We start from the raw sequence: 72089 nt of genomic DNA on the forward strand, positions 1-72089 counted from the left end.
ATCTATACCAGCGGGAGGGCCGGAAAAGCATCTGGAACTGAAAACTTAAGAATTTAGTAATGACGTGTTTAAGGCGAGCATCGGCTTTACACTGGTTGCTGCACTTTAAAATGGGGAACGTGTGCGTGAGAGAGGGAGGGAGAGAGAGGGAGCTTATCAAATTAGCAAGTAGTACACACTGTGACTCAAATGAAAATCCCAACAGGGTGTCACTGCTTAAAGAACAAAAGCCTTTGGCCCGTTGGGACGCTGTACACTCCCAACCAAACTGAACTGGATGCTTTTGCGGATGGAAGAGTTCAAAGAGTAGGATGCTGACTGACTATACTGAGTGTACTCGTAATGTAAATGCAAGTATGCCCTCGTGGATGGTATCAAGATGTTGACTTGTATTTTTTTCCCCCAAGTGGGTAAAATGATTAGGTGACGACTTTTTGGACAGACGTGGATGTAAACTGCAACTTGACCGGTCGGTGGAGGCATCCAACTGTGAGGGGGTAATTGTAGTTATCCCCGATGCCCTTTATCATCGAGGGAGGAATTTATATAGTATAATAGTGGCAACGGATAACACATCAGATTTTAATAACCATAATCACCTCGTTAGATATTAACTGGATGTAAGAGCCTGTTAAACAATTCAAATGAGGCTTGAGTCTGAAAGTTGTCAGACTTCACTTGAAGATCTTTTTGAGGGGGAAAAAAAAAAAAGATGAAAGGAGCGAATGATGTTACGGTATGAAAAAGCTCCCCGTAAACCAATTATCACAAGTAATGGAGCAAAATGATTTCACATTCTAATGCAGGCACAGGTTCAGATTACCTCCACCAGTAAACCAGATGATTGCATTCAGTAAACAACCACGATGCAGCAAGGGCTCTGAGCAAATAGCCGGCTTCTCTGTATCCTACATTTAAATACAAATAGATTAAAACGCGCAGGTACAGATTTGTACGAATGACAAGTACAGTGTGTCTGCCAGTGGTGAAAATGATAAACTCGTGACCTGAAAACTATCTACAACCCTGTTTTCCGCTTAACTGATCGCAGAAACGGAGGGGAAGCATCCAGTGCTAATACTGTGGCACACTAATGCTGTTACCGTGTGTGGGATTACACCGCACTGCATGTGTTGATCCATCCATGTTAAACCTCGTGGTCATTCGTAACAGAAGAATAGCTGATAAGACATAACATTTGCATCATTTGCTTCTCGTAAATTTTCTATAGCATGGTTTACGTTTTTGTATCTGTCATTTAATCTGTTACCAAAGTAAAGGAGTCAATAATGAGGAACTATGACCCTGGCTGCAAGATGATAATGGAGTTTTACATTCTCCAGCACCAAGGGACACTCACCCTTTTAGAATGAGGAAAGAGTGGAGAATATATAGCTCAGGGATCCCTGCAGAAATTAATTATATAACCTATTGTAGCATGCCTCAAAAGTTCACGGTGCATGAGAAACTTAATATGCATGGCCTTCACCTTTACAGGCTCATAAAATTGGAGAGTTGTGCTTAATTTTTTTTATTTTTTTTATAATATGACAGAGATTATTTATTAAGACTGCCATATGTTAATTGCACTCTACACGGGTGAGACTTTAAAAAGTTGGGTTTGGTGTCCACTCACACAACCACAGAAAGGTCAATGCTATTTTTTAATACGGCTCTAATGGAATTCAGGTTCTTAGTCACCACTTTTAAATTGGACTTTGTGGATCGTAGTGGAATTAATACTCTTGTGTTTGAAACAATTCAGGGGGTTGCATGAGTCTATGTGTGAAATGAAATGTCATAATCAAGGTTTTCTGTGATTACAGGGCATGATTAAGTGAGAAAATCTGTGTGAGTGCACAATCCATAAAGGAAGTACAAATGTGACACGGTGGCAAGGAAGACTACACTCGACACTTGTCATAAAGGTTTATTTGATTCCTCCCAAACCAGCTGCTTTGTCTGTAGTGTAAAATATGTGCCATTTAAGTTAGTGACACTGCTGTTTTCTTAATTTGTGACCCCGAAGCAAGTTCAATTTCCTTAGAAATGTGTATATTTATATTTTGTTGTATTGTTTTTTTGTTAGATGTGTCACTGTCAACATATATATCCCATAGCTCACATTTCTATCTTCACTGTGTGAAAAAACACAACCTGAACTGAATATGAAAGAAAGGTGAAATGGCTCTTTTTCAAACCTGCTGTGCGTCCTCGTATCAGCTGGACTGATGAGGTCCGGGCTGTGCATGTTCTCAGACCAGAGCGGGTCTGGCAGCCCGGCCTACTACTTGATTACGCCGCTCTGACAACCCAGCAGCCTGGTAAGGTCAAGCCCTACCGAGTGTCACAGAGGTGGGATGATGATGTATCTCTCCGATGCCTCCGTTTTTCACCTCTTGACTTTGTTGTTTTTCTCCATCGTCAGTGTCAACTTTTTGCCCATCTGCCGGGGACGTGTCGAACTGTTAACCCCGTGTGTACCTGGGCAGTGAAATCATTTCTACTTCTGGTGCTTTGAGTTGGTTGTTCCTCATATTTATGTACACATTTTCCACTTTATTCTGCATCTTTCTAATGATTTAACACCAGCTAGAATGGACTCAAAAGTGGAAGTGGTGAGATTTTGCATCCTTGATAACTAAACTTTTGTATTTATATATCGCCGATCTAGTGAGACGTGTGCAATTGTTCAAAGGGAATAGGCTAAGATGTGGGACTATGTTGGAATACAAACAATAACAATGTACATTTTACAACCTGGTGTTCCTGTCTGGTATACTTGCTTAAGATGTGTTTTCCCCAGGTGAATTGGAGAATAAAGTTGGATAACAAAGAGATTCACAGAATTAAGTTTTTCTCTGGAGTTAAATGTATTCCATCGTAACTCTGTGTCCTGTCAATTCCACTGGGTGTGCACTGTGGAGGCATTCAGGGTCATTTCACTTGAACGGTGGTTGCAAAGTCCGGTGAGAAATTAGGAAACGGCATGCCACTGTGGCATTGGAAATGGAAAAAGGGAACCCTTGATGTGAGAGCCGTGTTATCGTGGTGACACGGCACCAAAAGACACGGCTTTATGGCACACGGCGTATTTATGAACTCGCATGCGATGCATTTTCAACACGAAAACAATGAAAAGTGCACTCTTCCCCAGGATGATTGCAAGTGGCTTGTAGGTGACAACGGCCGCAGTGATCCGGATGTCTTGCCCGAAGCCAGTCGTCCTGTGTGCTGCTGCCTCTGTGGAGACGTCTCTTGTTGTTAGCGTGTGGCAGTGGATATTTCAGCTGATAATGCTGCAGACTTCGCTGGGGAAGCTGAGGTCAGGGCATCAGCTATTCTTAGTGCGACCTCAGTCATATTTTTCCACTAAAACAAAAGGGTATGAATCAACTCAAATCACAAAACGAGAGTCGAATCTCATCATTAAATCTGCGTGTTTGTCAGATAATGTGACTCAGGAGGTCTGAATGTGATGCCGCGCTGCCAGATTGTTCTCTTTTGCCTCCAGGAGCCGGTTTCACAAAGCAGGATTTGAGGGTCATCGAGTTGACTTCATGCTGAACTCGATGTGGGGTTTTCAGTTCCACGACTGGTTCACATCTTACTGGGATGGATCACCATGGTAATGCTGAACACCTCACCAGCTTCGGAGCCAGTTATGTCGGAGATCAGAGATCAACTCCTATGAAAGCACTGCCTACTGACCAATCAGTGGATCGTTAGATAATGTTGCACAAATGAGAAGATGTCATAATCCAGACTAAAAGCAACACCGTTTAAACAGACACATGCAAAAAAAGACAGCTGGCAATGAATTGTTGTGGATACGTAAATTAACGGATTTATGATATCACTGTCATCTACTGCACGATGGATCTGACTATAATTACATGTGTGTATTCCGGTGAATTCATATGTTGCAGATGTATACTTATGGCGTGTGTGACCATATTTTAACCTTATTCTTTCATCTGTAAAAAATATCCGTATAAATTCTCTCATCATATATTCACGTATGTGTGTCAGCTTCCTGAGCCGTGTGTTGCCGTGTGACATGTTGTAGTCGTGTCTTCCAGCCACAGACTGGATGCAGTGTTACTTTGGTGTAGTTACTCTTTTTAGGCTGGTTTTAGGCTTTTTTGGATGATTATAAGTTATGGAAGGAAACCTTCTTACTGCTTTGATTGATGTGTTTATATTTATTTTGTATTTGCTCCCAAGTCCGTTTCACACCTCTGTAGTGCAGCTGAAAGAATAAGAATGCATCCAAGCAACACATGAACTAAACAGAATACACACATGTAATTGTAGTCATATCTATCAGGCTTCTTCCTGCATTTGGAAGTTTAAAATGTGGAACTTTCAGCTTGAATTACGTGTTTGACTTCTACGTGGTTCTCTGGCATTATAGTTTTCTCTTTATTTGTAAAATGCCATCTTTGTGATAGGTCATATGCTACAAACAACATTCATTTTATGTGAGCGCACAGCCAGATTGGAAAAACCTGTGTTTGCTAACCAGCTTCGTGGGGCCGCCTAGCAGGATTGTGGTTGTTCGGGTTGGTTAAGCCAGATAACTCAAAGATACCCTGGGTACGTGGAACTGGCTTTGTGAAACAGGCCTCTGGTGTTGGTGTGTCTCTGCGTCAGCATGTCTGTATGAAAATCAGGGAGGGAGGGAAGAAGTGTGTGTGTGTGTGTGTGTGTGTGTGTGTGTGTATGCTGGGAGCGGTACATGTGACGGTGCTCAGGTGGCAGATACCCTAGGTAAATCATTTCAGATCCATTTATTCAGAAGCCTGTGTGCAGACGACACCTGCACACCGCTGCCAAAGAAGTGCCACGATGTCAGCGACTTCGTTTGCAGCTCTGACCCCCGGCTGGCGTGTTTGAGAATGTGCATGTGTGTTAGGCTATATACATATATATTTATATATATATATATGTAATACTGTGGTATTCTGTGTATTTATGCTGCGCAGTCAAACGTATTATCCAGAGAGAGAACTAACAGCAAGGAAAGCTTTTCTGTCATGGGTTATTGCTGTGCTGCTTTCGATGATTCCTGCTCTAAATCCCGCTTCACTCTCCCGAGGATGATTAGTTAATTTGATTACTCTAATGAACAAACAGATGCTTGTTTGGTTCTTAAATAGCAAATTAATTTTGAAAACGCCTGAGATCAAATTGATGGTATTTTTAGTCCGGATGAATTTATATATTATTTTGATATGACAGCTGTCTTAATCTGTGTTCAAAATGAGCTCGTTTGCGTGTGTCATTTGCTCGCTGACAGTCAGTTGTGACAGTTGTAAAGTGTTCTTGAAAAAGCGCCCGACGTGGACACTCAAGGCAGCCAGACGAAAGATTTGCAGGCTGTGATGTCTGTGTGTCAAATTACTTATCTCACTAAGCATATGCCGGCACTTCAGAATCATATACTTCAAACCCGCGGCCTTCAAAAGCGTCAAAACGGACTGTCTGATTCAACACATCAGTCATGTAGCCACCAGCAAAATGAGCGAGATGTCATTTGCACTCAACAAAAAGCTTCCGGAGACATTTAAAGACACTCTTGATGACTGTTTCAATTTGGAGAGACTCTTAATGATATCGTCTCAGCTGCCTTTTGCCGGGTTTTTTTCTGAAGATACAAGTGAACGACAAAGAGTACTTAGATGTGCACTTCAGTTTAAGCTTTGCCAATTATTAATTTGAATCCTGAAGACAATTAGTAAATCACTACAGCACCCATTATCCAGCTGTTGCCCCGGATTTTCGAAGAGCGAGCTAATCTTAGGGTCAATTTAGTCTGCCGGTAATGACAAAAAATAAAATAATGATTCTCTCTATCACACTATCACACATGTTTCGTGCCAATAACAAAGACGTCTTTTGTGTGATGAGCCTGAAATAACATTTTACAAATAATATTGAACTGATGACAGAGAAAACCAACAAAAATATCTTTATTAAACACCCGCTGTGCTTTTTCATTCACCGTTTTCTTTAGTGTGAACCCCTTTCATTACACCTCAACATTTACACACACACACACGCGCACACACACACACACACACACACACACTGACAAATGGATGCAACACACTCGTCCTTGAGCTCCGAGCAAATATCCCACTTGGTTCTTACTGTTCCAAGGGTTAAACTATTTCATTGCACTAATTGGCCAGTGTCATTCCTGACGTTTGGATAAACAGCGGAAAAATGTGAAAGCTGAGACAAATGATGGCTAATTAAATGTGTGTGTGTGTGTGTGTGTGTGTGTGTGTGTGTGTGTGTGTGTGTGTGTGTGTGTGTGTGTGTGTGTGTGTGTGTGTGGGTGTGTGTGACAGAGAGAGAGAGAGAGAGAGTTGCACAAACAGAAACCAGCTAACAAAAAATATCGGCTTGACAAAAGCAACAACTACTTCTTAACATGAAGACAAAACGACTTTCTCCTTCCTTGGAATACTCAACTTTTCTCTTTATTCAGCGCTGACTGGAAAGGAATAGTAAACGTTGATTGGGCACACTTTAAACTCTTTTTTTTTTCTCCAATGTCCTATATTGAATGAGAATTTTCATTAAAAGGCAGGCAACGGTATATATATGAATCTTTCTCCGCCAGCTATCCCCAGCCCTCACTACCGCCTGTGATCTGATAAGACAAAACTCAGATTAAAGGAACGAGAAAAAGGAAGATAGAGAGAAAGTAAGGGAAGCAAACTCTTAAAATGAGCTGATGCATGTCTGAACTGCGACCCACAGGGGACATTTGTTTTCAGAGGTAGCGTGTTGGCCCACTACATCATGCCCGGGGGGGAGATATCTTCCTCACCTCGCGTTACAGCCTCTCTCTCTCGCTCTCTGTGTCTGCTCACACATGTGTAAACGCACACACATGAACACACACACACACACATACATGCTCACATACAATCCCTCAAAACCCCCCCACCCCCGCCCCCCACGCCTTTCTGGCATTTGACCACTTGTCAAGGGATGTTTATGGGCCATTGTTTGCAGTGCTGATGATCATTGTCACTGGTTGATTCCATTACCCGTAGCCCTCTGATGGATGGGGCCTACCCTGACGTCCACTGATACCGGTGTCCTTGACCACTGGGGCAGACGCAATGAACGGAGGGGGCAGTGGGGTGCAGGGTTGGATCTTTAACTCGTGAAGCAAATCTCACGGTCTGCATTTTTTCATCTACGTAACCTTTCAAAAATCAGGCACATCTTGTTTCAAAAAGATGCAGAAAAACTTGTTCACGCGTTTTATTACTTCTGAATGAATGTGAACTTATATATCAAAATGTTCACATTATTTGAAGGTACTCGATTTGCCAGAGTGATGAGGCAGAAAAAAATCTAAAATAGTTGCGCAAAATGTTCCTTTATTGTTTCACTGTTAAACATTAAAATCCCAAAAGGAAAGGATTGTTTCGCAGTGTCTGCATATGATTAAAAGCATACTCCAGAAAAATAATGAAGGAAAATTGCCAACAAGTCCTCCAAATGAAATATGTTGTTTGTTCACTTCCCTTCAGAAAGCCCCTGTTACAAATCACTTTTGGAAAATAAATCTGTTTTGCGTTTTGTGACAACTCGGTTTAGGAACAAAAGCCGCCTGGTTCGGGTTAAAATGACTACTTCGTTACGGTTAGGCGAGCGTCATCGTCACGGTTACAGTAATAGCCATGTGGTTAAGTGTATTTAATGATCGTGGTCATGCTTAAAAGAAACAAATGTTGACTGGCGGTAGGAAATGTGACTTTGCTGCTCAATAATGACGTCACCTGACTTCCTCCTTTGCTCCTGACATAATTACAACGGCCCGCAGAGGGCTTTGTCACTTCAACGTCAACATATGCCTCATTAGGGCACTTCCTGAAACTCTCGGACGCAGTCTCCACTTGGCGGACACACAACCATTGACAGCCTATATGATTTCATACCACACAGGCAAAAGAAAACAATACAATACACAATAAAACCTGCGGTGTTCATACAAGTACCAGAATTCTCTGATAAAAGTACAATACACAATGAATTGAGCACCTACATTCTGATACGTCACAGCGCTTCATTCATTGGTTGTTTCCAAATTAGATTGTTTTTAATAGGAAATGTGTCTCTTCTGATACACATGCATCCTGTGGTGTTATTATATCATTCCCTGTCATATAAAACAGGGTGACGTGCCACAAGGTCCTTCATACCACCTCAAACCGGAGTATGTGTATGTATCCTTGAGTTTTAGCCATGTTCAAGGAACGTCAAATGTATTCTAGAAAAATTGTTTATATCACCTTTTATTGTATTTTTTCTATTCCAGTTTGTCAACTTTTCAACCTGACATTATATTTACAATATACTGTATATATATATATATATATATATATATATATATATATATATATATATATATATATATATATATATATATATATACTTTAAAGCACATAAAAACAGGTGGTCTTATTAACTGATTCAAGCAATCATACATTAATGATCCGATTACCGGGAAGACCCAGACTGAGGTTGTAGTTTCTTCCAGGCATGTACAAAGTGTGTTTATCTAATAATACAAGTTTTTATTAGCTGCTTGATAGTTAATGTCCAGCAGGATGTGAGGAAGGCTCCGAGATTTATAAGAACACCAATATAAAAGAAAAAAGCTGAGACTTTGCTGAGAAATGTAAAGAACTCCCTAATTAATTGCATTAATTGCAGTATTAGTTCTTCTTTTAAACGCATCAAACAAACCACTGTGCATTCACTCTGCTGACAAAGAGTGTAAATGACAAGAGTAATTTGTAAGAAGGATATGTAATAATAATGCTCTGTTTATCGAGTTTCACATCCTCTTGATTACGACCTAATTCATGTAATATGACTAAAGAGCTGCAGTAATGTGTGGCTTTCCTCTGGGCTTTAATCACATTATTACAGTGCATGTAAACACACCGAGGGGCTGCCCGCCGTCCGGCCTCCTGCAGGGCTCAAGTGTCACTGCATTATTTGAACATTTCTCCACCATCTCATTGAATTAGTGCTCGAGACTCACAGATCAGATGAGCTTGAAGTGAAGGAGTCGTTTAGAAGTCACACATCAGGAGCCGACAACCCCAATTACTGATGGGAGAAGATGGGCTCGGGTTGAGCCGGGCCGAGGCCACGATGTAGTGCCAGTGAAGGATTGTCCGCGGTGTTTGGTGACGGGGGAAGAAGTGGTGTTGATCGCTAAAACATTTACTGCGGCTGCGGCTATTGTCATTTCTCACAGAGCCGGGGCGCCATTGATCAGGATGATATCTGGCGGAGGGGAGCGTGTAGTTAAAGGCACATGTTTAACAAGCTTCTCCCAAAAATGGTCACATAAAGACTTTCCATTATTATTCTGAACAAAGACAGAGGCGTTTTCTATCCCTCAGATCTGTCTTTTGTCAACCCATCCTCCCTGGACAGATTACTTTGCTTAGGAAATAGCTTTCCCGGATCAGACACCATATTGTTCTCACATAGAAACAAGGCCAGATGCTGCACTTTGAGGTAGATAATTAGCTCCATTTTGTTAAAGTGTCCTAATAATAGTTGAGTTAAACCGTTTCTACAACTATGATTAGGACTGTCTTACCCTTGTTCCTTTAAGATAATGCCAATGTGCAGGGAAAAAAGCAGGAAAAACCAAGCCTCCAATAAAACTAACATTAACGGCATTGCAATATGCAAAGCTATGCAAATTATATGCATACTGTCAACCTACATAGTGGCTGTTCTCCGGTCATTTCAAAAGATATGACTGCAATTAGACGACAATTGATTGAAATCATTTGCGTTTTATGATTCTGTTACTTTTGAGAGCTGACAGGGTGTTGTACAATTCACTGACAGTATATTTTCTCTGCACGCAGAGATTAACTGCTATTATTGACCCTGATGCAAACCAACGGGTAATACATTTCAAACAAACTACTCACAATCTGGGTGATTTGCATGTGGTGTGTCATTTACCTTATTCCCTGATTACCTAATGATTTATGCTTTAATATAATGCGCATGCCTTTCAAAGCAATATGCGTACCGCACCTTTACAGTGACTTAACATGTCGGAGACAGAGAAAAATTGAAATGATAGTTTAAGGGCTGCGGGGAAAAGAGAAGTCTTATCAGTTAAGACTTGCTTTGTATGTAGGATATTTTTTTTTTCTCTTCTCTCCTTGGAAGACAGGGGTGCAGTTGATGAATTCTTAAGCAGATCTGGCTGATAATTGTATTTCATAACTGTCATGCGGAGGGACTGTCCGCTGAGAAGCTATTTGTGTCACTGCATCTCTCTCCCTCTCTCCCTCTCTCTCTCTCTCTCACTCTCTCTCTCTGCAGCCTCTTCAATAAAACTCAAATCACGACAGAGATTGTTAAGTCTACCTCCAAGATTATTAAATCCAAATGGAGAATTTACGGGTGACACTTCATAACAATTAATCTGAGATGCTTGATTAATAAAGTTCGCTCATCCCCTCTCCTTACTCTCTCTCTCTCTCTCTCTTCCTCTCATTCTCTTCTGTCTTCACCCTCCCCATCACTAAAGTTGTCCTGTGTGAGTGGGATGGAGGAGGAGGGGAACAGACGTACGGGTGGCAGGATGGTTGTCAGGGACGACATGAGTGTCATTCTTTTTGATTAATGGAGCATTGTGACCCCGCCCCTAACCCTCCTTCTTTCCCAGCATGCCCAGTCTCACCTCTGTGAAGCCCCCCACCCCCAATAACAGGTAAAAATAGATGTGGGCCAAGTTATGCTCTCCATTTTAATTCTAGCGAGACATGATTTGATGGGAAAAAAAGATGGGAAGAAAGGAAGAAAGAAATGAAGAAGCAGAGAAGTGGAAATAAAAGACAGAATTCAGAAAAAAACAGAGAAATAGAAAAAAGCAAAGAGAATAAACCAAATAAAGGAACAAGGAACAAGGAAGGGGAAAAGGAAAGAGAGAAAGGGGAGGCAAAAGGAGATTTTTGGAGAATGTCACCTACCTAACCTTGTCACCATGTTAAGTCAGCTGTGATTAATTAGTTGAGTGAGACTGAACAATTAGGTCAGGAGTTTGGGGTGTGCATGAGTACAAATTTGTGTGTGCATGTCAGTGTGTGTTCATGCACAACTTTTTTATATTTTTTATTATCAAGAGCTTTTCATTAACAAAGTATGCAAGCAGTAACTTTTTGTATTAATTGTTATGCTTCCTGTCCCTCTCCATGAGGACAAGACATCGTCCAGAGCCCCACACGTGTGGACATCCCACGGGGGAAACCCCACACGGTGCGATGGCTTTTGTTTTTGTATCCTTTTCAGAAAATATTGGAGATGCATTTCCAAAACGCTGCCTGCATTAGTCCCATGTGGGTCTGCTCTAATCTAACACTATCCTGTTTTTGCATCAATAAAGCCGATGGACAATTTTGTACAGTTTGATATGCGACTTGCGTTTGAATTCCACGTCAAATCGGAATTTACAACAAAATGCAAATGCCTAAGATGGTCATAAATCCACAGTTTCTGCTTGCTTTGCAAAAAAGAAAAGAATGGTATTATCGCAGAATTGTGGCTCCAGATTCCTTTGAAAGAGTTTGAGGATAAGAAACCCTTTGACAAATCCTTGAACCAGTAAAGGCTTACCAAAGATCATATTTAACAATGATGGCTATATATTTTCCTTTTTGCAATTAAAGAGTCCCTCTGTGTAATTTAATGCTTCTTTTCAAGTGTCGGGTCCCCTGAGACTTGGCCTGTAGCTATGCCATCGCTCTTGGTGATTATCATTAATGAATGTCGGCGAGGACCATCCCTCAATGTGACTAGGGAGGAAACACAAGCCCTAATTAAAGGTTCCTATTCATAAATATATGCCTCAAACTGCACGGATCGACAGGCGCTGTGCACACAAGTCATTTTAATGTCAGAAAAGCACCTTTTTAAGAGCGTTTTCTTCCTTAATGTACAGCACACCATGGAGCAATGACATATTTTGCAGCAATATCAGCAAGATATCTGTGCAATTTGAGATTCTTATATATACATTTTGGAGTAAAGCTGAAGATTATAGGAGGCAGGATTTTACATGTAAGAGGAGTGAAAAGAAAATAGCTTGATTTCTAATCATAGTCTCCCCTGTGTGACTGAACATTATGATACAGTTTTTGCATGTAATCATCAAGAGACTCTATTGAGAAGTCTGAGCATGGAGACGACGCCTCTATCTCCAGTAGGAAGTGGAAATATTTACAAAATGTTTTACTGATTAAAGGATATCACGAGAAAGAAAATAATCCTTATTGCTTGTGTTCCATCATCAGAAGTAATTGTAATCATTTTAATTGCTCCAAATGCAGACTGACAACTGCTCTCATAAACTGCAGGTCGCATTGTCACATTTGTTTCCCCAGACAAAGATATTGGTAATTGTTGTGTGAAGAAGATCATGTTTAACATTGAGGATCATATTGAGTCTGTCTGAACGTTGTTGTCTTTTTTTCCTCACAAGGGCTCAGAGAGTCTTGTCGGAAAATGGAGCTCAGTGAGACAAACATTTGGCTGCTTCTCTTTCCTCCGTAATGGCTGAAAAATGCTAATTGTAGTCCACGTGTCAAAGAAAACAAAAGGGAAGGGAGGAGGAGAGGGAAGGAGTGTACATGTCAGAAAGGCTGGTATTCGTGGAATATGTCACTTTATTTAGCCCAGTTAGGAAGGAGTTGTTTCCAGGAAGCAGGACATCTCAAATAAAGTTGTGCTTGTGGTCGTATGTAATGTAGCTCATGTTTAAAAGAAGAAACAGATAACCGCTTTCTGACACTCTGTATTTATTCTGCTGAACAATTATTTAATAGTTTGTGTAAACAAGCTGAAGTTGCTTCCTCTCCTTTCAGCTTTCTTGTTGCTATAAAATAACAGCTGGAATCCCTGCGAGACCCGGATCCTTTAATAAACCTGCATCTGTCACCGCTGCACTGCATTTCATCACATTCCTCGTCCAAACTGACAAAATCAGAAGAAAAAAAAGCTCAGGCAAGGATTACAAACCTTTAATTGCATTGTCAAAAACTACAGCAACATACCGTTTTTTAAGTCTACACATTAAAGAAGTCGTGGAAAAGTAAATCTCTATAAAATATCAAAACCTCTGTCTGTCTCTCTCTCTCTCTCTCTCCATACTCACACTTGGCATTTTAATTATGCAGTCTTATCAGATAGATGTGGAGATATAGCTCATGTCAAAGTTAGAGCCTCTTCTTTATTAATTCTTTATTATATATTCTTATATTCGGCCTGTCAATGAGTCTCTGGAATCTGATAGGACCCATCATTGATTGAAGATTACTCAAGATTATAAAGGGAGGCATTATCATAAGCTGTAAGCCTTCGTCGTTCCAAATGTTAACTTATTTGAATGACATCAAGGGAAAAGATTACACTCTATTTCAGTCCACCAAGAATAAGTTTAGACGTCCGGCGCTGTGGCAGATCTCTACACAACTATCATTGAGATACAAGAGGTTCGTCAGAAAACATCTCACAAAGACGTTAAACACCACGTTAGATCCCTGACAGCCAATTTGCGCTACTTGCATGCCAGAGGAGCCCAAACCTTTTGACATCAGAGGTTTATGGGTGCAAAATGGTTAGCCACGGGCCAAAATCTGGAATACAGCATACATTATTAATGTTACATTAAGAGGTAGGCATTGAATTCTTGGTTTATGTCATAGGGATTTTTGTTGATGTACTTTGCGATTGCCAAGATAATTCAGATAAACATCTCTGAATTGAACTGAAGTGCATTTGCTTTCACCAAATTAAACCTGTTGAGGAATGAGAAGTGTAAAAGATCGTATTCATACAGTAATCTCCATGCTCTATACTTTGTCAATACAAGACTTGAAACTGTTGACTAGCGTCAAAATAATGAAATCATGCTACACTGTGCGCGTCTCCGACCTTTTATATAATTTGACTTATTTTCCATTCAAGGATCACGTGATGCTCTCTGTGGCAGTGAAGGCGACGATAAAACAAGGATGTATATAATAACAAAGAGGATGAAGAATAGAAAAGACAGAGGGGAAGAAAGAAAGGTAATATTTAATAATGTTCATGTATGACCGGCACGCAGCTTACCAGGACTTCTCTAAGTAAAGCAAAATGTCAACACACAAACCTCAAGGCATTACTTTGGTTTCAATGGTTTTATTGTTTTTCTAAACTAATCATTTGATTTTACAAATCATTTTCAGAATTGTTAGGTAGCGTACAAAAAATAAATGAAATCATAGCTCAGTCGGGATTTTCTTTCTGGGAGTTCTTGTGAAAAATGTGCTGAAAGGTGCTTTACAGTCGACAACATTTAGATTTGACACATATGTATTATTGATTATGTTTCTCACACTTAAAAACGTTGGATGTTATTTAGTCACGTCTTTGGGTAAATGTATATCGGTGGCATATCATTCCCAATATTATCTTTTTTTTTCTTCTCAAAGTTACAGTATTTCCATTAGAAAAGAAAGTATTTTTGTCATGATTTGGTCACGAGTTGAAGAGCATCGACTCTTTCCAAACAAGGTGCCTCACCTCATTTGACAACCAGCAGGTCTCCTTTGCAGTACGATCCATGAGAGCTCAGAAACGGCTTTGTCGATGGTCACATCAGACCCTAAAAACAAGAAGAAGAAGACGAAGAAGAAGAAGAAAAGAAAGTAGAGAATAATGTATGTAAAATATACATGACAACTCGTCGAATGCTCGCACCAGTTCTGAGGGAGTTTCATCACGCAGAAGAGAAGGAAACAGGATGGCGTGTCATCGCGCTGTCACCGTGCCGCAGTATGTGGAAGAGGGGCTTCATGTATACAAGTTGGGGGTGGTGGGAAACAACTGTTTTGTGCGTTCGGCTTTTTGTCATTCATGCTCATGGACAGGGGGGGGGGATGTGGAATAACTACTGTAGCAAGCAATTTGGATCATGATGTCCTGATCGTGTGTGGCTTTCTGTATGTGAATATCTGAAGTCACTGTACTTGGAACATGTTAGTATGACAAGGGGTTATAACGAGAGTAGTGCAAATTCTTTATTTTTAATTTTTTTTTATCTCAGCTGTAAAGTTAAAATATTATCTCTGACTTAAGCGGTGCAATTTGATGGAAATTGAATAGAAAATATAAGGCCAACTAATTACTAATGACGTTTAAAGAGACAATGGACACCGAAGAAACTGCACAAAAACCAGCAAGAAATTAAATAAGAAAGAGGAGGACGGCGTGAAAAAGAAATGTAATACAAAGACAGAGAAAAACAATGTGATTGTTACCAAGCTTTCATTTGCATGAGTCCTGCACATGGACAGCCGGTTCAATGCAGAGACGGTTACTGCCTCTTGAACTACATGTCCCCCCCTGCTGGCCCAGGATCAGATCATGCACAAGCTTCTCTGCTGTGCCTCTGATCCCGAGAGCAAGAGGGGATAGCTCACTCACTACACTATCACAACTAAATAAGAATGACTCAAGCTTTTATTGTACATTGTGAAAGAAGGTGGGTCATTTCATTCCCAGTTTGTAGTCCCTGACCTCAACATTTTATGAATAAACAACATGTTATCTTAATGAGCACTCAAGGGTTGAAAATAGTTTAAAGGCTGAGAATAGTTTTATTTAAATGAAGGATCCAACCTCTTGTTTTTCTTATTCTATTTTAATAGGTCTCAGTATCACTAAAACTAGTAAAAGAAATAGTGTAATGAAAAACCTCACCCGGGGGCCGTGAACAGTTGCATCGCTGATGTATTTGCAGCCAACCTGTAATGTTTTGGTTTAAGGGATGAGCGATACTGCAGCAATAACACAGCACAGTCGCACTCGGAAAGAAACAAATTCAAGCACCCAACAACAGCATTTATCATTATTTTAAGTAAGCCATGCATTGGCTGCAAAATGAAGCATTACAATCAAAATTGTGTTTTCTATATATATTTGATCAGGTTTTTAATGTTTGTAATTGAATCCTAAATGTGATCAGTCTGAATATTTTTTCATTTGTGTAAAACATCCCCAAGACAATGAACAATAATTTGTGAACTGCAGCTCTCATGTCTGTCTGTCTGTCTGTCTGCCTGTCTGTCTGTCTGTCTGTCTGCCTGTCTGCCTGTCTGTCTGTCTGTCTGTCTGCCTGTCTGTCTGTCGGCAGACTTCAGGGTGAACATATAGTGACGTAAGTCGCCTCCATCAATCAGCGGGGCCGGCCGCTTTGACAGACAGATGTTGGGGCGGTACTTGGTATTTCTTTTACCACATAATAGGCGACCTCAGACTTCCTCTCTGCGCAGATGATCAGTTTTCTCAGACAAGCACAAAATACCGAGCGTGCAGACGCAGAAGTCTTTAGAGGAGCCTCACTGCTGTGCGTAATGAGGAGGAGACACCCGGCTGTGTATTACCTGTTCACTGGAGAGAGAGATACAAGTGATAAAAACGTGAGGGGTAAATTCAGAAACTCACCCGAATCAGTCAAAGGACGGTTTGCGGAGAGTTCGTAATCCAGTGTCTTGTAAACGATCCGGTCCGAGCCTCCGGTCGCAGCCCGGACTGGAGGCGTTGTAGCCGGCTGTGAATAGTGTCCTTAACGAAGAGGGTCCGGTCTGAACTGAGCCAGCTCTCCACGTTAGTTGTGATTCTATCACTCAAACTTCAGACTTTGTTTCCCTTCTTTCTCCTTCTTCTTTTCCTTCTTCTTCTCCTTCTTCTTCTCCTTCATTTTCTCCTTCTTCTTCTTCTCCTTCTTCTTCTTCTTCTTCTTCTTCTTCTCCTCCTTCTCCTTCTTGTTCTTCATCCTCGCCATGCAGTAAATCACGCCTGTCCTATTTGAGATAACATTAGCCTACTTGTGTGCCCTTTATAAACACTTTATGGTGGATAATAGTTAGGAAGCAGTGGAGGCTATTAATGGAGGCTCTTGTGGATTCGGAGCCCCTCCCCTTCACCGCAAGCCTCACGAGAGAAAAGGTGTAACGAATCGATCTGCAGCCTCCTTTGTCCCAATAAAGAGGTCACTGGAAAGCTCCACATTTGTTAAGCAAACTTTGGGCGCAGAGCTGAGAGCCGCTCTGCGCTGCACACTTTGGGCTGTCAGAGGACTCCTGATTGTTATTACATCGTGTGGTCCAGGGAGAGGAAAAGGTCATACAACTGGGTTTTATTCAAAGAATAACTTGATCCAATGTCATTTGCGGAAGTTGTTTTTCTTGACGGCAGTTATTTTTTTATTTTTTTAATGTTTTGCCACAAATTCCAAGTCCTACTGTTTACATGAATTATTAGTGATTGATTTTTTCTGGGAATAATCTCAATAATCAGTCAGGTCTGTGCTTGTAGAAAGATGATCCTCCTCGTGTCGGCAACAATGTCGAATAGCTTTATTTGTGCTTTTGGCGATTTCATATGGAGATTTTATTTGTATTTGCATATTAAAAAGATGGATTTGTATTGTCGATGACACGATTGCAGTTCTCAGCTAACACTCCATCTATATAGCAGCTATTAAGCCAAATCTGATTTAGAATTTTTAGAAATTGCTCTCTCACACACGCACGCACACACACACACTCACACACACACACACACACACTTGTTAAAGTGCAAGTTTACAAATCATCACATGATAACGAACGGGACGCGCCCCTCCCTTCTGTGTGTGCGTGTGTGTGTGTGTGTGCGTGTGTGTTTGCGCGTGCGCGTGTATGTTTGCGGAGACGGAAAGGCGTTGGACTGAAAGCCATCCCAGTGAACAATTAGAGCCGCGGATTGACAGGTGGGCTCTGACTGTCAGGGTGACGCTGGTGGAGGGGTGGAGCAAAGGAGAGGCCGGAAAGGCAGCTGGATGTGTCTTGTCTATCAGTGGGAGCTGTCTGAACGCACCGCGCATCACCAAATGTGCGCACACTTCACTGCGGAGGATACCCGGGGACGCTCGTTGCGCTCTTCAGAACAAATAACAATACATACAAAAGCACGAAACACGCGCAGCAGCGCGCGGCTCGGAGGGCGGGCCCGCTCGGTGTGTTCGGGGATGACTTTCTGAGAAATTCGTCAAGTGTCCATGTTGACGATCGGACGGACACGCGTATACATGTGAGTATTTCATTATCCAGAGGCTGTTTTCAGGGAGACGGGGTGGTGTGTGAGCTAAATTGCTGCTGCGGGCTTCTTCTTTTTTTTCCGCACACACACACACACACACGCATACTTGACTGATTGACACCCTAACGTGCCACTCTTTCCTCTCCCTTTTCCTCCGATTTCCTCCCGAAGACTGTGGCAGTGGTTGTGGAGCTCGCAGCTGGCACCTGGACGGACCGACGGAGCGACACTCCAGCGCAGTTTGGTCTCCACGGCCGAGCGAGTTAACACGCCAGACGGGGAGAGCTCCGGTTGGTTCTCACTTTTGCCGTGAACAGAGGTACGAATTAGTCCGACGAGGGGTGTAAACCTCCTTTGATGGAAACGCGTCGAGGAGCTCCGGTAGCTGTCCATATCCGCCCTCGATAGGCTGAGAATCCGCACGGAGCTTTCCGACAGTTCTTTTTTTCTTCTTCTTCTTTTCTTCCACCGAGCCCGCGATGACTTTCTGTGATCGGCAGAAGTTCACGGACGAGCCCCCTTGTGCTTTAACACATTCGTAATCTTCGTTTTCTCACCGGACATGCAGATTATAAACTGATCATAGAGATTGAACCTCGACTCGCACCGATACAACAACAACAACAACAACAACAACAACAAAAAGAGACTTCTTCTTCTTCGCCCTGCGAGGGATCTACACTTTATTTCTCACATCCCGCTGAAGAACCGAGGAAGCGCCGCTGCTGGCTTTGATTTCCTCACTTTGGTTTCCTCTCCAGCTTGTCCGCTGCTTTTGATCTCTGCATGAAAAGTGCAACGGAAAGTCCCGCAGCAGCATGCCGAGGAGAAAGCAGCAAGCCCCGCGGCGGTCAGCAGGTAAGCGCCGGCTCTCCAAACATACACGCAGAACACGCACGCACTTTATTCCCCCCCCACGGTCACGACTCGGGAATCCCACTCGGGATGCGGACAAGTTTACCCAGCGGTGCGTGTGTCCGATGCGGGACACGATGCGAGGCTGCATGGCAGTCTCGAGTCTGTGTGCGCATGCAGTGGAGAGCAGAGCCCACATCTCTCCACAGCCCATAATAGGTTTATTTCTGCTCATCTAAGGCGTGTTTGACCCGCGTCAGTATTGTTTCATGTACGCGGCCATGCGCTTCGATGCCAATTGTGCCTCCTTGAGAAATGAATGCGCTCAGCTTCAGTTTCAACGCGTTCAAGCTGGTCTTACACTCCGGGTTGCCAGCATCCCAAGTTCTCCAAACAAACAAAGCTCATCTTATCTCATTTGTACAGGCTAACGTGTTTTGATGTGTTGGTGCCAGTGAGAAAAGAGGGGGGGGAAGAAAAGAAAAGGAGAAAAAAATGAAAGAAAGAAAAAGTGGCATATTTTCAGTTCCGCTCTGGGATTGCCATCCTTGATTTGATGCTTGATTGATCGCCTGTCATGCGACTGCCTTTGATCTATTCATCCCTGATAAACATCAGTAAATCATTCACCAGAGAGACACGCATGCGCCCCGGCAGCTGGACTCCCTCAAAGGATCACTTTTTCGCCCCCGCCGAGGAGCAAAGAAAAGACAAATTGAAAGAAAAGTTCTCAAGCGGGATAAATACTTTGCGATTAATACCCGAGGGGGGAGGGAGGAGGGGCGGAGGGGTGCTGGGGCGTAGCGAGATCACAGAGAGGCATCTCGTACAGAAAGAGCCCCAAAACACGGCAGGGTGAAGTGGGGAGGTTACCTCTAATGGTCACTTCAGGCTCTTGACCTGACCTCCGTGTTCATCTAAGCAAGTGTCGTAAATCTGCCGTAAATGTTTAGGAGGCAGGATGCAACAGCAACCTTACATACATCCAAACATGAATGAGATATACGTTAAAATGATGATGTACTGCCTCAAAACGTGCTTGATATGAACTAAACCGTTTTTAAGTGTGTTTCGGATGAACATGTGTAATAATAAGCACACGAGGAATACAAACTAATTTGTATTTAAATGGCGTCTTTTTTTCCAGAAAAAAGACCTCAACCAAAGTAAATAATTACACATTTTCAGATAAATTCAATGGCACAATCTCTCTTTTTGCAGCTCCCACATATTGCCCACTGACAGCCGTGTCTCTGTGTTGTCGTTAAGTTGACCAGACATGAACTGTTCTGAGAGAGAATCACATGTTTGCCTGAATCCATTTGATGTCCCTGGGCGATGTGTGTGATTGACATGCATTTTCAAATGACGGGGGAAAAGAGGAGCCTTTGAAGTTCGAGCAGTAATGACCAAAGCCGAATAAAACAGCTGTAGAATGTTAAGCAGGCGGTGGAAATGTGAGGTTAAGCAGACTTAATCAAGGTTGTGACAGAAAGACTTTGAACTCGGTGGGGCTGTAATTTCTAATTGACGCCAGGCTTTAGTGATGGATAGAGGGAAATGTGTTTGAAGAACAAGCCTGAGAGGGAATATGTCGGTTTATACCTCTGCTACAAACAGTGGTGAAATCCCCAAAAGAGAGCATGAAACAGAACGTCTTTTCCTGCTTTCCAGCCTCTCCTGGTCACTCAGCCGAGCTCTGAAGTGGTCGCATTCAGGCTCAGCTTTTGAATATTGATCTTATTGTCTGCTTTTGTGACAGACGCATACATCACAGGCAGTAATGGTTAATCCCAACTTGGCAGCCTGTGTCTCTACATTATTTCCAGTGCTTGACATATGGTCAATCCAAAAACTTTAAAACCTATCCTGAAGTGTGTGTGTGTGTGTGTGTGTGTGTGTGCGTGTGCGTGTGCGTGTGTGCGTGTGTGTGTGTGTGTGTGTGTCTGTTTCCTTCTGTGTAAATTGTGTACACACCTTTAAAACGCAGGCTATTTTTACAATGCATTACCAGATATTTCCACAACCTGGATTTGTCACTTTGGAGTTGCACTAAAACAAAATGTTGCAAACGCCCCTCAGAGAGCGAGGGAGAGGGAGAGAGAGAGAGAGAGAGAGAGAGAGAGAGAGAGAGAGAAAGAAAGGGAGAGCGCAAAAGACAGAGATAGAGGTTTCAATGGCTCTTTGTGTGCCATTTTAAATGGGCTCTGTTTCATCAGTCACAGTGATGATTTTAGACCCTATAATGGCGCTGTACCCTATCTAGTTTATGACCAGTGACAATACATCAGTGTTCTTTCATTTGGAACCACATTACTGCATCTGTTAGTTTTGGCAGTTGAGTTCAGTGCAGTGCAATTTGAGCAGCACAGACTTTTGCTGCAGTCATTTGTTGTCATTTTCTGTTTTTTTTCTTTGTCCCCTCCTCACTGAAGTGCTGTTGTGTTGCGTGGTATTTCTCATTGGACCTCAAGGTAAACAATGCAGTAAAATATCTAATTATGATGAGAATTCAAATGTAGTGGGAGGTGAAGTATAAAAAGACTAGTGTTGTGACTGTGGCTTCAAGCTTTGTTTCTCTCTCTCTCTGTGATGTTTAACTCGTGTTGACCGGTAAACACGACCACAAAGTGTACAACTAGTGTCATTGTCCCAAGATTGCCTTTGATTATGTGCAGTTAAAGTTGGTGCGGAAATTATGAGTCAATCAGTTTTGATTATAAATGTATAGTTTCATGACATATCCCGCAAAGACAGTATCTGGTTCTAGCTTCTCAGATTATGGAGCTTTAATGTCAGCGGGAAATTTTATATCTTTGTTTTTTGGAACGTTGATCGGACAAAATAAATAATTTGAAGACGTTACTTTGGGCTATGGAAACTTCAATAAGTAATTTTTCTGACTGCTGTCATCAGAACCTATTTTACTGCTGTTCTAAGAAAACTGTGCATATCGGGGTGCTTGCATCAGTAGCATTAGCATGTTTTAATATGTCAACATGCTGTTCATATTACAGCGAGATAACTAGTAATTAGGTTACTTTATCTTGTATACAAGATATAGAAAGAAGCTCAAATTCAATATTTGCCTACTGAGGTCACAGATGTGATTGCTGTTGGGGAAAAGAAATGGTATTGCTGCACATCTACTCTCGCTTTTATTTTTCCTGCTACAATCTCTTAAATCAAACACCGTCACTCTAAGTAATGAATCTGTCAACTAATCATTCAACACGTCAGTGTGATTACAGTTTGACTTTGTATTGAATTTATTCCAGTAAAATACGGTCTACCTGCAAAAAAATACATTTCCTTATGACCTATCCTGCGCAACATTTAGTTTTTCTGAGACAGATGAAGAGGCGGGGCACACTGTTGGTGACCAATCCACAGGGGGATGGACCAGCATACCGGTCCACACGAGTATGGGATGGACTTCTTTGTACTCGCCGTTGTTCGGTTGAATTAGGCAGGGGATCTGAAAATCCACTCCGTTTTTCTTCTCTCTTGGATGTTTAGGTTTGGCCATGTTTGATCCTGTGCTGGATTCTTATCTCCACTGACAGCAGAGAGAGCAGCTTCTCCACTGACAGAATTAGTGCAGGTCACGAAGGCAGAGAAAGTGACATGCTGGGATACTGTTCGACATGACCATGTGGAAATGTGTTCCTTCCCAGCTGAAGACCGTAATTAGTTTGCCTTTGTCTCCTCTCTTGATAGAAATGTTAGGCAACTGGCTGGCCACTCACACACTGATGCCACTAATTAAAAAGTTTAACGCTCTAAACATAAATCAAGTGTTCTAGTTACAGTCAGGGGCCGTGGATGCTGTTAATTTCTTTAATACGTGGGATTCAGTGTCTCCAGTAAACGGACTTCAGCGCTACATTTTAATGATCTGTCTGTATAGCTTAGCTCAGCATGTTTAATTAAAGCGCTCTGCAACTTTTGTCCAGATTGAAGCCACAATGAGGTGCACACAGAACAGCGCCTCGCCTCATGAGCCTCGCCACTGACATCAGCGGCTGCCGAACAAGAACCCCCCCCCCCCCCCCCCCCCCCCACCCCCCTTTACTGCCGCGATTGCTACCTCGATGCGAAAAAGGAGTCTCTTAATTATGACTTGTGAGTGGGGGAAGAAGTTGAGCTTCCCTTCTTCCCGACGGCATCGTTAGCCGTGCTCCCTAATTATCCAGGTAGCTGACGGATCAGTGACAGGGCCCCACCGATTAATGCTTACAAATTCAGCAAGGTGTCAAGTCTGCAAGCTGCCTTGATATAATCAACTCGGCGCTAGCCGCTCCTCGTGCACCCACCCCCAGTTGTTCCAGGGTACGCCTAACAGTAGAGGTGGCCTGTGCTGGGACGCGACCCATCAAAACGTGTGACTCGTGAAGCCAACACCGTGCTGGACACAAACACACCTATAATGAGGCTGTGAGTTGTATGAGTCTGGATGTACACATGTGTGGCTTCCATTGAATGTGAAATATGTTCTCAATACCTCTCTTCTTATCATTCTGCTAACAGCTTGTGGGCTTGTTTTGTTGTTGTTGTTGTTGTTGTTGTTTTGCATTGTATTTACTGCAGAAATTTAGCTCACGGCACCTGACAACTAAGAAGACATCGCCTACTTGTGTTGGTTTTATCTGGATTTTTCTGATAAAGTATTTAATGACATTTGTCAGAAGCTGAAGCTGTGAGGGGGGGAAAAGTGTTATTGTAAGTGAACAGTCTGGAGATGAAAGCATGTGTGTGTGTGTGTGTGCGCGTGTGTGTGTACACGAGTCACTGAGCAAGACGAGGAGTTTGTGCAACGCTGCGTGTGTGTATGAATGTGAAATATCCTGATGTCGTGATAAGGCAGTGTATGTAAAGTGTCATTAAAAGGTGACATTGACTGAAGGAGTCAGTGGATATATTTGCTATCCCACACTCCGCTACACTCGCAGTTTCATTTGCATGTGGTGTCACAGCGAGTAGGCCTCCAGGAAATCAAAGACACACACTAATGCGCACACTCGCACAACTACACTCTATGTCCTCATCTTCGTGGAGGTTAAGTGACAAATGAAGATCGATGACTGCTCTTATGGAAAAGAGAGGGTCGGATTGAAAATATGTGGGAATTAGGCTCGGCAGCAGGGTGACGATGTAGAGGCTTTCAGCGCCGCAGCAGCGAGGTAAAACTATCCCGGAGCTTAATGAAGTTCAGAAGAAGCAGGAAAACCTGGATTTCTACTCCAGCACGACACAAGAAGTAAAGAAAACAATGAATAAAACTCCGTAGCATCCTCACTTTTACACAAACGCATCTGGCGTGTATTTATTGTATCTGAGTCTTCAGTGACTCTGTTTTCCATTCACAAAGATAGCTTGGCGTTGATTCAAAACAGCTGCACAACAAAAGCCACGATGTGCAGCCGGGATGGAAAAGAAAAACAGGGATCGCAACAAGAATGACATCATCCACAAAATATATCGTTGGGGGTTTAGGGCCACCGGTTGCTTATTGCAAAGCTCAACGCTTTTGAGTAAAATTCAGTTGGGTGAAAAGAAAAGAGGTGAAATCCCAGACGGGGTTTATGAAATATATTCGTTTGATTGCTTTATATGTTTACGCTAGCTGAAAGTTATGTGACTGTGTGCTTTCATCCGGTCCATCAGGACTCATGCATAAGGCTTCTAACTATTTTCTCAATCAATTAATCTGACAATTACTTTCCCGATTCATGTATAATTGCTTCGTCATTTCACAAAGCCAGATGCGACATATTTAGATGTCTCGTACACATCAGGGCATCCTGATACTTGAGAGGCTGAAAACAACAAATGTTTGGCTTTTTCAAAAGTAATACAATTATTCAATTATCAAAATAGTTGCTGAATCATTTTCACATGTAAAAAAAAAAAGAAAGTTCCAGCTGGTTGTAATATTGTCATTATTTTTTGTCGGCTCCAGCAAAGCAGCAAGGGATTGTGGGCGACCAAAGATTTGCTTCTTCCCACAAACATTTATCTGAACGTTTCCTGATAATTCAAGCTGTTTAAGACTCCGACAAGGGAAGACACAGGGAATTAGGCTAAGTGTGGAAAAAGGAAAGAAAAGAAAGATAAAAAGGGGAAGCGATGATTTAAGGCAAGAAGACGGGAGGTCCAGGCTACACTCAGAGGGCAGTGTGTCCTCGGGGAAGCCTGCCGTCTAGAGTGTGTTTTCGGTTGTTTCCCCATGTTTCCTTTGCAATACAGACGTTTTATATGTCTGTCATCTAAGTACTTTTGCATAAATCCACTTTATGGTTTTAGTCATGAATTCCAGTGTAATGTTACACCAGTGTATTTGTATGTATCGTGTGTGTCCCTGCATGATTGATGCTTTATGCGCCAGACAGACGCCACGATGGAGAGACAGAGTTAGCCATTGTTGGTTGCTGTGATCTAATTCGTCCAAAGCCAAAAAGACTCCGCATTTTCCCTAAATGATCTCAGAAACTACTCATCGGCTTTCCATTTTTATTTCTTTGTGCTACACTTGATGTATTAGAAATTGCCACTGAGGTGGCGCCTGTTGCAGTAATCGTGGTGATCATACTCGAGATAAAGCTGAAGATACTTGGCCACCATGGCAGGCACATTGAGGTTTGAATTACTCTTAATACTCCTTTTTATATTGAGTCTCTTGCTCCATCATATTGCTGATACTTGGGTCAAGAGCTCAGCCAGTTAAGCCTAAGTCTAAAAACCTGCCTTCGATCCACAACATACACGTAAAAAAACAAACTGTTGAGGTGAATGAGTTGCCGCCGGAGGCCGTGCACGACCCTGCTCGGAAGCTGTGCTGCTTCTGTTAACCGGCCTTGAACATCTGGGTGGAAGCACGGATGGGTACGAGAGGGTGTGGGGGAAGAAGACAACAAAGGGAGAGAAAGAAGGTCTGTGGAGAAAAGGTATTAAAAGTGACGGATGAACAGGACTTGGGTAGACGCTCTCTTGCAGCAGCTGTGACTGCTGCCATTGCTCCGACAGGTGTCAATTAAGAATTACTGCCGAGGCCCTGCAGTCATTTCTTTCCTGCCCAGCTGTCTGTCTCTGTGCCTTTTTGAGAAATAACACTTTACCCTTGTCACTGCTTTAGCGCTTAGCCACGGTCGCCCCAGAAAATGAGAGCATGGCGGGCACGCTAATCGATAGCCAGTGTATTAGCAATTATTTTGCCCATTGATTTACGGTGGGGCAGCGACTCCCATCGTGTTATTAGCCGCTGATTTACATGCGCCTGCATTATACGGCAGGCACGCACGCCAACACGCACTTGCTCTGCTGCCAGGTAGATATTTGAAATCCTTGGAGCTAAGTGCCCACGTAGAGACAAAAAGAAACCCATATTTCCTCTTTATTATGTATTATATAATTAAGAACAATATAATTCTTTTTTTTTTTTATCGACAATTAAATGATGCGTCTTAAGTTATGCCAAGTGTGGTTACAGAAACCACTTTCACCACTAAAGTGTCATGGGACTGCCACAGTAATACGGGATTGATGTGTCAGTCGTATCTCAAAGTGTAGCTCTCTGCCTGAAAGTAGTGCGTGTGTAATTCATGGTGATTTGTACACATCCTATTGGCTTCCCATAATCTCAGAAAAGAAACCTGCTGACAATTTTAGAATTTCAGAAACCACCTACTTGTCAGCTTGTTGCTTAAAGATGACTTCATAGGTCCCTGAATGAAAGGACACATGGTGCCTTAGCTACAGAAGCATCAATCCAATTGGTATTGGAACCAACTATACTGACCTAAATAAGCAGATCAGTTATCGGCCAGATGTGACAAATTCACATTAAACACAGTTTCCTTGTCGGTGGTATCAGCAGAGAAGAAGATGGATCGGAGCATCCATAGTTTTAACCATGTAAACTTTCTGTTTACTTTTAAATTCTTTAACGGTTCTCTATAAGGGATTCAGAGCATTATTACACTGTTTGCCATGTAAAAACATAGTAATGTCTCACTGAGCAGAGAACTAAGTCTTTCTCCCTCTGTGTGTGTTGTAATCACAGTTTCTTAAGGCTTTTCCTGTGAAGCCGGGCCGGCCACGTTAGCACAAAACCCCGCTGGATGGCTCATGGCTGCATGGCGCTCATGGCTACATGGCTGCATGGCGCTCATACAGCAGTTACAGTTGTTTCAAGGCACTACTGCAGTACCTTTTGACTGAATATTGTATCTCACCAGAAATGCCATTAAAGTTCAGAATGGGGAAATGAAAACTTTGTAATGGGGAGTTGCATCAATTCTTTGCACCAAATTATAAAGCAACCCTCAAAAGGCTGGATGCTTACAAATAGAATGTGTGTATTGTATGTTTTGTGGTTGCCAAGGCAAACGCTGGGTATGGGCTTGAATACTTTACTGTACATGATAGCTGCACACTGATGGTGTTTTGAATATATTCCCCCTTTAAATATCAGGAGTACATAAACATTAATCAAACATATGCAAACTAAGCAGCAGGTAGTGGTAAAGATTGTTTTCCCCTTTATAGCTCTAAAGAGAGCCTTGGTTTTTTGCATGTTGGCAATAACCAGTATTGTATATCATGAAACTAAAGGTACTTATTTTTATTACATGAATTAAAGGCCTCAAGATAAATTAGTGGTGGTGGTGGGGGGATGGGGGAGGGACATTTTTTATCCCCAAAGGAGTGTTTATTTACCTGATTAGGTGGGTTTATCAATGAATATAATTTTTAGTTTGCTGCAGATGAGCCATCTGGGAGTGGATACAGTTAACAGATGACACTTTGTCCTTGAGAGCGGGCGCTAAGGGAAGGTCATGCTGCAGCCTGGTCGAGTGTCACTGCCATCCTCCCCTCACCCTCTTCATCTTTATATCAGCCTACGCCTCGATTTTTGGGGGATTACTGGCCCTCTTTCTCTCTCTCTCGCCCTGTAAGCCTTTTCTCATTCTCATCTTCCTATCTGTCATCAATCTCTATCTTACTGACTCAATTCTCCTCTACCCTGCTCATATTTTCTTTCATCTTCCTCCCTGTCTCTCGCCCTCATCTATCGTTCTCTCTCTCTCTCTCTCTCTCGCCGGATGCTCAAGAGTCAGTGAACTGGTTACAAGAACATGAACTCGACATCTGAAAAGGAGAGCGTAATATATACCCTTTCAGGCCCTCGGGCCTCGTTCTCATATTTCAAGAGACTCTCTTTGCAATAGTTTGATTTCAGCGACTTCCAGCAGTCCCACTTCTTGTTGTTGTACAAATGTCAATGCTCACAGGGCAGTTAAATCTTGTGTCATCTTCTTTGAAGTCTAAACACATGACAGTCACATATTTTCCAAGACTGTTTCAATTCCCTGTAAAATATTTTACGGGGAAAGAATCAAAGCCCGTTGTGTGCTTATTAGTTTTGTTTGACTCTTACATTTAAAAGAAACCCATTGACCAGAATTTTCTAACACAAACTAATTACTTAAGAGTGTTCGGCTCGATGGGCCGTTGAAAAGGGATGTGGATCCCAGTCGATTCAACAACACCGCATGCTGCCTCCAAAAGTTACTCCCAAATCTTTCCTGAGCCGCCACGTTGTCTCAGACGGTGACAATCACAGGGGGGTATAAGCTCAGCTCCGCCCCTCTAAGTCGTCTGTCTCAGAGAGAACAGCGGGAGGTCTCTTGTCCACCCGAACTTCTCCTCTGTCAGTGTGTCTCTCCCGTCACTCAGCAGTCACCAGCTCCTCCTGTGGAACTCGCTGTCCATCCGAGCATCTGTTTCTGATCACCTGTCTCTCTGCCTGTCTGCGACTGTTGTCCTGTTTACGTGCATCGTCTTTACACCTTTTTTTTACAGAGACAGCTAACGGGATATATAACGTGTTAACTATTGAGCTTGAGAGGTGCTCGTAGATGGATTTTGTGACCCTTGAACGGCGTGGTGCTAGCCGTTTCTAGACTTAATGCTAAGCTAACCACCTGTCACTTAATATTTACTGTACAGCCATGTGACCTTTTTAAAGTGGCCGTGAATTGGAAGTTGGAGCGTTTCTTTAAAGTTCTGTACTGTGAGTATTCCCCCATGGAACAGAGTATTTGAACGCTGCGTAGGCACAAGAAGGATTTAAAATGATATCCTTTGAATTTGATTGGACCCCTAAAAAATAGTCGGGCTTAAGGAGCTACACAGACTGTGGCTCCACACATACTGTACCTCCCTTGGCGCTAGAAGCTGCAGATTGATTGATGGATGGTCATATGATTGGTTGAACCATTAAAATGATGCTTAAACATCAGTGATGATCTATATAATAATCCATAGATGCCACTGATGGGGCCTGCATTACGAGTACTATTTTTGATACTTGAGTACTTTTTTTGTACTTTGATTGAAGTGATTTTTTTAATGCAGTTCTTTGAATTATGGAATGCATTATTATAATAATGCAGAAATCTGACATTAGGCAGTAGGCACTACTTGTACTTTATTTACTACTTTTATTAGACAATTGAAAAGAATACTTTCCTTTTGTACTTGCTTGTACATAGCCCCTGCGTGCATTTATATGGATGTGTTTGCTCCCTCATGCAAATATATCGTCCATGAAAGGCTTCTGGATCTTGTCTAACTGGTCCATTTGTGTCTATTCAGTCGTATCTGCGTGCGCCTTTGACTTTTAATTTGGGCACCGCTTGCTGTTTGAACTATGTGAAGGTCTGTGCAATAGTTGTGTCAACTTGGTGATTACTGACAGTTTATTTGGAATTCATCTGTTGTTACATGCAAAGACACATTCCCAGTGTGTATGACTCGTTTCTAGTTGTGAGTGTGACGTACTTTTTACTAAACTACTCTGTTTTTCCTCTCCATCTTCTCAGTGTGTCACTTCATTCCTTCTCTGCCTTGCTTCATAGTTGGAGCCTCGTACTTAAAACTCCTCTGTTTTAACAATATTTGCTGATTTAGGAAACTGAACCGAGAGAAAAGTTACGCCATACGCATTAAAATGGAGGTTCGAAGTGATGACTTGGTTCACAATATTTACATCGAGCTGGGCAGAAACTGTCAGCTAGAAATATTCTTTACATTTTCCAAAAATATGCTAATAGGGCAGAAAAAACTATTAATTCAAGGCTGCAATTATTATTATTATTTTAGTTACCAATTAATCTCACAATTATCTTGAATATTCAATAACTCGTTTGGTCCATACAATTCTGGATGATAATGTATAGTTTCGAATCACAACCTCCCAAAGCCCAAATGCCTCTTTTGTCAGTCAAACAGCTCAAAACCCCAAAATATTTTGCTTTCATAAAAAATTAGGAAAGCAGGAACTTATTCAAAACAATATATAACATTTTAGAGGCTTGATACATCATAAAGAATTGTGATTTATGTACATATGGAACACATTAATGACGGCATAAACAACATCCATTGTGAAAAAGGTCAAATGAATGCTTTCACTATCATTTATTAAAACAGCCGAAGCATACAAACTGATTGCTTAAAGTTTATGTTAGATGTCAACATGAGTTCAATCATTCTTCTACCCAGCAACAGGAAGAAATGTGTTCAGCTTGAGGGTTCTCTGGTATAACCCGACAACAGGTTGTTTGTGATGGTTCAGTCTGAATAAGAAGAGCTTTGGGTTCTGTCTGGACTTTTCTTTAATACAAAAAATATAAAAGACAAACTAGTGTGAGAGGCCTGGAAAGGTTTGGACCGGCTGTAAAATGACAACAACATGATTAACAACTATGTTCATTTGTCTAGTTACTTTATTTACACAAGGAGCACTGAACCAGATATGTAACGTTAACTTCCTTTTGTGTGCACAGGGCGAGGCGTTTGTCAGTAGGGAGAATGTGCATGTCAGGATTGGTTAATTAAACTTGGTCTAACTAAACAAGATCAAGGAGCAGAATGGCTCACGCTGATTAACATCAAGTTCAGTCAATTATCTCCTTCCACTTTCACCTCCAGTAACGTCACCACGATGTATAACAGCCAAAGAGAAGCGAGAATACTCTCACTTCCATTTTTAAAATGGACTTTCGTGCATCGATGCTCACCCGTTTTATAGCAATCTGAATTAAATACAAAAGGGAACCTGTATTTGTGTATTTCTTTTTCAGAGAGACAGCGCGTTACAAGGTATTACAGGGCTGTATTTTTGGTCAATCCAGGACACTTGCAGCTTAATTCCATTTCCAAAAAGACAAGATGTGACATTATGCTTTGAGGTTCAATTATAAAAGTTCAGAACACCTTCTGTAAAAGCCTGAAAACTTGCTAAGCCGTTAAAAGTGCCCTCCTTGGGACAGGAAATTAACACACACGACTGGACAAGCCTGTCTGAATAGAAGTTGGTTAAAAAAGCCATTTTCACATATTCATTAAAACTATTTTAGAACTACAGTCTGCCTCGCAGTGCCAGACAGTGGAGCTACTGTGGAAGCAGTGCTGATGGCACAATCCTGAGCGGGTGATAATGTGAACCCCCTCCTCTGGATATTTGGGATCTATTATGTATGGAGGAGCTGAGTGTCTACATGACCGGGGCCAGAGAGCTAGACGAAGACTGAGTGAGGCACTATTTGTGTGTGTGTGTGTTGTGTGTGTGTGTGTGTGTGTGTGTGTGTGTGTGTGTGTGTGTGTGTGTGTGTGTGTGTGTGTGTGTGTGTGTGCGTGCGTGTGTGCGTGCGTGGTGCGTGAGAGGAGGGGCATTAAGGGGAGAAAAAAAGAGTGACAGCAGACAAAAAAGAACCAGGGAGAGAAGAGGGGGGCGAAGGAGAGAGGGATGAGGGAGTGGAAAAAGAGGAGGCAAAGCAACAGAGGAGTGAAAGAGAAATGACTTGAGGGGTTGAGGGATGGAGAGAGAGGTGAATAAAGCGAGAGAGAAAAGTATCAAGGCAATGGAGAAGAAAAAAAGGGGGAGAGAGAGACAGTGAAAGCAGTTGGATTGTGGAGGAGAGAGAAAGAGAGAGGGGAGGATGTCACCTATGGCTGCCACTCATCACTCACAGCTTAATGACGCTCTGCTTCTTTTCCGTGGGAGAGGAAGGGGGGAGGGAGTTCGGCCCAATCAAACAGGGTCATTCAGAGTTCACAACCTCCAGGTGGGACTGTCCTCCAGCAGGGAAATGTCTGTGCATATGTTTGGTGTGTAGCTGAGGATTGCCTGGACCTTGAGATAGTTTAGTGAGGATGTTTTGAGAATCTCTGACCAACAATAATGACGAGCATTGTGAGATGCTGTTTTTTAAAATTGTTTTATGTCTGACACTTCTTTAAACACGGTTATAGTTTTGTTTTGGCTGCCTGTCAGCTTTTTTGTGTTGGTTAACGTGCAAATGCCATGTCCAAAGTTTGTGTTCATGTGTTTACATATGCATACGTCTGAAGCATGTGTGTTTACATATGTGTACGCGCATGTTTGTTTTCAAGAAATCCACTCCGGCTGTCGGTTGCTTCCTTCTGGGATTGGCTTGATTCCTATTGGGGTTTTGATTCAGCTGTGTGTGTGTGTGTGTGCGTGTGTGCGTGCATGCTCAGCTCCACTTGTCCTCTCACTCAGTCCCGTTTCTAGGAAGCATCAGTCGTTTAAAACTCAAACGGCAGGATTTTATCCCTCACTCTCCTCCTCGCACCAAATTTGGGGAACAGCTGGGTCGGCCATGACGATGATTTGTCTCTCTCTGCCCGTCCGCCTGACAGGTTGAGAGCAAGCTCACGCACGCACATATGCACATGCACACAGACACTCACTAATAGGCACACACACACACACACACACAATTAAACATGCACTCAGTATCACAGACAGACAGGCACAAACACATAGACACATACCCCTTATAAGAGGCCATGTTCTCAGGGCGCTGCCAAAACACTCTGATTTCCTTTAGCCTGGGCGGCCATACATCAGCTCGGGGCCTCCCAGCCCGGATGGCAGAGGCTGACAGAATGACATGTGTCATTTATCAAACGAGGGGCGCCAGGCCTCAGGAAAAGAACAGACCGCCGCGTGACAAAGCCCCCGAGAGCTCTCCTCCACTCGCAACGAGGGGAGTGTGTCAAGGGATAGACACTGACAAATCTGCGGAGATAGAGCACACATGGATACACGCTGACACCAACACACACACAAACCCAGTGATAACTCATTATATCCACGCTGCATTGTGGCTTCAAATGCTTCTTTTTTTTTTGCTTGTCTTTACAGAAAAAAGAGTCTTGCAAAAATGCTCAACTAAAGCAAAGAGATATATTTTCTTGATTTTGAACGTGCTGGCAGTGGACCCACAAACACACATACCCACACATACACCCACATATATGTTTCCCTTGCAGGCAGGGAAGCCGCATGCCAAAGCTTCTCCTGTTGCCAGCAGCAGGCCTGTCTGTGTGCCCGTCCTTCTTAATGAACGGTCACTGGCTGCCGAAAGGAACTCTCTTTGTTGGCAACGCCGCTCCATCTCCTTCCTTTCATATCCATGCCACCACATACTCACAATATCCTTCTTTTCTCCTTCATTATGTCTCCCTCCTCTTCATTCCTTCCCTTCGCTCTACGCTCTATCTGTCATGATCCCCCACCACCCCCGTTTACTCTTTCCATAGCCTGTTCATTTGTCTTCATAAGCCTAATTTATTTTCTCTGCCAGATGCAAGCTGACAGCCATCAGTCTCTCTCCCACACACACTGACGCACACACACCTGACCCCCTGACATGCAGACAAATACACAACTGTACGCACGCAGCTCTTTTCTTGCTTTTTATTCATTTACTCTGTCTCTATTACACACACATACACACACGCACACACACACACAGCCCGTATTACCTCACACTGCTCTGAGGTCAGCCCTGCAGTCGCATACCCTCTGTTTTACCCCTGTCCTCCACCCCCTCCAACCACCAAAAACCTCCCATTAACATTACTGGAGATGGATGTGTCTTCATAGCCCAGATTGATTGCGGATATAGAGTTATGGTGCCATTTATGTGTGTGTATGAGTGTGTGCGTGTTAGTGTTAGATGGAGGGCACTTTGGGAGGCGGCGTTTGGAGCTGAAATGTGAGGGAGGCAGGCTTCTCTCGTTTTCCAGAACCTTCCAGCCGTTCGTTGTCTGTCCGCAGTCTGATATTGTGCTCTGTTGAAGGATTGCTTCCTCTCTTCCTGCCTCTCTCTCTGACTGTGACGCTGTTCATAGCCATTGTTCGCTCTCTCTCACACACACACACACACACACACACACACACACACATGGACACATGCACACACATAGGCATGCATAGTCGCACACAGACGCAATCAGGCTGAGATGGCTACTGATACTAGTCCACTTTTAGAGCCCAGTACATAATTTACTGACTTTCTCCGGGGACCTTTTCTCAGCTCCTAATCCCTCCTCCCTCCAATCATTTCTTCTTTTGTCACTTTATTGCCATGGTCATCAGGAAAGGAGAAAAAAGCTCCACACAAAGCACACATACACACTCCAAACTGTTGTGTAGTTCAGCTTATGCTTTTGTTGTTTTTTTGTTTTTTTTGTTACACCCCTGTGTTATTCACCGGGCTTTAAATCCTGAACTAGTGTTGAAATAAAACAGAAGAACTTTGTTTAATGGAGAGCTAGGCTTCGGCACTACTTTGTCACTTAAGCGAGCAGAATAAAAAAGAAAATGTGGCGATGCATAAAGGATAGCAGTTTTGATGGTGCACAGATTCTGGAATTTCCCTGGTGACACGTGCAGTTAAAAGCACTAACATGTTTGAGGACATTTGGTTGTCCTGAGCAGCTTCCTGCCCTCAGGGTTTGCGGGTCTATCTAATTTCCCTGAAGTGACTTTATGGTTTTTAAAGTTCTGATTTCTGTGTCTGTCTCTGAGGTCATGTTCTCACGTAGTCCTCTGCATTCTTGTGTTCAGTGTTGCTTATCTGGTTCGCGGTTTGTTTTGAATGTCTTACCGAGAAGTAGATAAGGGTCGAGAGGAGCTGATGAAATGTTTTGATCCAGAAAGACACAATTATGTGTGTGTGTGTGGGGGGGGGAGAATCAGACTGCCCAGTAGTCACACTAGCTTTTAAAACCGCACATTTCCAGTCAGTAGATTTGCTAAATAAATCTGCTCAAGTTCAACTTTAGCAAACCGTATTCAGCTAACGTAGCCTAGCTGTGTAGCCCCCATTCACTTTTAAATCTTCTCCTCAAAACAGGATTTTTTTCTTTTCTTGAGTTGACTAGGTCAGAGAGCTGTCTCCCTCTTCGGACTACTCTTTATTGCATGAAATATATATATATTTTTTTAAGCGGCCCATTGTAGAGCAAGTAGAAAGAAGCCCTGAGAGCTATTGTTCGTGACTAGCGTTAGCACTTCCTCTGGCCGGCTAGCTTGTGAGAGGTAACGGTTATGGTTCATCACCAGCTAACCCGGTAAGTGTTTAGTCCTAGAAAGCTCCGAGAACCACACATTTTGCAAAGACGTGGGTGAATTTCACCGTGTCATTTCCTGGTGCGAGTGGGTCGTTAAGGTGCCTCCTTCCCACTGAGAGTAAAGGATCAGATTCGTACAACAGTGTGTGTGTTGACATGCGCGCGCGTGTGTGTGTGTTTTTCCCTCTCCCTCTGTCTCTTTTCCTTCTCTGTGTTTTGTTCCTCAGCAGTGTACAAAGTGGATGGATGGCCTCTGTGAAATGAGGGGAGGTCTGACAGCGTGAAGAAGGTTGATTGATGGCTTATTGTGCAACCGGACTCGGCTAGACCAAACTGGTTGGGTTGTGACCCTGTTTTGGCCCCGGCCCGTGCCCTCTCGTTTTCTCCTTTTTTTTTTCAATTCTCTCCCTTACTCTGTATCTTACCTTCTACCTCCCCCCTCCCAACACACTCACTCACACACAGTGCATAAATAAACACGTATGTTCAGACTGTAAACACACTTCCTCTTTGTGCTTCTTCTCCTCCCCTCCCCCCTCCTCGTCTTCTTTGCAGCGCTAAACGCATCATTGTGGCCATCATTCATTCTCCGCCGTTTCCTTTCTTCCTTCCTCTGCCCACTTTGTTTTCTTTGTCCCTACTCCTTCAGGACAGGTTTTGTCCCGTGAGTCATTTCAACAGGTTTCATTTTACAGCCCTTATTCATACAGTCTGAAACACTGGCCACTCTCAAGAAAAGCTCAAAATGACCCGAGCAGACAAATCCAGTGCTAGTGTTTTGATATGGTTCACCAACTCGTTCCTGCCAACTGGGGAATCTACTGACGACTCCAATTCAACAAATTCACGAGAGACAAAGTTAGCCTCAACACCAGGCACGCTACTTTAAACTGTGGTTCAGCCTGTTTTTCCGACAATGATTTTCTGCTTCTATTCTCCACACAACCATAGTGATTTATGGTAATTATCCATCTTTGGGGTCATCCATCAACTGGTTGTTGCTAGGCGATGGGAGCAGCTGTTGTTTAGTCGGGGGAAGCTCCACTGTCAGGGGCAATGCAGGTGAATTCAAAAGACGGCATCTCTGAAGAATGGGTGATTCTTTGTTATTTCAGTAGCTGGTTATTTTTGTGATTCATTCTCTCTGATTTAAACAGAACACATTTCTGTCATGTACCGGCCACCCTCGATTGATCCAAAATAGAACACCTTATATAATTAAAGATGTGTTTCGTCCGGCAAAGTGTAAAAACCCTCCCAGAAGATTACGACAATACTGATATTGAAATGTTTACAAGGCTAATTTCTTATGGATGGTAAAGAAACTGACAATATTTTCTCTAAAAGAATCTGTTTAACAAATGGCATCTGTCGGATGCAGCCTACATTGAGTCAGCGCTTGGCATTGGGGTTGTGTAAATCTCACTTCGCATCATCTTTAATTAGCATTAGTAATGCATTATCTGAATCTGTACTTTGCCTGAAAACAAACCAGATGGTGTGTGCAGCACCAGAGAAATGTTCGATTGTTAGGCGTGGGGGGTTTTGGCTGAAAAGCAGAGCGGAAAAGGCTGGAATCTGCCGCGCCGATGATCTAATGGCTGTTGTTTCATCTCAGAGCAAGCAGGCACTGACAGTTCAGGGAAAAGGTGATTTATAGACCACAGTCACTGTCATGGCGTGTCGAAACAGGCTCACGAGAGATCTGAACAAATGGGCGAAAAAAAAGAAAGAGTAAAAAAAGGAGAAACTTGCAAAACCATTCAAGAAAGAACTGGAAATCATTTTCTTTCAAAGAAAATGGCTGCAGTTCTCCAGATTCATTCTTTTTTACATTACATTACATTACATTACATGTCATTTAGCTGACGCTTTTATCCAAAGCGACTTACAATAAGTGCATTAAACCGTGAGTCCAAACTCAGAACAACAAGAATCAAGCAAGTACAATTTCTTCAATAAAGTTAAACTACAAAGTACTATCCGTAAGTGCCATTTAAGTGCTACTAAAGTGCTATCGGTAAGGGACATTTTATTGCTACTACGGCATTTAAGTGCTACCTATTCAAGGTATAGTCGAAAAAGATGTGTTTTTAGTTTGCGCCGGAAGATGTAGAGACTTTCTGCTGTCCTGATGTCAATGGGGAGCTCGTTCCACCAATGAGGAGCCAGCACAGCAAACAGTCGTGACTTCGTAGAGTGTTTAGCTCGTAGTGAAGGAGCTACAAGCAGATTGGCAGAAGCCGAGCGAAGTGAACGGGCTGGGGTGTACGGTTTGACCATGTCCTGGATGTAGACTGGACCCGATCTGTTCGCAGCACGGTACGCAAGTACCAGTGTTTTGAAGCGGATGCGGGCGGCCACCGGTAACCAGTGAAGGTCGCGGAGGAGCGGAGTAGTGTGGGTAAATTTCGGTCGGTTGAAGACCAGTCGAGCAGCTGCATTCTGGATGAGCTGTAGAGGTCGAATGGCATTAGCAGGTAGACCTGCCAAGAGGGAGTTGCAATAGTCCAGCCGTGAGATGACCAGAGCCTGGACCAGAACCTGTGCCGCCTTCTGAGTGAGAAGAGGTCGTCTTCTCCTGATGTTGTACAGCATGTACCTACAGGAGCGTGTTATTGCGGCAATGTTGGCAGTCAGGGAGAGTTGACTGTCGAGCGTCACTCCGAGGTTCCTGGCAGTCGGAGTCGGAACCAGCACTGAGTTGTTGAAGTTAATAGTTAGGTCGTGGGTGGGAGAGCATTTTCCTGGAAGGAGGAGAAGTTCAGTCTTGTCCGGGTTAATTTTCAGGTGGTGTGCGGACATCCACTGAGAGATGTCGGTCAGACAGGCAGAGATTCGTGCTGCTACCCGTGTTTTCTTTCAACACTGATCTCTGCTGTGAGCATCATTTGCAATGAGACCACTACGGGTACAATATGTGTAGACACTGAGCGTGTCTACACATATCGTACCCGTAGTGGTCTAATTTAGCTGAGCCAGAAGTAAAATGCACTGTCTATGTGACCCATTTAAAAAGGCTATTAGCATAATAGGAGTTCAAGTAATTGCAAATTACTTGGAAAATATACATATGTTTGAGGACAGGCCAAAGTTTCAGAAAAGGTCATTTATTTTGTAATTCATATTTTAAAAATAATCCAAAGCAGTGATGCAAAGTCTGCAGTAACAGTTACAAAATAATCAAATTCAAAATAGTGTCTGCAGATAGCTACCAGCAGGAAAACCAGACCTTTACTGGCTGTTTTTTTTTTTTCTTCCCCCAACCGGAAGAGTCGTGGAAGCTGAGAAGGTGGATTTGTACGACACACAAGCTATTAGAAGCCCTGCAGCTATTGTGCCATATGGTGGGCTATTCCATGTGGGTTAGCGGAGGGTGGGGCCGCGGAGGGGAGCGGTTAGGTAGGTCTTTTCATGTCTGGTCAAGCAAGCTGCGGGTTAAATTATGGCTAATACATGGTAACTGTGCATGGCTTCACTCATCGATGTAACTCTGCACTGTGTTAGGGAGCGGTTACCTCCTCAATTTAAGCCACAAAGGGAAATCCAGTCCCCAGTTTATAATTTAACCCACTTTCTAATCATTTTGACAGCGTAGATCTCAAACGATTCCTCTGACGCCAACTTGTTATGCAGAATCCGGTGTGGTAGTTGTCTTGCAGCTGAGAGGAGACTGTCGGTGTGTGCCAGTTTGCCTCAGTGTACGTTGTCGGCAGCGTAGTCCAAAGACTGTCAGGAGAAAAGAGAGAGAAAAGAGCAAGAATGAAGAGGACTGGGGAGAGCAGGGAGAGACAGAGATTGCCTGACATACTAAGCATTACCATAATTGGCTTTTCTACATGATAGGACAGAGGAAATAATAATGTCATTTTATTTACAGCCTTCTCTCTGCGGAAACACGCACACACTCATGCACGTCGTACAGGTCAATGACACACACTGATCAGGCCTGTCCAAAGCCATCAGAGGTGAGTGGCAGGGAATGGAGGGGCCGGTGACAAAGCGAAACGGGAGAGAGAAATAAGACTGCCACACCACAGCTCCCATTTTGAAGGGCCACTAAACGGTGTGAGCCTCGCCGGCCGCCCCGCTCTGAATGCAGCGCCCGGCTACGCGGGGTAAATCAGCAGGGTGAAAGCTGGCGGAATTGGACATTAGCACTGCAAATGAGAGCCAGGATTGCCCTCTTCTCCGAGACAACATGAATAAATGAAGAAGGTTTAGAGGGGAAAGTGTGTGTTTTTGTGTGGGTGTGTATGAAAAAGTAGTGGGGGGGGGGGGCATACTCAAGTTATCTCACCCAGTCTTGTTTTATCTCTGAGAACTCGTCAGTGTGTCTGACACCAACCAAGTGCTGCTGGATTTGTCACTATAATACATCTTGTGTTATTGGGCAATCAAAGTCATGCTTAATGTAGCTTTAAAATGAAAATTAATTATCTGTTTTGCAAATTTGTTTAACTAATTGGCACAGTTGAAATCAGCATGCGTGTCCAGGCAAAGAATACAACATTTTCTTTTTTTTACTTTTTTGAACCTCAATAAAGTACAGTGCCAAATTGGCAGAATGATTTGAATCAATAAATATCCAATTAGAGAATGTAAAAGCAAGCTTATGAATCTGACCATATATTCAATGCCAACTTTTACCACTCGTTGGTATGGAAAAAGTATGTATATCAAGACCTAGACCATGCATGTGTGTTACATGTGATTTGGGAGTAAGGAAATTGTTTTCTCAACCTCAGTTGCATTTGTTCTCTCAAATGTGTGTGTGGGTATGTGCGGGTGCGTGTGCGTGTGTGTGTGGACCTCACACAGCTTTCTGCCTTGGGGGAGGGTTGTAGCTTGGGGGACAGGTGTGTGTGGGTGTGACGGGTGGGGGGGGTGTCCTACTGTGGTGTCACCTGTCCGCAGCTAGATATCCTGGACTCTGGCCACAACAATAGTGACAGGCTCCTGTCCAGACGCAGATGGCTTCACCTTCCCCCCGCCAGCAACAAAGCATCCCTGCATGCACCTGACACACTGTAACACTTGACACACACAGCCAAGTGATCAGCTGCACCTATCGTACACACACCTATAAACTCGTGCACATATTCATGTAATGTGTTTATGTAACTTTGTAAATGCTGTTCATTCTGTACACATGACATCTATTGCATCTGTCCATCCGGGGAGAGGGATCCTCCTCTGTTGCTCTCCTGAAGGTTTCTTCCCTTTTTTCCCTGTCAAAGGTTATTTTTGGGGAGTTTTTCCTGATTCGATGTGAGGTCCTGGGACAGGGATGTCGTATGTGTACAGATTGTAAAGCCCTCTGAGGCAAATTTGTAATTTGTGATATTGGGCTATACAAAATAAACTGAATTGAAAAAATTGAATTGAATAGCATACATTTCACTACTTTCGTTCTCCTGATCTTGTTCTTAGTTTGTTGGATGCAGTTTAACTTGTTTCCCTGTCTTGTTTTTTTCTGTTAAATATGCACACACACACACGCACACACACCTCTTGTTCGCTGGCCTAAACATATCTTTTCTCCTCTCTTTTCAAAACTTCCCCTCTTTTCCCTATCCTTCCTGACAGCACAAAGTGGGCTTACGTTTTTGACTGACAACCACAACAGACACCTTCCCCCACTCCTCCCCACCATCCCTGTGTTAATCCCCTCCCTATCCCTCGCTCCCTCCCTCTCCTCTTCCTCTTTTGTTCTGAGTGACGCTCGAAAGCCGCCATGTCAGCATCTTTTCCATCTCTGATTGCCTTATTAGCCGGCGGTGGCACCCGCAGCTTTTCTGACACAGATGGTGAAGGAGGAGGCTCCGTGCTAGGGGTTGAAAAAAAAAGATGGCTGACTTGTGTTTGTTGTTGTTACTTTCCGCTCCCACCTCTTCTCTGGCTTGTTTGCGTGGACACTGACACCTCGGGCTGACACTGACACACTCCTGACACTGATGCCTGTCAAGGCAACATACGGAGGATGGCAGGGAAAGACTAGAATTTAGTGTCAGTGTGTGTGTGTGTGTGTGTTTGTGTGTGTGTATGCTGTCAGGTTTCTCTCACTTGGCTTTGTCTTTAACTACTCTCACCACATTGATTTTGAATAGGTTCGGTTTTGCATTTATTTCAATACAGTGGGCTGCATCTTGACAGAGAAGTGGAGACAGGTTGAAAGAAGGCTGTGCAGCTGCATTTGCAAAGGTTACAATCTTCTGATTTAGTGACCAACTCAAGTGAAAGTGGAGCCTGTATATAATTACAAGCCTGCAGTTAAGAGAAAAACTAGCACAGGAATAGTTTAATTAAGAAGAGGGAGGCTGTACATTTCAGCGTGTACATTCTCACACACTCACAACGCTGAGAGTTGCAGCTGTTGGACCTCCAGCTTTTCCCAGGCAGCAGTAACTGGCACCTCACAGACATCAGGTATTATGTCCATTCCGATTATGGGATAGAGAGCAACATGCTGTTTGAAGCTGACAGCACATCTGCCTCCTCACTGGAGACTGATTCTGGCACCTCAGACAAGCATCTTACGAGGGAATGGATTGGGGGAGCTGCCTTGGCATATTTAACCCTCCATTCCTCCCTCTCCCTTATTCTCTGTAATGCTTCTCTCTTAATGTGGTTCCAGGATCATATGTAAACCTTTTCATCTACCATTGTAGAGAAGTATTCCTGTAAATGTCTTTTATTTTTGGTGTTTTGGTCAGATTTGTATAATTCAGATTTAATCATTTTAGAAACGAATGATTTGTAAAGATTGTTGACAGTTACTGAGAGTGAGCAGCCATTTTCCAGTGATACTATAAATCTCTCTTTCTTCTTTTAAAATGGCACACTTGAAGCTGTGAGTACTCTGGGAGCACAGACAGTAACAACATGGCTTGTCATGTCCACTGGCCGTTTCCTCGCCTCACGCTGTGAGGACTTCCACAGCCGATGCCAAGTTGACTCCAGCCAACCATGGCTTGGCAAGGCTGATGCAGCTGGCATTCTTCTCCACTATCTCTTACTTGGGTATCCATAGTATGTGTGGCATGTGGGAAGAATAGAGCAAATCAATGTTAGACACAGATCTGTGGTCACTGTACGGCAGCAAAATAGACAATGAAATACTCTGCACAGAGGCTGGTTGCTGCTCTGGCTTTTCAATTGGCTGATTGGCTGTTTCTTTTTTGAGTTCATCAATATACTGAAATGTTTGCACATATGCAGTAAATGCATCGTATTAATGCATTGTGAGCATTCAGTATATGTTGTGAAGGAAACATCAAAGGGAGTCGTTAACAGAACAATCGGAGAGAAATATTGTCCTCTTTATTTTTTCAATTTGTATTGGGAAGTAACGGATCTCACCACACGATTAATAAATATCATCTCCGCTGAGGATTTGTTCTTTGTATGATTAACATTTTTGCTTGTGTACACTTTTCAAACTAAGCATAAACATGTATGTGGCTCATCTCTTGAGCTGTAGTGTTCAATAGCTTCATTAGGCAGCGCAGTGAAGAGGACTATTTGTCATTGTCAAGATATGGATGTTTGCCACTTTATTATTGCAAAAGTGTGTCCTCTGCTGTGAAAATTGACAAAAATCTCTTTAGGATTATTGCAGATACCTTCATATAGTAAGGGCGGTAGATGCATAGTTGGTGTTATTATAATGCATAAAAAATACATGTACAAACAATATCTAATGGCACTTTCCGCTTTTTTTGTGTTTTCTAGCGTATGGATCTGAGGACGAGTTTAAAGTGGATAAGATTGGTGAAGAGGAACATCTGCAGGATGACGGCCTTTCCCTGGATGGTCAAGAAGATCTGTTCAATGATGACGACGACGCAGGTGATCGTTATAGCTGCCAAAACTCTCCACTCAGCAATGGCACTAACCCAGACGCTGGGTACGCCTCTCCACTCAGCACCACCAGTGATCATCTGGTGGACCTTAAGACCACGCCCCCCACATCATTGATCAGGACAAGGTAGAGGAGAAGCAAGAGGAGAGTACAGAGCCCATCAATGGCCTCTCGCTACAGGACAGTCTGGCCAAAATGAAAACTGTCTATGCAAACCTGATCTCGGATGCCTCCTGGTCCAGCATTGCTCTGGACATGCTGAAAAGTAAACAAGGGAACAATTACGCAGCCAGCAAAGACAATGGAAGCAATCACAAAGGGAGCAATGGGTTCCAGAACAGTCACAGCCCAGGCAACATCCATCTGAAGAGCAGAGGTAGCACTAGCAATGCCTCAGCCACCACGAATATTACCATCAGCAGTACCACCACCGGAGCAGTGTCAAGCAACAGTGGGACCAGTGTAAGCTCTGGAAGCACAGGAGGATTAGCTTATGACTGGCACCAGGCAGCGTTGGCCAAAACCTTTCAGCATACCCCATACCAACTGCTTCCTGAGCCAAGCCTTTTCAGCACAGTGCAGCTTTACAGGCAAAACAATAAGCTCTATGGCCCTGTGTTTACGGGTGCCAGCAAGTTCAGGTGCAAAGACTGTAGTGGTGCCTATGACACTTTGGTTGGCCTGACGGTGCACATGAACGAGACGGGCCACTACCGTGATGACAATAAGGATACCGAGGATGATCGCAGCAGGAGGTGGTCCAAGCCACGTAAGCGTTCTCTGCTGGAGATGGAAGGCAAAGAAGATGCCCAAAAAGTTCTTAAATGCATGTACTGTGGCCATTCTTTCGAATCCTTGCAAGACCTCAGTGTTCATATGATCAAAACAAAACACTATCAGAAAGTGCCTCTAAAAGAACCAATGCCGGCTCTCACCTCAAAGCTGGTACCCCCAACCAAAAAAAGAGCATTTCAAGACTTGATGTCCCCGAGCTCACCAGAGTCTGTCTCATCTGGCATACTCTTGGGAGAGTCTCACAAAGACCAAAAAATGGCCAATCCTTATGTCACTCCAAACAATCGATACGGTTACCAAAATGGTGCCAGTTATACTTGGCAGTTTGAGGCACGCAAGGCACAAATTCTCAAATGCATGGAATGTGGTAGTTCACATGACACCTTGCAGCAACTGACAGCCCATATGATGGTCACAGGGCACTTTCTCAAAGTAACCAATTCAGCCTCTAAAAAGGGTAAGCAGTTAGTTTTTGATCCTATCATTGAGGAGAAATGTCAGTCAATTCCTCTGCCACCGACTACAACAAGACTCCCACCACCCAATGGGAAGTCACAACCTGACTCCCCATTGCAGCCCGCTAGCCCCGATGAAAAAAACGAAGAAATAAAAGATGAAGAGGCAGAGGACGAGCAAATGGAAGGGATAGAACCGGAGAAAAAAATTAAAGAGGAGAAAGAAGAGCCTCCTGAAAAAGCTGACAAACCTAGAAAGGCCAGATCTTACCAATATCTGCGAGAAGAAGACTTGGAGGAGGCACCTAAAGGTGGCTTGGACATCCTAAAGTCTTTAGAGAATACAGTTTCAAGTGCAATCAGCAAGGCCCAAACAGGCACACCAACCTGGGGTGGATACCCCAGCATTCATGCCGCCTACCAACTCCATGGATCCTTGAAGTCTACCTTGCCGTCATGTGGACAAGTTCAACCTCTATTCAGCAGCAAGAGTTTGAAGGTACTGTCTTCTGAATTAAGCTCTCTGATCCATTTGCCAAATAGCCCCTCTCCACCACCAAGTCACAAGAGCAATGTGTTGGCCATGGAGGAGCTAGTTGAGAAAGTGACAGGGAAAACTTCCATAAAAGGTGAAAAAGAGGAAAGACCTATACAGAGTAAGTGCAGGTCTCTAAAGTCTCCATTGTCAAATTCTAAGGACAAACAGGTTTCACCCCATCCAGAAAGCAGCTCAAGGGCAGTGAAAAACACTGTAGTAGAGGACCAGACTGAGTTGAGAGGCAAAGAAGGCGAGCAGACAGCGAGTAAAATAGAGACAAAGATAAAAAGTGAAGTTGATTCACCAAAAAAGCCTGTAAGCAATGGCTGCAATAACCTGAGTATCATCACTGATCACTCACCTGAACAACCACTAGTCAACCCTCTCAGTGCTTTACAGTCTATCATGAACAACCACCTGGGAAAAGCTGCAAAAGTGGCCACCCCCTTTGTAGACCCCTTTGCGATGCTTTATAAGATCAACAGCAGCTCTGCTCAGGTTAAATCAGCAGAGCATGTGAGTCAGTACTGTGATGATGATGATCAGCCCATTGACTTGACAAAATCCAAAAACACCAATGGAAGTACACTTACAGGTGTCTCTACACCAAACAACGGTAGCGTAAACAACAGCAAACCAGCTTTCAAAGATTTCTCACAGTCCTCATCTCCGCTCCTTCGGGAGAATGCTTTGATGGATATTTCAGACATGGTAAAAAACCTGACGGGCCGTTTGACACCAAAGTCCACGACCCCTTCTTCCATCTCTGAGAAATCAGACCTCGATGGCTGTACTTTTGAGGACAGTTTGGAGGAGGTGTCTCCCATCCAAAGACGGAAGGGCCGACAGTCAAACTGGAATCCCCAGCACCTCCTGATTCTCCAGGCCCAGTTTGTCTCTAGTCTTAGAGAGACTGCTGATGGAAAGTTGGTCGTCAGTGACTTGGGACCCCAGGAACGTGTCCACATTTGTAAATTTACTGGACTCTCCATGACTACTATCTCACATTGGCTGGCCAATGTAAAATACCAGTTAAAGCGGACAGGGGGCACAAAGTTCCTTAAAAATATTGAGTCTGGCCAACCTCTGTTTTTGTGCAGTGACTGTGCTTCCCAGTTCAGGACTCCCTCCTCCTACATTCACCATTTGGAGTCCCACCTCGGGTTTACCCTGAAGGACCTCTCCAAGCTTTCCATAGATTTAATCGAGCAGCAAGCAGTCAGCAGAATAGAGGACAATACTTTTAGTCCCTCTGGACTTACAGAAGAAGACACTGGCTCAATGTATCAGTGCAAACTGTGCAATCGGACATTTCTGAGCAAACATGCAATCAAATTGCACCTTTGCAAAACACATGGAAAGTCGCCTGAGGACCATCTTATCTTTGTGAAAGAGTTGGACAAGTTTGATAAACAATGAAGAAGCTGATAGCATGACAGATTACTGTTGCACTATAACTCTAAGCTACAATCTGTCATAACAGATGGTGCCACAACTGTATTGACACATATCGTAATGACAACATGGTTGATACGGTAGTTATTCAGTTATCCATAAATGACAGGACTTTGCGCTGCAGAGGCTCAAAGCTAAGTTGTAAAAGTATTATTTTTTGGTGACAAACATACCAAATTGGTGCAGCAGCCATGGCACTATCTCGTCACTGATTGTTGCTTTCCTAATGCACTGCATCTAATCTGAGCCTTTGGGAAAAGTCCATCTGTTGATTTAAAACTGGACCACGCTCTTATTTTGATCACAGATTTTGAATGATTTTTTTCAAGATGAATATATTTCAACACACTTGCATATTATTTATGAGACAGTTTGTGCATGTTTTTTATGTAAAACAGTGAGCATATTATGTCTAATGAAATTTAAACCATGATTAACCAAACTGATATCCCTGTTTTTTTAAAGTCCAAATGAAGGTAAATGGTTATGAAAGTAGCCATGTGAAAGGTGATGTTTTGAAATTTGATTTGAGCACTTTAAGGAAGTGTAAATTGATGAAGAAATGTGTTGGTAAAAATGGCTACACATCACCCTTTTCATTTTTAATTGCAATTTGAGGAACTAACTATAATATTGTTTTTTATTTGTCTTTAAATCACAGAAATTCTTACAAAATATTTAGAATATTGGTTTCTCTAGTAAAATATGATTTCCTGGTTGTTTCAACATGTACAGTATTTGCGTTAGTAGGCTACCAATTTTATTATTGTGAAGCTACAGTTGTAAAATTAATGAAGTTTAAAGTTATTGTATGAATAATCAGCAAGTATGTATACATGTATGTCAGCATATCTTGCTCTTTACAGTTCAACATTATTTGTACTGTGTGCATTTTTATAATGTTTTTTTCTAGACAAATATGGGGGGAAATGTGTAAAACTACAGAATATTGTCGGACCACAATGTCCTTTTTCAGTGAAAAGTAGGTCCTTTGATGAGGTTTACATAAAATAACATTTACCGGCATCTACTCTGATGCATGGTCCTGTACATAACATTGAAGAAATAAATTCTCACCCAATGATTTTCAGGTTTTATCATCACCCCGATTATTCAGAACGGCATTCCTTTATCCTCAGTTGTAAAATAAACTCCATGTCATGGATTCAATTGTGGTGTTAATTGAGTGTTTTTGAGAGAGTGTGAAATCCAGAGAGACTAAACCTGAAACAAAAAATCTGACTGTTCAATAATGTCTATATAAATAAATAAATGTCATTTAATGGCATTTCTCTGCTACATTTAGATATTTTAAGAAAGACTTTATGGTAAATAAACTGCATTCATATAGTGTCTTTTTCTACCTGAAATTAATTACAATTTGCCTCTCATTCACTTATTCACACACACATTCATACGCCAATGCAAGGCCGTTTGGAGCAACCTGGTTCAATGTCACTTCAACATGCGTATAGGAGGAACCAACCGGCAACCTTGAGATTCAAGGATGACCCGCTCTACCTCTTGAGCTTCAGCCACCTCTTTCTCGAAAGTAAATTATGTGAATTATGCTGAAAAAAAAAAAGGTTAATAAGTTATAAATTGTGAATTGTTGCTTGATGATGCACATCCAAATCATCTAATTGTTTTGTTATATTAAACAAAGGGGGTGTAACCTCCTGACCCAGATATTCTTTGATTAAAGGATAGTTTTGCATTAGTTACAGTGGTTGGTGAAATACCCTCCAGTTCACTATAATATGGATGTGTGGAGATTTTATTTTTTAAACTCACTCGGCTCTGATTTTAGGATGCCAGCTGCTGCACAGACAGAATAAATTGAATCCTGTATTTCACTTAAATACCCTAACCCTCATACAGGTATAGCATGCCCCTATTTCAGATCGCACTGAAATGTCCATCCAACCGTCTACTGTACAGTCGGGATCATAAATACAAGGCAGTGTGACATCCTGGATTTTGACAGCGCTCTCCCTCCGGCTTTAAGCAGACAGTCAGCTGTCATTTTTCTGGATGTATGTATAAATGAACCGTTGTAGAGGGCTAAAAGGACGTCGGGTTTGAACAACTCGGGGCACTTCAAGGGAGGAACACTAGGTTGAAATCCGGCATTCACCCCCTCACATTGTTGTGGCAGGATTCATTATAATGCATCAACTGAACCTTCTTGGCTGGATTTATTTAGACAAACACGGAGACAGACATATCAAAATCCCCTACATTCTTTACTGAACTCCCTAAACTCTTAATCAGAGGATCGTTCATAAGAACTGAAGTGTGTTGGAAAACGTGTACCCTGCAACAAGTTTCAAAGATCACCCTGCAGAGTCGTGCTCTCTGACTGACATGGCTTCAAGCTCAGTCTCCTCAGGTGCCAGACAGAGCTTGAGTCCCTTGGGTGAGGATGATAGCAGATCCTTCCCGACTGCTCTCCCTCATTACTTTTTAAGGAATAGCAGCAGGCTGAAAAGGGGAAGCAGTGTGCAGGGTTTAGGTCCACTGCTGTGTCGTTGACTCCGAGCTGAGAGGTGAGACAGCTCAGAGCTCCGAAGAATGTTCCTCGTCCTTTGGTCAACAGATACAATTAACAACATTACCTAATCCATAATTATGAGCTGTTTAAATTATTCACCAGAATTTGACACGGATCCATTTATTTTAGGTGCGTCTATTTTAGCATGATGTAAAGAGCAAATACTCCTGAAGTCAAGTGGTGTGTTATATAGACTGCTGTGTCTGAAACACCCAATGTCGAGTTATTTCAAGCTATGCAAGTATGTTAATGTGTGTACTTAACTAAAGTCCTGTAAGTAACGTTGGCTACGTAAAAAACACACTTATTTGAGCCCAACCCACTTACTAACTCTAACCAATTAGTTTAGTTGCCTAAACCGAAGTGACACCAAGGCGTCCTAACCAAGTGTTCGTATGTGACGAGTTGGGAATGAGAACGGGTTGGTATGCCGGGTAATTAAATCTACTTTTATTAATCATTTAGCCACTTAAAATATGCATGACTTATACTTTGACCAAAACAAACTAAAGTTAAAATTTAAATTAAGCTTGACCTTTTTACTTGCCGAGACACGGTAACTTCCTGGAGTCCTATTGTTACAGTGTGGAAGCTGAGAAGCAGTCCGTCACATGACACCTCGTAAAACCACAATTTGCAGTGTTTACACCAGATATTTCGTGCAGATTAAACAAACAAGACTTGTTTTCATTAGGAAGCTTTGGAGGTTTTGTTATTCTCGGACAGAGCCAGGAATTCCAGTCTTTATACAGAGCAAAGCTAACCAGAAGCTGTAGCTTCATACTTACCGTGCATACATGAGTGGTATCCATTTAACTGTCAGAAAGAAAGCTAATAAACTTATTTCTCAAAATGTCAAACTGTTCCTCTTTGGTAGCTGCTTTATGTTAATCGGGTCCAGTTACAGTAATGTACGAGCAGGTGTGACGAGAAGAAAAGACAATGTTGCAAGTTTATGAAGCAGACATTGCTTGCTGCATTAATAAATAAACACAATGTTTCCATTTTGGCTTTCATATTAAAGGGTAGATGGTACAATATACCCTGTAGCATACAGTATAGCCCTCCCTGAGTGATTATTCAGCACACATTTGGTGGCTTGTGAGCACAACTTTGAGCTTATTTTGCACATTTATTTTGCTACATGGCATACTGTTAGTATGAAACATTTCATTTTGTGTTGAATGAATCTTGAGGTTTTTCCAATGCAGACGCTTCGATGAGCCCAAATTAGTGAACACGTACGAGCAATTTCAAATAAAGACATAATCCCTTTTAGGGGAAAAAAGTGAATAAAACATTGTCATAAAATAAACAGGATTTTACTTTGTGGTTTAACATTGAGCTCAGCTTTATAGTTCAGCTAGTGAGAGACCTGATAAAAGAGGCCATGGCATGTCTCCAGTGAAGGTATTTAAGTCGACATGCTCCCACCCCACGCAGCTCTTGAACACTAGCCTGAGGCATTGTCCCCAAGAAACAATAGAGTTCCAGAGTCTCAATGTGTGCTCTTGCATGGCGTGGAAACATAAGGAGCAGGAGGGAGAAATACTGAGAGAGCGATGTGCAATAGAATAGATGGCAGCATGCAGGAGCGTTAAACTATAGGAGCAACGAGGAAGACTGATTAACATAATCACTAAGAAATAAAACTATTTGGAAGGACTGTCATTGTATTTTTCATTAAAAGAAATTGTCTGTAGTAAGAAACTATTTAAGTTTAGAAAAACTCCATACAGTCAGAAAAGAGCATAATAGACGATTAACTGACAATTTTCCCAGTTCACTTTCTGTGCATGACATTTTCTTCAAAATGAGCTGCAGGGCTTGAATTGTGCAGTAAAGATAGTATACATGTACACACTGTAATTTAGAGATCACAACATATTTGTTTCATTTTACTCACCAAATGACAATCCAATCCGTTTCTCTGTTTCTTTTGACATTGTTGTCGTCTCGGATGGGAAGTTGTCACAATGTCTGTACAATTATTTAAACTAAGCAATTTACTGTGTCATGAAAGTCACTGATTAATCATTTTTCAAAAGAATCATGAGTTGCGACATTTCAGACATCCAACTGGTTGGTGAAGGCCTACAACCGTGAGGCGGTAAGAATCTCTCCATCGAGGTGTCCCATTCAGGATTATTACATTGCTAAGACGTTGTCGATGTCTCACACATGGTCTCTAAAGCGAGCCGTCTTTGTCTTGTCACAGCGAGTACAAAATCTCCACGTATGACTGTCAGGCAGTCAATGCTTTGTTTGTTCTCTCGTGACTCTCGTTTGCTTTCCAGCAAACACAAAATATATTGTCTCCATGTCATCACCATTACCAGGTGAGCAGAGAGCTCACGAGACAGCAGCACAAATCTGATGTTAAACAAAAGGGTGTTTATGACAAGCGGTGTTGCGATGCAGCCTGTTATCCATTTAAATATAATTACAATGGAAAGCTTTGAGTCACAGTAAGCTGCCCTGCTACTGAGCGCTAACATCTGTACATGCATGAAGTATTTGGCGTCAGTGGGATGCACACGATGGTGCGAGCCGTGAATCCTTGTGACATGCATATCATGTGTACTCATGCCGACAGCAAGGATTTGGTGAATTAACCTTGTGCTCTCTTGTCTCCCCTCGCTGCTTTCCGGGCAACCTTCTGTTGATCACAGCTCTGTACGACAAGACCTCGCTTTCAAAACACGTTTTCTCTCTGGAGAGGAGAATGACTAGCAAAAGGCCCTTCTTCTCTATGGGGATGTGGAGAACACGCTGCTGAATAAAATGCACTTGTAAAAGCAGTTTCGGATGGAAAACCGTTACTGGAACCACATTTCTGTTCTTAGGTCGGTTTGATTTCAATAGTAGAGAAATTATATGTAAATGACTGTATTCTGAGGAGAATATTACCTGTGAATCAATATATTAATATATATTACATATATAATGTCAAAACCATGCAGAGAAGATCTTGCTCTCAAGCTGCCAATGGCCCTAATAGACAAGACAAGGCTACAACTCACTGCTGTCTTAAGGGGTATTGCTTTAAGTGTAAGGGAACAATCGAAAGCCAGCTATATGACCTTATTAACATATTCATCTACTCCTAGCTTCCCCCTCCTGGACTCTTCTGGGTAGAAGAAGAAGAATGAAGGACAACAGTCTGAAACATCACTCAACTCCATTCAGCTGCAACAATTCTTTCCACATTTCATTCTGAATACGTTTTCATCCAATCATTTATTGTCAGTTTTCATTGTTCTTACTTGTGTTGGTTGCTTCCCTAAAAATAGTCAGATGCTCAGGTGTTGACTTTTCACTTCCTTGATTATTAGTATGAAGCACCTCGTCCCAAATGATGACTCCACCTTGATGATGTCTGAAGCTGTAAGACATCAATCAGAAGTGAACTCACTTGTTTCTTACAGAATAAATAAAGTTAAAGTGAAGTGGCAGACTCATTTCTTTCTGCTGCGGCCGTTCTGACAGCGAAACAATATAGCACCTTAAATGTTTGTAAAAACATTAAGCCTCAATGCAGGATTTGAAGAGGAGCTGAAGGTTTAAAATCACCCGAGACATCTCATCATGGACAGAGAGTTCAATCCGATTGCTTGCTGCCACGTTTGTCCCCGCTGAGATCTGCCGGCAGTCAAAACCATCTTGTTAAGTGTTGTGTACCTGTCAGGAATGAGACTTGTTTTGGAAGATACAGACGACATAATTCATCAGGCCGAGGGTTGAGGCTCTTGAAGAATGGAGAAGTGACAAAGTCGATTCTTTCGAGAATAATGACGGCTGCCAGCCGGCTGAATGGATGGAGAGTCTTTCAGGATCTATCAAAGCCCTTCTCCGTGGCTGGAAAGCCCACAGGTGTGATGTGAAGAGCCGTCAGGTATCTGAAGTACGTATGAAGACATTTCTATATAAATAAATAGAAACAATGAGTTCACCATTATTTTATTAAATTTATTCAATCATCGGGAGTGGGCCCACTGCAACAATAAGAAAGGCGCTTGAGAAAAGAGCATTCAAGTAGTTTACTGAAGTTGAAGTTCTCATTACAATGTCAATGTCCAGAATCTTAGCAACACAATGCACTTAAAGTATAATAATAATAATAATACTTTGAATTTATATAGCGCTTTTCTAGACACTCAAAGATGCTTAACAAGTATCAAAGTAAAAGTGCTCATTATGCTGATTGGTCTCTGTTAGTGATATCTGGATCATACTATTCAACATTTTTGTATTGAATGTAATTAACAATTGAGGGGTGACTCTCTTTAAACTGGAAAACAAATATTTCGCCACCAATGGTAGTGTGTGTGGTGTGTGTGTGTGTTTGTGTGTATGTGTACGTGCTGGTATTTGAATACAGACTCTGCATGTTCGTTTTAAACTTTGGATATGTGCTATTTAGTACCTAAGAAACGGTAAATAGGTTACGCTTGTGGTGCTGTGCTTCCTCTCACAAATCCCTCATTATTTTGAACTATTCCTGGTATTGGTTGCCAGGTTTGAATGTCAAATGTCGTATTTATTTCATCTTGAGCTGTGGGAGAAACCACTGTCATGTGGTTGGGTTTAGACCCTTGGACAGTGTGACGAGTCTCATTCACATTCTGTCCAAACCTGACATCATTTGCATGAGAATAAGCCCAAACTCTGCAAACGTGACAAGTCCCAGACAAGGGATCACAACTTGGCTGTCATATTAGGCCGGTAAATTCAGGTGACACGGATCCTGTGTCCTCATCTGGGCCAACCTGACAGTGGTTCATGTTCCCTGCTGTCTTTTTCTGAGGGGCTTTGTGAGGGGGGGGTTGCTTTTAATCAGCATGACGAACCCTGCCACCCCCTGCGCACACACACACACAAACTCTCACACTCACACTCATCTGTGAGAGTGGGCATATGCTGAGGGGCAGTGGGCTGGCCGTTGTGCCATCATTAGTCCAAGCCTGCACGGAAAGCTTCTGACACATGTCGAAGGAGCTTCATTCGACCTACAGAAGGCGCATCCGCATTATGCAAAGGTAGCAGTGTCTTTATGTGCAGCACTACTGTCAGAGGCTTGAAGGAAGAACTGAGGAAGGAAGTGCAGGGGTCTGGGGGGTGGGGAGACATGGAGAGAGGGAAGCTGAAAATCAATGAGAGAAGTGGAGGAATCTGTTTTAAGTCATAATTAGACGCCGCAAAGTCATATTTTTTTTATAAATGAAAAAATGGATGAGATCATTGCACTTGTTTCTAATTCAAATATATATATAAAATAATATTCTTGAATTCACGGAATCAAAAATGACAACATATTCTGGGATTATATTTATTCAAACTGCACATGGGATGAGCGATTCTCATTGTCTCAAATTCTATTGTTGTTTTAGAAAACGCAATATGTTTTAATACGATATTAGTCTGAGGTTTGTGTGATGTGGCGGTGAGAGGTGTTTGTGGTCGTGAAGTAGCCTTTTTATCATGACAATAGGTTGTTTTGTTTTTTTTCTCACCTGTGTCTACTGGCATTTTGATGACTCACCCTGAATTGGACTGTGTTCAAGTTAGAGGCACAGTTGGACACGTGTCAGTGGTGATCAAGTGCTGCAGTGCAGCAACATTAGCGTCGGATGACAGGGCGCCTGATGCTCTCAAAGTGCACAGTGTTTTGTGGATTTGGTATTTGTGTGGCTCTAATGTTTAATACTGAGAAATGCATGAAGCCCTCTTATTGAACTGCTTCCAGTACACACTGTGGTCTTCTACCTTTGATACATATCTATCTCTTCAGCAGATAGATCAATTTGAGATTTCCATTGAATAGTTTCCTATATCATTGCATATGAACGTTGTGGAATTTACATTTATTAAAGTGTACGTAAGTCACATTTGATGGTACTTTAGTTGAGTATTTCCATTTAATACGTCTACTCCTACATTTCATTGACAGATTTAGTTCCAAGGTCCTTTGCAGATTTGTATTATATATACAAAATATAAACTTGTAAAATGATGATATATTGTATTAGGTATAGCTTACCTAGCACAGCTTATGAACACATAAATGCATCAATAATAAAATACCAGTTATATAATATATGTATATATATATATAAATATATATATATATATATTATTCTGAAATGGGCCAATCTGCATTATTAGTACTTTTACTTTTTTTGTATATTTTGATGCAAATACATTTGAGATTTTGAATGCAAGACTTTTACTTATAACGGAGTATTGTTTGCACTGTAGTGTTTTTTCTTTTAATTTAGTTAAATATCTGAATACTTCTTCCACCTCTACTACGGCTAACTATTGATTTCCTATGATCAGAGAAACAATAGTCCAATTCAATAGAAGGTACTTAAATTGTGCTCTGTGCTGCATCTTAAGAGTCTTAAACTATGGACTGCAAATTGCACCATTTCCAACTAATCCACATACATGCAGAAGAATATATATTTTGATCTTTTGTAGTTTAAAAATGTCACGGCACAATGTGCAAACACTGTCTCTTAAAAGCTTCTTTCTAATTCAATGTACAGTTTTAAGGGAGCTACTATATTTGGATGTTTTCCTACTGTTCTGTTTACTCACAACGAACATTGCTTTCTGAAATATCATCTTACCGATGAGTACATTAAACAAGTGCTCAGTGTCATAGACGTAAGGCTGCCTTTGTTGCAGTAGACACTCATAAGTCTCTTTAACTCTGTTGTTTTAATTTTAAGGTCAACTGCCATCCCATCTGATGCGCACTCAAAATGCTTACGTAGGAAAAAGTTTGAGTTTGAGTTATGAAGCAAATGAGTCACATATGATCACGTCATCTCTGCTCCTCTTGGAACTGGCTTCAAACAGACACCCAACACGTCTTTAAGAGATGTGTTGGGAGAACCAACAGTCCACTTAATGCCCAAAGTGAAGGGTAGAGTCGTTTTTGCAAGAGATGAGATTCTTCTTTCATTGCCCACGCCAGTACAATGATTTAGTACCCGGCCCTGCCAGTCCTTTGTCACTTGGGCACAGCCATCTTTCTCTGTCAGTTGCCAGGGGGAAGGACTGAGATTCAGTTTTTCCAATAACGCTTAATGCATCGCCAACAGCGCATGGTCCAATGGCTCATGAATATGAATATACATATAAATAGACAAGTTGAGGAGGCGGATGGATGTTGGCCTGTCACTTGTGCCTTGCCTAACATCTCCACTGAGGGTAAGTCGTGTCCTGGATCCACAATACAACCAACTTCCTGCAAAGTCAAACCCAGCAATCCCCCTGTCGCTCTGGCAGTGCCTTTAACACTGTTTATCACTGTTAAGGGCACTGTTGTATAGCCCCAAATTAAGTCACTATCATTAGCAGGGAGTTAGTCATCTCTTTAATTAACAGTTACCCAGCAATCACGATGACAGTCGGAATAGCGTGACAGAGCCATGACAGGAGGGCGGTGGAGGAGCGGCAGCACGGTGACGAGTGTGCACTTTGTACTCAACTGTATTAATATGATGAGTTAGTTTGATGAGCTAAACACACCCAAACAGATGTTTTCATCTCATTTGCATTTGCATCTGGGTAGATCTAATCTCAGTCCATTACAACTAAACTAAGAGACTGAATTTGAGATGTGGAGCATGTGGACTAGATTAATTACTGTGTTGTACTTTCTATGGGAAATTCATCTTAATCTTTCACTGGTGATTTCTTTCTCCGTTCGCATGAGAGACAATGTTACTAATTTGACAGCAGTCATTGTACAGCACCTCATGTTCATGGTATCTCGTCTTTTTATGATATGTAATCAATATCAGTGAATATGTTTCACAAATGCTTCCATTGAAGACTTCTCAAAGGACAGCTCCTGTCTTCAGGCTTTATTAAGTGTGTTTATCTCACTGCATATGTGCACACGAGCTGCAATGATTTAATTTCCATTTATACCTGTTTTTATAAAGCGTAAAATATCACAAATACGTTTTTATGCTTAGCTGAGGTAGAGTTGGGGTATTGATGAAAACAAATTGAAAACAGACTAAGCGGTTAAATCATGACATACATAAGTTTATGCTTCACTGGAGAGACAAAAGATGGCAGCGGCCACAAGCTGTTACTGTTAGAAACTCCTCATAAGAAGATTTTTCTTAAATGTGTGCTACATTTGAATGGAAAATGGGCTACTGTAACAAAATACATGTTTGTTAGATTAGTGAAGTTCAGTCAGTTTCTTAAATCATAACCTGCCCAGCTCTATATATCCCCCACAATTGCAGCTGTATGTCATTTGATGAATGAAAGGAAAAGTTCATTTGAAGCTCTTTAAACAACTTTGTGTGGGCACTCAAATTCAGACCCACACTGTGAAATTACTAATGTATCTTCTCAAAAACGGATTAATTCTTTGACCTTTGGCAGGACGTTCATTGAAAAACGTGCACCTTAATTCCATACTTTGTGCTAAAACTATTCTGGGTGAAAGGATAGAAGATGATTCATTCAGAAGACTAAGTACTAAACGTACGAATGGCAGTAACACATACATGGTTTCTCTTGAGATTACGTGTAAACTCGGTTTAAATCCTTCATAGGACTTCCAATAGTCTTAAAACCAGTCCAATAGTCTTAAAAACAATCCTTTGAATACAAAAGGAACTTCATTGTGAAATAAATGTGTTGGTGCACCATTGGAGGCTTTTGGTTTGAGCATCCTTCTAGTGGAACTACACATATTGCTCTTGTCATACCTGTCCAGCACACAATGCAAGGAGAAGCTCTGCTTTGTTTGTCGAGACACTCACCAAACTCGGCTCTCCAACTCCTGGTTTAACTCCCACACTGTCACTATCTGGCTCGCTTCTCCACCGCCGAGAGAATATTAACGTGTGACATCTACAATGGCCTTAACACAACACGCCGAGATTGAGTTCCTCATTCTGCCTCTACGCGTCTCTACTACCTTCACTCTGAGCTAAGCCAACCCCACCGCTGGGAAAGAGATGTGACAAAACCCGGGGGAAGGGAAGTGGAAATAAGGAAGCGCCAAAGCCGAGCTGCCACTCAACGACCGGCATTTTGACAATCATAGGCTGTCATCACTTTCTGATCAGACCTGTCAGTGAGAAATGCGGCAACAAGACAGCGCTGCAGAAAGAACATTCGCATGTCTCCCTCCTTAGCCTACTGTACACACACGCACACAGATATTCAGAGGTGTGTTATTTATGTACACCAAATCACACCGTGACGCGCAAACACATCAAACATGTCAGGAGGTGCTACGTACCAAACCCCGAGAATAAAACAAGTTTGGTTGCACAGTGAATTGGCTGCGCATCCTGCCAATGCTGCAGGGATACCCCCGAGAAAAGCCCAGAGGCAGACTGAAGACAGGTATTTTTGATACAATTGAAAAAGTCATTTTGGTGTTGAGCATTATTTATGTGCCACTACGACCAGCAATCAACTGCCATGAATCCTTTAGGCGCAGCTTTCTTACTGAAGACATTTTAATTGAAAGTGAGTCACATTAAAACACTTGTACTTGTGCCCTGTTTAAGCCAAAGTGTTTAATTCAAATAGTAACTAAACAAGCTGCAGCAGTTTGATTACAAAATAGAGCGAACACAGACAGGAAAGTCTTACGAAGTACAATTCAATAGATCCAATTATTGTTCTCAGTCCAAACAGAGAAAAAACAAGAAATAGAGAAATTAAATAACATGAGTCTGAGTCTAACTGCCAGTCAGAGGAGCCAAGCATTATTTTTATATATATATATATATATATATATATATATATATATCATTATTTTTGTAAGAGTTGTGGGAGGACATTGTCTCACTAATTAAAATATGTTCTATATATATATATTTTGGATATTTAAGTAATATTATTTTTGATAAGCTTAAATCTGAGTTGTTTTATCTAATGTTACCCAGCTGCTGCACATGAAGTGACTTACATTTTCTTTTTCAAGTTGACAGATTTAATATGTAAGGACCCAAAAACAATGCTCACCTGATTATTACTTATTTGATACAAGGGTTAGAAAATACAGAAGATTCTACAATAGTGCTCAAACTCTAAATGATACACGCACATACAAATATGAACTGACTGTGACCAACTTTTTTAGTTAGATGTGTTGGGTTTGGCTGTCTTCAAGTGCCGGGGGTAACAGGAAGCATCAACCAGCTGTAAAACATTGTGTCGAGCTGCCTGTGGTTCGCCGTGTTTGTCTGTTTGTCTGTTTGTCTGTTTGTCTGTTTGTCTGTTTGTCTGTGGGTATCAACATGTGAAGTGTCCACTGTCACACACTGCGGCGCTTTATTGAAACCAATGATGACATCAAAAGGTACTCCGGCGTGCTTCATGCTGTATATGTATTTGTGAGCTGCTGCTGTTCATTAGCCGCACATCTGTCACTGCTGATGATCATTATAACACAAACTGCCACGAGAGCTGGAACATGACTGTGGAGCTCAGGTAGACATCAGAGAGGCCTGAGTGGCAGCTGTCAACCCAAAACGACACCTGAAGGGAAATAATACTGACTGGTCTTAACACACAAGTCACATCATTGTGAAGTGGTTTAGTCAGTGAATAAAAGACTAGACGTATCTAATGATTGGATCCAAACTGTGCCTCAATCTTTCATCTCATGGTTGAAATGACCATTTAATTTGAACTTTTTAAGATTTACTAATTTAATGTATCATTTAAATGTAGCAGACCGAATACGTGTAACACCAATCAAGAGCCAGGAGAGATTCAATCTTTTATCAAATCTAATCCTATAAATCCTCAAACAAAAGTGAATCCGGTACAACCAGGTAGCAGAAGCAAGGTTGTCAGTTTTCACTTCTTATCACGCAACATTTGTTGTCAGTCAACGGCGGTAAATCATTTCTACATCAAAATAAAAATAACCAAATCTACACAGCAGAACTAAAACCTGTAAGCCATCCTTTATTTTTCCCCCTTTCTTTATTTTGCACACCACACTGCATCTTCTTTTTTTTTAAAGATGTAAGCCTTGAGTAACATGAATGAGATTCAAACAGAAATGTTACTCAATCACAAACACACATAACACATTATGTACAACATTGGAACACACCGTTGTTTTCTTATCCCCTTTAACCTTTTTAAACCTACCGTTTTCATTCAGCCCTTCTGGCACAATTTCTGCTGTCACCTTATTATTTTGTGCCAATGTTATATTATTACCCCACTGATATTGTCATCGGCACCTTGTTCAACATCTAAAATGGACCTTTATAGACTCTGAAAGTCTTTGTCCAATGAAATGTGTAATAGTTATTGAAGATTAAATAGAAAGCATATTTCCCATAAGCGACTATTTCAGTATACTTTTATAACTGCACAGGACGACTGGTGGTTTGAGCTGAGAAGCACTTTTTGCAGAAAGTGCAGATTTGCCAGAGGGAGTCACATCCGAGGAGTTGGGACATTTACCAGAGAGGAAAGGCAATATCAGAGCTCTGATCATGTTTCTGTTGGTAGTTTATTGCAGATGGTTTCATCAGTCAGTGCAGGATTGTTTATTTACAAAAACATTATGCCGAATACACTCATATCACATTCTAAATGTAAACCGTATTTACACACACACATATGTGTTCTTATTTGTTGTCCTCTTCAAGCTGCTGCAGCTACATGGTGAACACATTGACTTTTCACTTGAAATCAAGGTGTTGGGAGAAAAATGAATTCTTTCTGCCAACTTCATATAATTAGAAACATCTTTCCCTGGGCACCCGGAAACAAAAAAATAAACAAAAAGCAACAAACAAAACCCTGGGATGATCTGAATCAGGGCTTTTTGCAGCGCCGTCCTTGTTTTGTATAGCTTTTGTCTTGTTATTTTTTATTTTTTTTTATCTCTTACTCTAACAACTAAACAAACAAACAAACATACACACTCAGCTCCCACAACCATGTGAGTGACTGTTAGCCTCCATCATGTTTCTCTTTGTCGTCCCATTCCTCCCACTCAGACATCACAGCGGTGTTGTGTAACTTCCCCGCTGCTTGATGAACCTGTGTTAAGTGCGCGGCGGCTGAGGACGTGTTTGTGGCAGCTCTCGGTGTCAAGGTGTTTGCAGATATTAAGTGATTGTTACATGCAGACTAATTAAAAAAGGTGCATTTCAAAAGCAGTAAATGAATATGCAAATGGCCTGTGTCTGCGCCTCGCTTTCTGAAGTGGTGATAACAATGTGGCTCTAAGCTCTTCTCTTAACTGTAATTTTCTTGATCCACCATGACAAACAAACAGAAACGATAATCCTATTATATTTTTAATGGCACAGATTTGTTTTCTCCAGGCACTTCGGGAGAGATGTTTTTTTGTTTTTTTTGTGTGTGCAGTTGTTTTGTTCACCGTCACTGACAGAACTTGAAATCAATTTTCAGCCACTTCTGTTTCAGTCGGCGTAGTTTTTCTGCTTATTCCTGCTTCTTTTTGTCTTCATTGTTGTGATGTGTGTACGTCCTTGTACCGGTCAACTAAAGAGAGCACCGTTTTCTTCTCCAGGGCAGAATTTACATTAAGTAGCTTAGCATCACCCTGGGTTATTAAATGCTGCCATTTTTCATTACTGATACGTGTCCATTTGTTTTGGATGGCTTTCCAAACATTGACGTGTGGAATATTCTGTTGTCTTTCTTATTAAAGCATTTGAATTAATGACTCTTCAGTGAAATGTTGTGGTGTGTATGCACATGAAGCACTCTGCTTTATTAACCTCAAACACAACAGGATGTGTTGTGTACTTGTGGCTGACAAGAAAGTCAAACCAGATATAATTCAATTGCCTCTCATCTCAATACATTAGAGGCAGAAATATGTCTTCTGTTATTAGTGGTGGAGTAATAATTTACATTTCTGAAACTGTACAGACTGTAAATTATCTACTAAAACCACCTAATTGCTTTGTCTAAAAAGCAGGCATAACATTTTAGTATGTGTGCAAATTATTTTAATTTAGGATGTGAAATGTATGAATATGCATACTGTAGATATCAGACTGAAAATATGTTGTGTTGATCAGGTCAAAACTGTCGAAGCATCCCAACATGCACCGAGTCATTTCCATTTCCATTCAAAATCAAATGCAATGCATGTTGTTGTTGTTTTATTCATTATTCCTTATGGTGTAAGCAATGAAATGATCAAGTAAGTAAGAAAATAAAAAACTGACATTTCTTCAATTACTTTGAAAGAACCACTAAATTGAATTTGGGTGAATTCCTTATTTATTTTTAAAGAAAGTTGTATTCCTTTTATCATATTGCTGTGTGTTTGGTTGACCTAATTGAACAGTGTTCGTATTTAGCCCATAATTAGAAACAAATTACATAAGTCTGAGAAATGATTGTGAAACTAACGACAAGAATGCTTTAATGTGGTAATACGGTAGCATCTCCTTAATTATTCTGATATGTTTGAAGAAAAATAAACCTTGCTGTCGGTCACAGTATCTAGTTCCAACAGTTATTGAATTCTACATATATAGTTTTATATATATATATATATATATTATATATATATATATAATATATATATACATTATGCACAAATTGTTTGGACATAAGTCATGCTTTTATAAACTTAGCAAAGAAACTGTGCACCATGCAAGCAACTCTATTAATATTATTCGTGGCTGTCTAAAATACCAGCCCCAGTATCGAAATTACATCACTTACATTAAATGCGAATCTTTTGCAATCAGGTTCTAGAGCTTTCTACAGCAGTGCACTGCCTCATCAGTACATCTTGTGATATGGCTGAAGTGGACCTTTTGAGATTGTTTTGTCAGACCGTTGTTTCAAAAGTCAAGATATGTCAAACCACTGTGAATTGGTGTCACTATTTGTCCCTTTTACCCCCTGAAGAACTTTTCTCTACCGCATGTGCGTCTCTCTCCTCAAACCAGGTTTTGACAGTCACCTCTCAGCCTGCCAAGTTCATACAAATGGCCACTCATGTTTGCATTCAGCAGCACCGGTCACAGCTGCTTGGACGTCTGACAGGCCCATCTAGAGTTCAGCCACCCTGACAGTGATGACAGCTTCTGCTATTAAGGACGCCAGCAGTCCGCGGCTTCCCACTGAGCTACTGACTGGTTTAAGAATACGGTTTGTGAGTATGTTTTCCCTTCTAAACTGCCCAGCTTTAAAGTCTTTCAACGTGAACTTGAGTGCAGAAATAATCAAATAATAATTGCCTATCTGCAGCGAGGTTTAAAGGTCATGGCTGGATGAGGATTCTGTTTTTCTGAAGACGCAACGGCAAGAAAAAGAAGAAGAAAGAGGAACACCAGCTGCTTCATATATGGTAGTCAAAAGTGACTTTTAGTGGCATTTTGTGTGTGTGTGTGTGTGTTAAGCCCACGAAAGAGCTAAAAACTGCAAATTGAGCAGAAAATGTCAACGTTATAAGCAGGATACCTTAAAGAAATAACTGTGACAACCAATGGCACGCTTCATTCAGAAACTTAATACCTGAACTAAATACCTCATTCCTCTTGAACTCCAAAGGCTTGTTAATGTGCTGGCATTATGGTTTTCTATGCATGTGCCCTAATCAGTGAACAATAGTCTCAACAAAAATATATCAACTTGAATAAACAGCTCTGGGTACTTATGCTGACATTGTAGGGGTTTCATTTCAAAATGCTTCACCTTCTTCTCCAGCAGTGAAGAAAAGTCAACTTGTAATTATTGTGGAAGTGTTTGTTTGAATCTTAGTCGACAGAGGTATTTAAGAGTCTGAGCCAAATCCTCATGCAGTCTCCCTTGAACCCGACAGAAGACACCGAGACCCCTTTAATCTTGGCGGTAATGCACTGACAAGCTCTTCTGACGCACCTTTCATTTGAAATGTTTTAATGTCTCTTCACATTCGGCTCCTGTCGTCTCCCTCTACTTTGCTTCTTCAGGCTCCTCATCCCTCGTTCTGGAGGTAGGCGTTATCAAACATTTTTTTTTTTTTTTTTTTTTTAAAGAAGTAAGTTTGAACTAACTTCTGAGGAACATCAGTCGAGCTTTAATCAGAATTTTAGTGCAGCTTTTTTAAGCGGAGTTCATTTATTAAAGTGATGGCATTTGTAACATCCTGCTCTGCACCTGTTTTTGCATTCCCGAGGGAGGACAAACCCAATCATTCCCAGTCCTTATCCGTAAGCAGGCACGTACAGTATTGTATCCATCCCGCTAACATCCATTCAGCCGGGCACGGGGCTGCGCATGGACTGAATACGAGACAACGGGCCTCTGGGCACAGACATGCAAAAGGCCACATCATCTCTCCTCCGCTTATAGAAGCCAGACACACAGACGTTTGTGATGCTTTGTCTCTTTTTTTGTATGTTATTTTGCATCACACATCACTGTGCTTTTGTCTCTTTGTGGTCTTTTTTTGTGCTTTTTTTCTCTTTTTGTGTCGGTTTGTAGTTCTTTTGATGCTATTTTGTGGTCATTTTGCTTCTCTTCCTGGTTTGTACGTGTCTCTTCCACTGGTTCAGTAATCCCTCCATCGGCCTGCTGCTTGTGACGCACAACCTCATTTCTAGATGTAGGCCTTGCATTGCTTTGATGCAATGCAGCCAAAGATTTATCACAATTTCCTTGATTGAGGCTTATCATGTGTGTGATAATGGCTTTTGTTTGGCCATTACAATTTTCTGTCTGTTTTCCAGTTATAATACTTCTGTGAAATACTCAGTGCTGTTAAGACGCTTTGAAGAGGATTAGCTTGCTCTACGATGAAACTATGAGCAAAAGAAGAATTTCAAGGTTTCATTTTCTCTAATACTAATGATAAATAGAAATAGAACTATAACATTATTTACCTGTCTCTGTTTCCTCCCGAGGCGAACATAATGGACTTCTTAAACATGTGAACCTTAATCTCGTGCACTTTGTTAATTGGAGCTTCTTAGCTGTCTGTTTCTTTTCAGACATCAGACTTGTGTAAGAGGATTGAAAGGCTTCACGTACTGTACTTTTGAAACTGATTTGTCTTAATACCACACTAGACAGCTGAAAGACTTGAGGGCTGTCTAGCTGAAGGTATGAGGGGTTATGTGGTTGAAACTGCCAGCGTCCCACTGTGTCCACCACAGGGGTGCACAACTCACCATATGGGGAGGAATTCAAATGTTTTAACATGAGACATTTGGGCGCTGCTTTAATCCAAAGTACATCCCAGTATCATCGAGTGTATTTAGAGTATGCATAGCTGCAAGGATAACCTGGGTTCATTCACCTTTTACTTTGTACTGTATAAGAAACTCCATTAAAGACACGCTACTAAACCTCTCCTCTTGTAAGTCTCACTAACACTTTCATTTATGGGACCTGTATTTCTGAATACTTTATTATTATTTTCCAAGACGTATCCTGTAAAGAAAGAAATTTGAATAAATTAATATTCACTTGGCGTAGGTGGAGCTTTTCTTTCAAGGGCATTGCTATTTTCTCTGTTATTAGTGCCACATCTTTCCGGGAAAACAACACCCAAAAAAAACTGTCATCTAGGAATTATGTTGATATCTTCCAAAAAAACAAAATCCCAATTGCGTTGCAATGAACGATACCATCGCTGCCTGCATTCTTTTCTGAGGCAACATTTTTGAGTTTTGACGGCAACAAAAGCACTTTGGAGAAGGTTGGGAAAGAGTCTGTTTCAGTTTGATGTTAACAAACATGTTGTGTCTCAAGATACTGCATACTTGTTGTGTAATAAACCAAGACCAGGACCTTTTCCCAAACTTCCCTATCTGCCCTAGAGCCTCAAAACACAACTGTGAGGCCTTCAAAACTGCTCGATACAACTTCAAACTACGTTTTTACAAGGCTACTTGTCCTGAGAAGTTAAACAATATAAAACGATATATCCTAAAGAAAAATGCTGATATAATTTAGAAAGGCCGTAGCCTCCTGGCCCCTCCTCTGCAAATACACACAAATGATCATATGCACACACACACTCAAACACGCATCATTAATGTATTTCACTTCAAAGTCTTGGCAATTTTCTGATGACATTCACACTCCTCCAGGGTCAAAAAACATCTCACTTCCTACGTATCAATTATTAAATATTTTAAGCAGCATCCACTGCCTCCACCTCCGTCACCCCCTCGAGACCGATGCCGTTATCATTTTTGTCAGAGTCAGTTCCCATCTGCATTTGTCATCCCCGCACACATTTACGAGTTATCAATCGCTGTGTCAGGATGCAAAATAAACTGATGTTCTTCGGGGCGGGATTGGATGGGACTATCTGCGGCTTTCAATCAATGCATATTCTCCCTCTCTCTCTCTTTCCTATGCCACTACTCCCTCATAAATCTCAAAGCATTGTGGGGCTGTAATGTATTTGTGGGGGCTGGTGGCTCGGCTGTGGGTGCAGATGGGGGGTGGTGGGTGGAGGGGGGGGGGGGGGGGGGGGGGGGGGGGGGGGGGATGGTGGGGGTCCTGGTGACAGAAGCAGTAGTTATATTATCAAACATTACACCTTAGGGCGAACACGGTATCAAGGGCTTTCAGGACTGTGTAAGCTCGCCCGCGGTGGCAAAGGAGGAGGCACGACTACAGCACGCAGGACAAGAAGGGATTACTTTCTGTCGTCCATAAATCAACTCTCCAGCTAAACTAATCTCTCTGGCTGGATGGCAGAGTAAATACTCAGGTATAGGGATGTAATGTGTGCTTGATGCATCCTGGTTATGGCTGCCTGGCTGCACACAGGAAGGGTGAGAGTGCGCTCCACTAGCAGTTACAAGTTTGTTAATGTGTACTTCCCTGCCTGCGAGATCCTTCTCTATCTTGTTTGAGATGATCGTGGTGGGTTGTGATAGTGGGAGTGTACAGATGTGTGTGTGTGTGTGTGTGTGTGTGTGTGTGTGTGTGTGTGTGTGTCATCTCCAATAACTGAGTATTGGGAATAATAATTATGATAAATAGTGAAGCTGTCTAATGAGCACTTTTGTCCTTTGACAGGGTAGGAAGATGACCAGATGATGATGAATGAAATTAAGAAATGTACAGAAATTAAACTTGTGAGGAAGGTTCCATTTTTTGCATTATTCTTATTTAAATAAGTGATTCCAACACAGCATTAATGGGGAAAACAATAAGTGACATATGTGCACATATGCAGCTAGCCTGGCTGTGTAAGGTAACAACATTTTCTTGCTAAGCTCTATAGTTAACACATATTTCATGTTCACTTTGTGTCTCTTATATAGGGAGTAGTCGTAGTGAATGGCTAAACAAGAGTGATGCTGACACTCAATGCAAAGATTATCAAATCTGCAAATTCATAGTTTACCAGACATTCAGTATTAACATCCAGTAAAATTGTAGCCTGTTTACTGTGTTGATGTTAGTTATTTGTTCATGAAATGATACTGACTGCATTTTATTATCAACGTGTTGTGTCATGTCATCTGCATGCGGAGGATGTGTAGAATGTATTTCCCCCAAAATGTAGCCATTTAAAAAAAAAAAGTCAACCACCGTGCCTCTTGTCTTTGAGATGATCCGGGGTATAAGACGTATAAGACTCCCTCAACAGTTTGGACAGATGGTTGCATGGTGGTAACGAATGAGGGCATTACCATCTGAGGATACAGTACAGCACAGCACATCAGGCTCCTTAATGTTTGAGCAGAAGGAGGGGCAAAATAATGAGAAGCCAAGCCGAGTCTTCACGGAAGCAATTTAGGTTCAAATCAGACCTCAGGGAAACAAAGAACGCCCCGGGTGACATGTAGCCCGCTCAGAGTAAATCACCTCTTACATTGTGTCTGGGCTCACCTGATAACCTGGTGGGTTTCTACATTTCCCTTTGAAAAGGATTTTGTCACTCAGGTTGAGGACACCACTGGGTCATCGGGACCCATAATGACTATTTAAAATTGCAACGCAGACAATTGTGCATCTTTTTTTGCACTCCCTTTGGAAAACAATATTTGAGCCAGTAGATGCATACATTACTATAAAATTGTTACAAGGCATGTTTTTTTTTTTGTGATCTAAGCAGATGTACAAATGTATTTCACTGTGTCAAAATGAACTAAATCTTTAGATCTTGTTTCTTATTGTAAGAAGCTGAAATAATTAGTCTTTTAATCCATCAGATGATCAAAGAAAATTAATTTGGCACATTTGAGCCAAAACTGCCAAAACTTTGCCGGTTTCGGCTTCTCTTTTGTCATACATGATAACCATAATATCTTTGGGTGTTAGACTTCTAGATGGGCGTCACCTCAGCCTCTGAGAAATTCCTCTATTTCAAAATGTCCTCACAATGTAATACATGGATTAATCAAGATGAATTGGCAGATTAATTGAATAGAAAAAACATCTCCAATAAGACAAGATTGGCTGTGTTTATATTTGTTGATGTTGATTTTGTGGTTAGAGTATGTGGCATTAGGGCAAACATTAGATTTCACGTACACATCTTTAATATGTATTCTTCAGGTGCCTCCCTCTGGCTGATTATGTTAGAGGTGATGAGCCTGTGGTGGTCTTAGGTTTAGCTTGTCAGCTGGCAAACATTTGCTAACAAGTGAAGAACACAAACTAGAACTGAAGCTGATGGGAATGCCATTAGTTTTTGGACCAACTAAAATAACAGGAAATGTCAGAGGACCACCAAAGTCAATAGAGTGGCAATCCTTAAGATTTCAATCCTGGTTGATTTTGAATTTATATTCGACTGAAAACAATAGAAGCTTGTTGAGAGTAGCAGTGTTGTTTAGTTTAGTCGTCTTCTGGAGTCTTTTTGTTGATACATGAGCTTCAAGTCAAGTTATTTTTTCTGTGAGTATAAAATGGAGAAAAACTATACTGCAGATTTCTTTCCCCTGGAATGTCGCCACAGATACCCAGATAGCAAGACTGAAAACATATGAATATGGCAATACTTTCATCATTGGGCCATATAGGCTCAATCACCATTGTGTTACTTCCTTTAGTGATTGAGACTTAACTGATTTTTATTTAAGTTGCAGTTCCCATTTGAAAGCCTGTACACAACATTATACATAAGCTCTTGAATGAAGCTCTTTTGGCTGCAGTGATTTCGGGGAGATAAGGAAAAGTTACGCTCACCTTTCTCTTGCTCTGCTGTCTGCAAGTGGGACGATTTATCAGTTCAGAATACACTGAAGTGATATATATATATATATATATATATATATATATATATATATATATATATATATTTCATCCCAGCAAACAGAGCTCTTTGCTTGTATGTTGACTTCTGTACGTCCAGATCCAGCTGGCCAGTCGTAAATATTGCATTATTCATAAAACATAAACACGCAAAATGGATTCCACCGGTCCACTCCCCACCAAAGTCAGAAGATTAATGAGTCACTCTTTAGGTTATAATTCAAAGTTCATCCTCACATACATCATATTTTGAAGCACATAGATTATAAGAGAGAGAACATTTATCATATGACAAGGCAAACACAAGTTCTCCTGCACACACGCACACACACACACACACACAAACACTCCTGTCTCCCGCTACACGTACGCACACACACTCAAACACACACAATTTGTTTTAACACCAGGCCCCACCAGAGTGAGCCTCCTCTTTCACATCCAGTTATTCTAATTTTATTCAGACACATCTCCTCTGAAGCATTAAAGTGCCGTTTGCACACACAGATGAGAGATAATAGTCTAAGAAACCGGTCATTCCTATACTCTGCTGCCCTGTGAGAGCAAGAAAGATGATAATCATTCATCACAATAATCAAACCATGAGACACACTCAGGATTTCATGCAGCTTCCTGCAACACCTGACTTAAAGAAAATAGGTACTTTTAGGTTAAGAATGTACATAACAGAAAGCTGTGGTTAATATTGATTATTTGTGAGCTTCTCTTTCCTTTGGTTTTTCATAGCATTTGCATGGCATACCTGTTCGCAACCATTTTAAAAATACATATATATACATTTATACATGGCGGATTTTGTTACGTTTGACCGAAGCAGGCTAACTGTTCCCCCCGGTTTGCAGTCTTTATGCTAAGCTGCAGCTGCTAGCTGAAGCTTCATATGTACAAACATGAGCGTGGCATCTTCCGATAGGCAAGAAAGCCTTTCAGAGTATTTCCCAAAATGAACTATTCCTTTAAGATTGCATCTTACTATATTTGTAATAAAACTAATATGAAATGTAGAAGCATTGTGTGAAACAAAGGTACCATTGTATTTGTAAGGGATGCATAAACTGTATATTTTTAGAGCAAAACTTGATTGAGAAAAAATGGCAAAACCCTGACAGTGACAGTTACATTTATAGACCGTATAAACGTGCATGAAAATGACAAGAAAAGGGATGGCCGGCCGGCCACTCCAAAAAAAAATTCATCCCAGAATACAAATCTGGTACATTGGATTAACTGCTGGTCACAAATGAAACATAGGCCTCATCAACTTTCTAGCAATTTGTACTGACAGCTGATAACCTCTCAGACATCCGAGCAAACATTAACCCTGCCTCTCAAAATGATAGGCTGTATTATGTTCTAATCTTCCCTCAAATACTTGATAAGAAAGGCTAATTTGAGTGCTGATGGAGTTGAGAATACAGCTGAAGCTCAAGAATAAATACAGATATCGTATCATAATCACAAAGAGGCCTGGCTGCACACATTTAGAAACAAATTGGCCTCTTCACAAGTCCAATCACAGTTTTAGAGAGTTGATGCCAGCAGATTGAATTCTCTCTAAATTGGCATGGCAATGTCACAGATGCCACTTCAAATGAGGTTTGAACATATATTCATTCTGTAGCTCATTGGCTCATGTTAATCCTCTCCATTTGCCACTTGTCAGAGGCAAGTGTCATTTAGCGTTGCCATCATCTCACAGTATTTCAGCCTTTCAGTAACTCATAGAAGACGAGTCAGTCTTTCAATCAGGCAAAGAGGTTTCAGATCGGCTTAAACTTTTCTGGCCATTGATTAGATAATAAATGATGCCAGAAATGTATCCAATTTGGCAAAATATGAAGGCTTTGTAGGATGATTTATAGCTCAAGAATTTTGGATATATAGTTTACACATCCTCAAGCAGCGACAAACTTCTCCACACAGATGTAATAAGCAGCATACATGCTACAAGACAAACAACAGCCATACAACTGAGCATCCTGTGTCCTCACCGGGCTACACTGTAAAAAACAATGTGCATTACCACACGGTCATCTCTGGTTTTTAAGGCAACATGGACGATCTGCTGACGAAGACCATGTGATGTGGTAGGAAAGCACCAGAACAGCTAAATGGACCGTGAGATGGGATTATTTTCCCCGATTGTTCCCTCTGATACAGTCTGAATCTGAACAACCCTTGTTCTGCTCACCCGACACTAAACATAGCCTACACATAACAACAGGAAGCTCATTGTGAGACACATCTTGTTAAATATCTTAACATATCGCTACATCGTCAGAGAGACTCAACCTGCACGCATGGCCTGTGATCAGGTTTTAGAGCGACAACCACAATGCACTTCAGTACTCATTTGGACAAACTTTCCTGGCTGCAACCTACAGTATATCCAGCGCACCCTCTGCTGGAGGCGGTCTATTTAAAACAGTCGACGCCCCGCCCCCACGTTTACCACCTGCGGGACAACAGGTGTGCTAAATGTTGCTGCTGCGGTTCTAACGGACGCGTTTCTGCACCCAGTGTAAACATCACTCACTTCAGGACTTGCCTTGTTAAGGAAACGTCCCTGTTTGCTTCTAGTTCTGAAATCGGCTGACGGTTTCCCTGAACACTTAAACCGGAAGTGAGTTTTCCCAGCCTTGTAGTTTCAAATTGGGGGTAACGTCACATGACGTC

At 41.8% G+C, this 72089-nt stretch overlaps 1 protein-coding gene across 1 annotated transcript; it reads left to right on the forward strand.

Moving 5' to 3' along the window:
- The first annotated feature begins 18994 nt into the window (after positions 1-18994).
- On the forward strand, positions 18995-47732 carry LOC117738987 (teashirt homolog 1-like). Its single transcript, XM_034545203.1, is given in 3 exon segments — positions 18995-19056; positions 43243-43484; positions 43487-47732. Coding segments are annotated over 3 exon segments (3375 nt in total). The 5' UTR covers positions 18995-19016; the 3' UTR covers positions 46580-47732.
- Positions 47733-72089: the final 24357 nt, after the last annotated feature.

The sequence above is a fragment of the Cyclopterus lumpus genome, chromosome 11 (genome assembly GCF_009769545.1).
Source record: "Cyclopterus lumpus isolate fCycLum1 chromosome 11, fCycLum1.pri, whole genome shotgun sequence".
Classification (NCBI taxonomy): Eukaryota; Metazoa; Chordata; class Actinopteri; order Perciformes; family Cyclopteridae; genus Cyclopterus; species Cyclopterus lumpus.